General features: G+C 42.7%; 1 protein-coding gene and 1 non-coding gene across 3 annotated transcripts; one reads left to right on the top strand and one right to left on the bottom strand.

Moving 5' to 3' along the window:
• The first annotated feature begins 19,179 nt into the window (after positions 1–19,179).
• Positions 19,180–47,332, top strand: LOC106607590 (dual specificity protein phosphatase 10). 2 transcript variants are annotated; one of them, XM_014204673.2, is made up of 4 exons: positions 19,180–19,341; positions 21,575–22,409; positions 40,645–41,031; positions 42,866–47,332. In XM_014204673.2, the coding sequence occupies exons 2-4, from the start codon at positions 21,623–21,625 to the stop codon at positions 43,129–43,131; spliced, it is 1,440 nt and encodes a 479-aa protein (XP_014060148.1). In that variant the 5' UTR covers positions 19,180–19,341; positions 21,575–21,622; the 3' UTR covers positions 43,132–47,332. The 2 variants fall into 2 exon arrangements, with proteins under 2 accessions (XP_014060148.1, XP_014060147.1); XM_014204672.2 differs by having other exon boundaries at positions 19,190–19,341; positions 21,575–22,433.
• On the bottom strand, positions 41,365–41,419 carry LOC123743598 (U7 small nuclear RNA). The gene has a single exon (XR_006770454.1). It is a non-coding gene; the product is annotated as a U7 small nuclear RNA (small nuclear RNA).
• Positions 47,333–72,089: the final 24,757 nt, after the last annotated feature.

Below are 72,089 nucleotides of genomic sequence, written 5' to 3'. Positions count from 1 at the left end.
AAACACAGGATGCACTCCACATCCTGTCCCAGCCTGACTTTGGCACACCAGGCCACATCATTATTCACACCGGCACCAACAACCTGCGAGAGGAGCAGGAGAGAGTAGGCAGCCTGGTCAACAGAGTAGCAGAGAGGGCCTCTGAGCAGTTCCCCAACTCCCACATCACCATCTCCACTCTGCTGCCCCGCAAAGACTTTCATCCCCGTACCATTCAGAAAGTCAACGCTGACATCACCAGAGGGTGTGGCCTACTCCCGAACGTACACGTTGCTCACCTCCCAACAATCACCCCAGAGCACCTGCACGACCACTCCCACCTGAGGAAGCAGACAGTAGGGATGTTTGCCAAGTCTCTAAAGGACGTGGCACTTGGTAGACAAACACCCCATGCCGCACTGAACAGAGGACCCCTACCAGACCACTGCACCACCAAGGAGCCCCAGGCCCCTTCAATGCCCCACCAGACCCAGCGCACCCCACAGGCCCCACCCACCACCAGAGCATCACCACTTCCATCGGCTTAGCCAGACCGGACCGGGCCCAGCCTACTACCCCACACCAGACCACCACCCCTACCAGACCAGAGAGGAAGCCCCACGGCCCAGAATTGGCCCTCCTCCACTCCACAGGGCCCAACTGCAGGACCAGCGCAGCTACGCAGAGGTCGTCAGAGGACAGGAGAACCCTGTAGGATTGAGTGAGATTAAACAGCTCCTCCAATACATCTGCACTACACACACACACACACACACACACACACACACACACACACACACACACACACACACACACACACACACACACACACACACACACACACCTATTGTACTAGAATTTACTTGTTCAATGAATAGGAATATTTATATACACTGCTCAAAAAAATTAAGGGAACACTTAAACAACACAATGTAACTCCAAGTCAATCACACTTCTGTGAAATCAAACTGTCCACTTAGGAAGCAACACTGATTGACAATAAATTTCACATGCTGTTGTGCAAATGGAAGAGACAACCGGTGGAAATTATAGGCAATTAGCAAGACACCCCCAATAAAGGAGTGGCTCTGCAGGTGGGGACCACAGACCACTTCTCAGTTCCTATGCTTCCTGGCTGATGTTTTGATCACTTTTGAATGCTGCCGGTGCTTTCACTCTAGTGGTAGCATGAGACGGAGTCTACAACCCACACAAGTGGCTCAGGTAGTGCAGCTCATCCAGGATGGCACATCAATGCGAGCTGTGGCAAGAAGGTTTGCTGTGTCTGTCAGCGTAGTGTCCAGAGCATGGAGGCGCTACCAGGAGACAGGCCAGTACATCAGGAGACGTGGAGGAGGCCGTAGGAGGGCAACAACCCAGCAGCAGGACCGCTACCTCCGCCTTTGTGCAAGGAGGAGCAGGAGGAGCACTGCCAGAGCCCTGCAAAATGACCTCCAGCAGGCCACAAATGTGCATGTGTCTGCTCAAACGGTCAGAAACAGACTCCATGAGGGTGGTATGAGGGCCCGACGTCCACAGGTGGGGGTTGTGTTTACAGCCCAACACCGTGCAGGACGTTTGGCATTTGCCAGAGAACACCAAGATTGGCAAATTTGCCACTGGCGCCCTGTGCTCTTCACAGATGAAAGCAGGTTCACACTGAGCACATGTGACAGACGTGACAGAGTCTGGAGACGCCGTGGAGAACGTTCTGCTGCCTGCAACATCCTCCAGCATGACCGGTTTGGTGGTGGGTCAGTCATGGTGTGGGATGGCATTTCTTTGGGGGGCCGCACAGCCCTACATGTGCTCGCCAGAGCCGAGATGAGATCCTCAGACCCCTTGTGAGACCATATGCTGGTGCGGTTGGCCCTGGGTTCCTCCTAATGCAAGACAATGCTAGACCTCATGTGGCTGGAGTGTGTCAGCAGTTCCTGCAAGAGGAAGGCATTGATGCTATGGACCGCCCGTTCCCCAGACCTGAATCCAATTGAGCACATCTGGGACATCATGTCTCGCTCCATCCACCAACGCCACGTTGCACCACAGACTGTCCAGGAGTTGGCAGATGCTTTAGTCCAGGTCTGGGAGGAGATCCCTCAGGAGACCATCCGCCACCTCATCAGGAGCATGCCCAGGTGTTGTAGGGAGGTCATACATGCATGTGGAGGCCACACACACTACTGAGCCTCATTTTGACTTGTTTCAAGGACATTACATCAAAGTTGGATCAGCCTGTAGTGTGGTTTTCCACTTTAATTTTGAGTGTGACTCTAAATCCAGACCTCCATGGGTTGATAAATTGGATTTCCATTGATTATTTTTGTGTGATTTTGTTGTCAGCACATTCAACTATGTAAACAAAAAAGTATTTAATAAGATTATTTCATTCATTCAGATCTAGGATGTGTTATTTTAGTGTTCCCTTTATTTCTTTGAGCAGTATATATATATATATATATATATATAAAACAGATTTTTTTTTAGCTGTTATCCTGTTTATTTCACTCTTAACAACTTATTAGTTAATTGTTACTGTATTTCTGACTGCTATTCTTTATTTTTGCAACATGAAATCCCTATCATTTAGCATGTGGAACCTATTCAGGGCCTAAACTCATCAACCTTTGGACTGAAGAGTTTAGCACTGGAGTTCAACAAAAATCTGAAAGATGTTGACGTCATCATTCTGCAGGAGACATGGTGTAAGGCTGACATTGTCACTCACTGTCCCACAGGCTACAGAGGGGTAATTGTGCCATCACAGAAACACACCTCTGTCAATAGAGGCAGAGACTCTGGAGGTTGGTCATTTGGTACAAATCCGAACTACAAAATCTAATTTATCCCCTCAAAATTGGTAAATATCACATTTGGTTAAAACTGAAAAACTTAAAAAAAATAACTTGTACTGACAGAAAAAGATGTGTTCCTTTGCGCAATATATATCCCCCCCCTCAGAATACCCTATATTACTCAGAGGAGATCTTCCCCACCCTTGAGGAAGAGACGTGCCTTTTCCAGGCCCAGGGAAATGTGCTCATCTGTGGGGACACAAATACGCACACAGCTTTATTACAGGCCATACTGTTTCTAACTGTCTTAATCTCCCCCATAGATACAACAGTGACAGCACCATCAACAAAAACGGAAGGGATCTGTTGCAGCTCTGTAGAAGCCTGGGTCTGTACTTTGTCAATGGTAGGTTACGGGGGGACTCTTTGGGGAGATTTACCTACTGCTCACCTCTTGGCCACAGTACAGTAGACTATATGATTACAGACATTGACCCCTTCTCTCTCAGCTCATTCACTGTCAAGCCACTAACACCTCTGTCTGATCACAGCCAAATTACGTTGTTCCTCAAAAGAACAGACATGGAAACAACCACACATTTACAACCCAGTAAGCTGTACAACATCAGAAATTCATACAGATGGGCCCAAATATATAGAGTACTGTACACACGACAATTACTTAGGTTTAAAAATAAGCTCAACTGGACACCTTAATGAGGCAGTGAATGAACTGAGAGAGAAAGCACGCATGGCATTCTACGCCATTAAAAAACAAATTCAAATTGAAATACCTATTCAAATTTGGCTAAAACTAATTGAATATGTCATTGAACCAATTGCACTTTATGGCAGGGAGGTGTGGGGTCCACTTGCAAAACAAGATTTCATCAAATGGGACAAACACCCCATTGAAACCCTGCATGCAGAGTTCTGCAAGATTCTCCTACATGTCCAGAGGAAAACTACAAACAATGCATGCAGGGCAGAATTAGGCCAAAAAATAGCAATTAAGTTTTGGAAACATCTAAAATACAGTGACCCCCTCTCATATCATTACCAAGCCCTGCAATGCCAAGAGCTGAGCAAAGAAAAGAGTCCCCTCATCCAGCTGGTCCTGGGGCTGAGTTCACAAACCTGTTCTACTAACACACTGAAGCCTCAGGACCAGAACATCCAATCAATCAGAATAAACCAAATTACAACACAGTCAAAACAAAACTACATTGCTTATTGGGAAACACAAGCACAAACACAAAGCAAAATGCAGTGCTATCTGGCCCTAAATCGACAGTACACCGTGGCTAAATATTTGACCATGGTTACTGATCAAAACCTTAGAAAAACCTTGACAAAGTACAGGCTCAGTGAGAACAGCCTTGCCATTGAGAAGGGTAGACACAGAAAAACCTGGCTCCCTGTAGAGGAAAGGCTGTGCAACCACTGCACAACAGCAGAACCTGAGACGGAGCTGCATTTCCTGACAAAATGTAAAAAATATAAAACAATTAGAGAGTGCCATTTTCCCAAATTTGTTGTCCCGTTGACAATTTTGATTCTCATTTTTATATTGTAAATATACAGAATAAGCTTTGGCAATATGTACATTTTGTTACGTCATGCCAATAAAGCGGGGGGAGAGAGAAAGAGAGAAATAATTAAACCTATTAATGAACGCTATAAAATATCTGTTGAAATATGATGAGGACCTGTAAGTGAATTGTTTGATTGTCTGTAATCATTTGATTTCTCATATACGTAGATTTTGAAATGGATTTGAACCTACGGTAAAATGGATAATTACCTTCAAGTTTCAACAGGTTAGTTCCTTCTTTTTTGGCCGACACACATCCTCCCAACCACTCTCTTTCCAAATCCATTATCTCCCTCTTTACAATAGTACTGTGCTATGTAAATTGAGTTTAATCGGATGAATGTGCAGAGAGTTATGGGGCCATAGGTCAACAGACTGTTGAATCCTTGGCACTGTCTCTCTCTCCCATCACTAGACATGTTGCTTTTCAAGCTGTCGAGCCTGCAGTATGCCCATCTGTGACATTTTCTCCCAAAAACCCAAAAGCTGCAGAATCTTTCAAATATTTTAAATCCTCAGCCTCGCAGAGGAAATGTTATAAGTTGGTGTTTCAAAGGCAGATGGGGGAAAAAAAACATGTATAAAACATTTCTTAATTGATTTCGGCTTTAAATACATCTCACGTAACTCCAGCCACTTTACCCCTGATTATATGCATACAACTACCTCATCTATCACTATCGTTATTGATATTGTTCGTGTACATACTCTATATTATTTTATTTAAATTGACAATATCTATTTCTGATATTGCTACTATGCAAGTAACCATTTGGCTGTACCGCTTACACCTTCTGTAGAGACCCATCCACTTAGCAAGACTTAGCAACATTTTTATATATAAAATGAATATTGATATGTGTGGTCGTAACATGATTTTGTGACATACCACAACAATATCATGTGACCGTATCAAGTGTCCAACACATAAATATATGGCGCATGCATCTGTTTATGTACTGTACATGTGCACCTCACTCAAGTTTCAACTCAGGTTGCAGGGCCTTAACTTATGTATGGAATACTGTGATAAGTGTGTGTGTAACAGTATATAAAGTATGCTAATGTACTGGTGTGAAGACGTTTGGGCAGTGGTGTAAAGTACTTCAGTAAAAATACTTTAAAGTTCTACTTAAGTATTTTTTGGAGTTATTTGTACATTACTTTACTATTTATATTTTTGGCAACTTTTACTTTTACTTCACTACATTCCGAAAGAAAATAATGTACTTTTTACTCCATACATTTTCCCTGACACCCAAAATTACTCGTTACAATTCAAACATTTATCAAGAGAACATCCCTGGTCATCCCTACTGCATTTGAAAAAAATTGTTCCGTCTGGTTTAATATAAGGAATATTAAATGATTTATACTTTTGATACTTAAACCTCTTCGGGCTAGGGGGCGGTATTTTCACGTGCTGATGAAAAGCGTGCCCAAAGTAAACTGCCTGCTACTCAGGCCCAGAAGCTAGGATATGCATATAAGTAGATTTAGATAGAAAACACTCTAAAGTTTCTAAAACAGTTACAATTATGTCTGTGAGTATAACAGAATTTATTTGGAAGGGAAACCCGAGGACAAACCATCCAGGAATTTTTGTTGTTGTTGAGGTGACTGTGTTTTCAATTGGGTTTCTATGTGAGTCTAGATTTCTGAGGCATCTGGTTGCAGTTCCTATGGTTTCCACTAGATGTCAACAGTCTTTAGAAATTGGTTGATGTTTTTCTTTTGAGAAATGAAGAAGTAGCCCTTTCCTTTCTGGGAGTATAGCCAAGTGGACTGTTTTGTTTGGGGCGCGTGACCTGGAGCTCACTCCACTTTCATTTTATCCGCTATTGAACACAGGTTATTCCGTCTTAAATTGTATCGATTATTTAAGTTTTAAAATACCTAAAGTTGGATAAGGAAAGTTGTTTGAAATGTTTGGACAAAGTTTACAGGTAACTTATTAGATAATTTGTAGTCATGTTGGGCGAGTTGGAACCGGTGTTTTTCTGAATCAAACGTGCCAAATAAATTGACATTTTGGAGATATAACGACAGAATTAATCAAACAAAAGGACCCTTTGTGATGTTTATGGGACGATGTGATGTTTATGGGATGATCCGGTATCATTTTGGGGTGTGGTTTCCGCACAGCTCTTTTTGTGCAACCATGAGTGAGTGTCATTTCAGTTCATCTAATCTGTTGTGTTATGCTATTTCATGTTATATACTGTATGACTACGGCCAGTGATGGTGTTTTGTGAAAGACTCACATATGGCCTTCTGTCAATTGAGAACGGTTGACTAAGTCAGTAGTTCTAAATTGTCACGTGTACTCCCTCTCCCACTCCGGCGGTCTAGGTCACCAGGCTGCTCATTATTACGCACACCTGTCACCATCGTTACGCGCACCAGTGCCTCATCAGACTCAGACAGCCTTCATCACCTTCCTGATTACCTTCCCAATATCTGTCACTCCCTTTGGTTCCTTCCCCAGGCGTTATTCTTTCTGTTCATGTCTGTACGCTACCCATATTTCTTGTTTTGGTCTATGTTCATTTATTTACTAAATACACTCACTGAACTTGCTTTTTTGTTACTTCAATTATTTCCTTAGGGGCCCCTAGCTGTTCCAGAGCTAGCACACCTGATTCAACTTGTTAATAAACACAATAAAAAAACCTATTGAAATTGTAAACTATAGTATGGCTATTAAACAAGAATAAAAACCCTGTATGGTTCTTCAAAAAACCTTTGAGATTGAACCTTTACCTTTATTTATATAACCATTCTCCATAAAGGTTCTACAAAGAACCATAAAAAAGGCTATATATACCCAGATGCAAGATCTTAATTTGATCACTCTTTTGTGCAGGAAATGCAAACTTGTGAATTCAAGGCAATTTTAGGCTTCTGGTTGCAATTTCCAATTTAAAATGTCAGACTTCATTTGCCCTAATGAAAAATGTACTAACCCCTACAAAACATGCATATTAATTATAATCCACATAATTATTCACATTTTCTGTTGCTGCAGGATTATTTTCCTGCTGTAGCAAACTGGCTCAAATTTTGATCCTATATTTGTAGTCCTAAAAAGGGTTGTATCCATAGCAGAACCCTTTTTTTGGTGGTGTATATAACCTTTTTTTAATGGCTATTTATAGAACCTTAGGATAGGGTTCTTTATAACACCATACAGGTTCCATTTAGAACCTTATGAGCATGGTTCTATATAGAACCTTCAAAAAAAAGGTTCCATATAACAACAAAAAGGTTTCCGCTATGGTTACATGCCAAATAAACCTTATTTGGCACTATATAGAACTATTTGATTTTAGAGTGTAGGTTGCACAGCATTCATGCAGGATTGACAAACATAGAATCTATGCGCATAAGCTAAACCATTCTATAGGACAAACTAGCCTTTCAAAATACCTCACTAACATCAGTGTGACATAATCCTCCAACCAACGTTGACCTGTACTTTTATTCCACGTTTTGTAACCAGACAAACCGGCTCAGTTTGCAAAAAGCACATCAGCCACGCTGTCACTGTTAGCATGGGTCTCACTGGGGAAAGCTGATGAATCCGCTATGCTGAGTCATTTGTTGTGTATTTTTCAGAAATCCCAGAGTACAACCGTGTTGTGTATTTTGGAAGAGGCTTTAGAATATAACAAAATCACTTTATTTTTTACCAGAGGAAACAGTTGTGGCTTTCACTAGCTCCTGACAAGTAGACTGCATAGCCTTTTCTGTCCTGAATGGTGCACACTCCATACTGTTATCCTACCACAGAAAACAATAGGAGATCATCAAGAGTGGTCTGGTGATATTATTTTGGTTACTATTGGAAAATGTGACTAAGATGAATATTGATTCATGGTTGGTGATTAATTGTTATGTTTATTCAACCTGGGACAATTACTGTAAGTGCTTTTCATGAACATGAAAGGGGAATTTCACCCTGGCTCTGTCACAGCATATAGTCATTATTATATTGACAACATTACATTTGTCATAAACATCAACATTATCCAAACCACAAGCTAGAAAGAGCGCATTTTCATTTTACCGGTAGAATCTGGAAGTTTTGAATTCCTGTGTATTCGTCTGCTCATAGTGAATCACAGCTCGCCCTTACAAAAAAAGAGTGCAGTATAACTGCAATTAGAGTGCAGTATAACAGCAGTATGCTGCAATACTGCATCCAAAATTACACGTTTGTTTTTTACTGCAGTAATTTTGCAGTGCAAATGCAGTTAGAGTGCAGTATATCTAGGTAGATGGGGCGTGCCCACAAACTTGGTTCATGGCGTTGTTTACAACACACAGAAATCTCAGAACTTCTCCAGGCACATTTTTTTTTATACGTTTGTTTTTTAACTACCGTTTGTCATCATGCCCGCGTGGTGTTCTGTCTGGCTGTGCTAATTACAACCAGGTGCGAAAATGTGTTATCTTTCACCTTTCTACCTACCAGAGATTTACCCAGATGCTGCCAATGGGTCGTGGATATGAAGAATGATGCTTACTGTGACCAAAGATTATCAGAGGGATTTTCAGGCTGAACGGATGGGGAATCCATTTAGACGATAGCTGAGAAGTGATGCGATACCATCGTTTTCTCCCTTCACAACAAAATTAAAGATTCTCAATTTGAGGTAGCGTAATGTTAGCTGGACTAGTTAAATTAGCTATGTTAGCTAATATTACAGTCTTGTATTGAACTCTGAAAGCCATCAGCAAAATCATATTGCTAGCTAACTTTTGGATACACACTGTCAATCAATTTTGCCAATGCCATGGTAGTCACTGCTAGACTGACCTTCAGCAGAGTAAGCATGTTTGTTTGTCTGTTTGTTCTATCTTGGACTAATGTTAGCTAACGTAAGCTAGCTAATGTTAACACATAAGAGTAACTCAATCTGGTAGCCATCTATTCCACTCTTTTCTGGAAAACACTAGAATTGTAATCTATATAGCTAAGTATTTGTTATAATAACTGAGCATTTTCTAAATTCAAACTGAACCCCTGCAACTGGACATGGACATTTTCTGAGACTCCTGTTTCCACAAATCAAGGACGAAGACAGCATCAAAAACGCTGTGCTACACCTATCCTGGAACTCCCAGTTATGGATACCAAACATATTTGGTTAAATCACATTGTCTGGTGTATCAATCTGTAGCTAAGAGAACTGATGATCAGCAGATAATGGGAGAGGTGGTCATGATAAAATTGCCATTCCAAAGAAACATACAGTAAGTTCAGGGAACAAATGTACAGCTGTGGGAGGTGTGTTGTCATGATCAAATTGCCATTCAGCTCCTCTTGAGTCATCTTCTGCTTGAAATCCAGCATAATGTCCAATCCATCGAGAGGGATACAGTTCACAGGAGTCAGTTCTACAATGACATTGCGCAGGCAAAGGAATTACTTATCTCTCTAAGAATCCACTCTAGAAAGAAGCCCAGGCACCACACAGTATTGCCTGTAAGACAAAAAAAGATAATAAATGATACTCCATTGCACAGTTTAAACAGTTGAACTGTGCCAGCATAACACTATTGGGGTAGACTAGTTGAACATGCATACATGTGCATAGGCACAGAGATTACATTTAAAACAATATCTAGCCTAATAGAAAGAAATATGGCATAGCCTTCAACCTTTGCACAGTGAAACATGTATGTTTGAATGTCACCATGAAGCTAAAAAAAACCAGAAGCTCCATCTTCGAATTCGTGTTGACGAGAGGAATCACTTGAAGCCATTGTACTCTGGTCAGTTATTTCCGTTTTGCCAAATGGATTGTGTCTGCCTCCCTTTCAAAAAAGTCTGCCTTTGGGACAGGACGCGGCCAGAGCACAAAGCACCGCCCATACGAGTAGTAGTCTTTCAGATACGGGAAAAGTTGTGTCAGCTTGTATAATTAGCAATGAATCTGCTGATAGGAACATTGCTGAAAGATGTCCAAAGGCTCTATCGAATAAGGACAACCATATCTACATGCACAAAATTTATAGTGCGATCAGCATCACATAGAGCCTTTGCGAAATGCCAAAAAGCAGGACTACATTTATTTTCAGACACCCCCCCCCCAAAAAAATACACCAGAGGCCGTGATACAGTGTATCATTCAGCGTGCAAAGCCCAGACCTGCCTTACTCCTGGGCAATTATGTGTGAAACACATCTCACTGTCTTAGAAATGTCTCAGACATAATGAAAAAAATCCCAGATTCCCCCTGGGTGAAATTCCCCTTTAACCCCTTTAACAGTGACACATATTCATAACAACACAACTCGGCTGTGACCACACCACTATCACCAACTGCCGATGCTATTTCAACATTGACTATTAGTATTCATTTGAATGTTATGTAAATCTGAAAGTGTTGTATTTCCTGTATCTACACCTGCATCCATTTTTAGCACATTCAGCAAAAACAATTGTCACGCCCTGGGCATAGAGAGGGTTTTTGTTCTCTATTTTGGTTAGGCCAGGGTGTGACTAGGGTGGGCATTCTATGTTCTGTTTTCTATGTTTTGTTTATTTCTTTGTTTTGGCCGGGTATGGCTCTCAATCAGGGACAGCTGTCTATCGTTGTCTCTGATTGGGAGCCATACTTAGGTAGCCTTTTCCCACAGGGTTTTTTTGTGGTTAGTTGTTTTCTGTCTTGTGTTTTTCACCTGACAGAGCTGTTGCGTTTTGTTCCACTTCGTTTTTGATTCAGTGTTCAGTTATAATAAATACCATCATGAACACGTACCACGCTGCACCTTGGTCCTCTCCTTGCAACAACCGTTACAACAATGACACCAGGAGTAGGTTACTGCCTATACATTTTTAGCATAATGTCAGGTGACATAGTTTATGGGATCAACATAACGTAATAAAACATCAACAACACCAATCACACTCTCTATCAAACCATGATACCATACACTTAATTGTGGACATTGATACGATTATACTAGGGTCTTGCGGGGTAAACGATTATTCATGGCCAGGTCTCAGATAATTCAATTTGGATGGGGCTTTGATCAGCTCCAGCCACACATTTATAAATACCCCCCTCTGTGCTGCTGCTAAGAATAGAAGCAATAATAAATGTCCTGCATTGTTCGAGGCTGCAACGGGTATAAATAGAGAGTCTCGGTGAGACCCTCTCCCCCATGACATGTGTCCTGTCATATGGGAGCATGTGCTCTTAGCCAAGTTGGCACTTTTCTCAACGGCCCGCAGCCACTTAATTACCCCAACAACAATATTACCTCACATTTTTTTACAGGCTTCAGGGGTAACTTTTGTGTGTGTGTGTGTGTGTGTGTGTGTGTGTGTGTGTGTGTGTGTGTGTGTGTGTGTGTGTGTGTGTGTGTGTGTGTGTGTGTGTGTGTGTGTGTGTGTGTGTGTGTGTGTGTGTGTGTGTGTGTGTGTGTGTGTGTGTGTGCTCAATTCATTGGGCATGGTCTCTACAAGGTGTTGAAAGCATTCCACATGGATGCTGGCCTATGTTGACTCCAATGCTTCCCACAGTTGTGTCAAGTTGGCTGGATGTCCTTTGGGTGGTGGACCATTCTTGGTACACACGGGAAACGGTTGAGTGTATATATTTTGTCTTGCCCATTCACCCTATGAATGGCACACATACACAATCCATAGCTGTGTTCGAATACCCATACTAACATACTGTATACTACATACTTCATGAGTATATACTACATACTATGTACTATTAGTTCATTTTAGTATACTGGAAACGAACGGTATCGTTTCAGTTGAGCATACTAGAGCTTCGCCTGTCTACCGGAAGTTGATGCTGTTGCTGGATTGTTAGTTTAACAAATGACTAGCTAAACATTCGTAAATTCAATCTGGAGTGTGCCCTCTAAATTCAGAGCGTTGTCAGATTGTCCATTTGTAAATTCTAAGCACACACTGTACGCTCTGGCCAAGGAGTAGGGTTGATCCGAGCGTTCTGCCCTCACAGCGGCAGTCAAGCACCCAAGCTAACTGGCTAATGTAGGCTAGCTTGCTAGCTACTTCCAGACACAAATGAGAGAACACCTCACTCTGACCATTTTACTCGCCCTAGCAGAGCTGGATAGGCTGTTTTCATGTTATCCAGAGCGTTGATGACTGTACCTGTGCTGCTGGGAACAATTTAGTTACGCTTTTTTTTGCCAACATTTACTGACACCGGGCCATATTCAATGGGTGTTGAGCATTCGTAAATTCATCAGTTATTTTGTGCAAGAGTGCTCTGAAATCGAAGTAATAGCCATTGAATTGTGGCGCCGGAAGAAATGGCAGCAGTTTTACGGGCGCCCAACCAATTGTGCTATTATGTGATTTTTTTTTTGCGTTATTTGTAACTTATTTTGTACATAATGTTTCTGAAACCGTATCTTACGACAAAAAGTAGCTTCTAGATATCAGGACAGCTGTAACGGCTCTCGTTGGTGGTAGAAGTAGACCAAGGCGCAGCATGGTAAGTGTTCATGATTTAGTTTATTCAAGAAACACTAAAACAAAATACCAAAAGGCGAAAACGAAGGCGCACAGTTCTGTCAGGCACAGACACTAAACAGAAAACAAGATCCCAACAAAACCCAATGTAACGCCCTGGCCATAGAGACGGGTTTTTTGTTCTTTATTTTGGTTAGGCCAGGGTGTTACATTGGGTGGGCGTTCTATGTTCGTTTTCTAGGTTTTTAGTATTTCTTTGTTTTGGGCCGTGTGTGGCTCCCAATCAGGCACAGCTAAAGTTCGTTGTTGCTGATTGGGAGTCACACATAAGGAGCATGTTTTTCCTTTGGGTTTGGTGGGTATTTGTTTCTGTTGAGTGTTTTGCACCTGACAGGACTGTTTGGCTGTCAGTTTTTGTATAGTGTTCACGTTGTTCAATTAAAATCATGATGAACACTAACTCCTCTGCGCCTTGGTCTACTCTCTCTCCCGACAGCCGTTACACCCAAAAGGAAAATAACAACTTATATATGATCCCCAATCAGAGACAACGATAGACAGCTGCCTCTGATTGGGAACCACACTCGGCCAACAACAAAGAAATAGAAAACATAGACTTTCCCACCCGAGTCACACCCTAACCTAACCAAACATAGAGAATAATAAGGATCTCTAAGGTCAGGGCGTGACAACAGCGATCACTCACCTCGGATTAGACAAAGATTTTTTCTTCAACAAGCAGGATGCACAGGACATTCTCCGAACACCCGACAAGGCCAACATCACCGTTATTTGCAAGAGGAAGTGACGCAGGTACAGAGGACACAGCGGGGTGCCTCATAAGGATCCGCAGAAGGCAAGTGGGAAAGCTGCCGCTACCGTCAATATTACTCGCCAACGTGCAATCATTGGACAATACATTAGACGTGGTACGATCACGAATATCCTACCAACAGGACATCAAAAACTGTAATATCTTATGTTTCACGGAATTGTGGCTGAATGATGACATGGATATTCAGCTAGCGGGATATACGCTGCACCGGCAAGATAGAACAGCACACTCCGGGGGGGGGGGGGGGGTTTGCATATTTGTAAACAACAGCTGGTGCAAGAAATCTAAGGGAGTCTCTAGATTTTGCTCACCTGAAGTAGAGTATCTTTTGATAAAATGCAGACCACACTATTTGCCTAGAGAGTTTTCAGCTATACTTTCCGTGGCTGTTTATTTACCACCACAGACGGATGCTGGCACTAAGACCGCACTCAGTCAGCTGTATAAGGAAATAAGCAAACAGGAAACCACTCACCCAGAGGCGACGCACCTAGTGGCCTGAGACTTTAATGCAGGGAAACTTAAATCAGTTCTACCTAATTTCTATCAACATGTTAAATGTGCCGCAGGAGTTGGATTTTTTTTTTAGATCACCTGTACTCCACCCACAGAGATGCGTACAAAGCTCTCCCTCGCCCTCCATTTGGTAAATCCGACCACAATTCTATCCTCCTGATTCCTGCTTACAAGCAAAAATTGAAGCAGGAAGCACCAGTGACGCGGTCTATAAAAAAGTGGTCAGATGAAGCAGATGCTAAACTGCAGGACTGTTTTGCTATCCCAGACTGGAACAAGAATCCTTCTGATGGCATTGAGGAGTACACCACATCAGTCACTGGCTTTATCAATAAGTGCATCGAGGATGTCGTCCCCACAGCAACTGTACGTACATACCCCAACCAGAAGCCATGGATTACAGGCAACATTCACACTGAGCTAAAGGGTAGAGCTGCTGCTTTCAAGGTGCAGGACTCTATCCCGGAAGCTTATAAGAAATCCTGCTATGCCTTCCGACAAACCATCAAACAGGCAAAGCTTCAATACAGGGCTAAGATTGAATCGTACTACACCGGCTCCGATGCTTGTCTTATGTGGCAGGTCTTGCAAACTATTACAGACTACAAAGGGAAGCACAGGCGCGAGCTGCCCAGTGACATGAGCCTACCAGACGAGCTAAATCACTTCTATGCTCGCTTCGAGGCAAGCAACACTGAGGCATGCATGAGAGCATCAGCTGTTCCGGACAACTGTGTGAACACGCTCTCCGTAGCCGATGTGAGTAAGACCTTTAAACAGGTCAACATTCACAAGGCTGCGGGGCCAGGCGGATTACCAGGATGTGAGCTCCGGGCATGTGCTGACCAACTGGCAGGTGTCTTCACTGATATTTTCAACATGTCCCTGATTGAGTCTGTAATACCAACATGTTTCAGGCAGACCATCATAGTCCCTGTGCCCACGAACACGAAGGCAACCTGCCTAAATGACTACAGACCTGTAGCACTCACGTCCATAGCCATGCAGTGCTTTGAAAGGCTGGTAATGGCTCACATCAACACCATTATCCCAGAAATCCTAGACCCACTCCAATTTGCATACCGCCCCAACAGATCCACAGATGATGCAATCTCTATTGCACTCCACACTGCCCTTCCCCACCAGGACAAAAGGAACACCTACGTGAGAATGCTATTCATTGACTACAGCTCAGCGTTCAACACCGTAGTACCCTCAAAGCTCATCACTAAGCTTAGGATTCCCGGCTCTAAACACCTCCCTCTGTAACTGGATCCTGGACTGATCACCGACAACAACGAGACAGCCTATAGGGAGGAGGTCAGAGACCTGGCCGGGTGGTCTCAGAATAACAACCTATCCCTCAACGTAACCAAGACTAAGGAGATGATTGTGGACTACAGGAAAAGGAGGACCGAGCACGCCCCCATTCTCATCGACGGGGCTGTAGTAGAGCAGGTTGAGAGCTTCAAGTTCCTTGGTGTCCACATCACCAACAAACTAGAATGGTCCAAACACACCAGACAGTCGTGAAGAGGGCACGACAAAGCCTATTCCCCCCTCAGGAAACGAAAAAGATTTGGCATGGGTCCTCAGATCCTCAAAAGGTTCTACAGCTGCAACATCGAGAGTATCCTGACTGGTTGCATCACTGCCTGGTACGGCAACTGCTCGGCCTCCAACCGCAAGGCACTACAGAGGGTATTGCGTATGGCCCAGTACATCACTGGGGCTAAGCTGCCTGCCATTCAGGACCTCTACACCAGGCATGTCAGAGGAAGGCCCTAAAAATTGTCAAAGACCCCAGCCACCCCAGTCATAGACTGTTCTATCTACTACCGCATGGCAAGCGGTACTGGAGTGCCAAGTCTAGGACAAAAAGGCTTCTCAACAGTTTTTACCCCCATGCCATAAGACTCCTGAACAGGTAATCAAATGGCTACCCGGACTATTTGCTTTGTGTGCCCCTACCCAACCCCTCTTTTACGCTGCAGCTACTCTCTGGTTATCATATATGCATAGTCACTTTAACTATACATTCATGTACATACTACCTCAATCAGCCCGACTAACCGGTGCCTGTATATAGCCTCGCTACTGTTATAGCCTCGCTACTGTATATAGCCTCGCTACTGTTATATTTCACTGACTTTTTACTGTTGTTTTTATTTCTTTACTTACCTATTGTTCACCAAATACCTTTTTTTTTATTGCACTGTTGGTTAGAGCCTGTAATTAAGCAGTTCACTGTAAGTTCTACACCTGTTATATTCGGCGCACGTGACAAATAGACTTTGATTTGATGTAAATAATCAAGTCAATAAACATTGGGTAGTTTGATAGATAGCAGATAGTTAATATACTGCCTGGCAAGTTCGATGTATTTGAATTGGAATTGACATGTTTCATCTAATCAAACCGTGTCTGTACCAAATAACGTTAAATAACTAGCTAACATACCGGTACATACTATAATGCTATGCGGTTCGTAAGGATAGCGTAGCTAACAAATTGTCAGCCAACATAACATGTAACGTAACTTATTTGAAAAGGCATTACTTTATTACTTTTTTCATCATTTTCTTAACATATGTCATAATTAGTTAAAGCAATGAATCTGTATCCGCTTTGTCGGACTTCGGCTGCATATATTCCACCATTTTCTTCAAATCTGAAAAGTTATGAAGCCACGCCCATTTTCTGAAGAATTGCATGATGGAACTTTTGGAATACTAACTATATCCATACAATGACTAACGAGCATACTATATACTCAATTCACGTCACAAATAGTATGGTTAGTGCGGTTAGTATGAGTGTTTGAACACAATTAGTGCCTAAATCGTCTCAAGGCATAATTTTTTTGTTGTTGCCTGTCTCCTCCTCTTAATCTACACTGATTGAAGTGGATTTAACAAGTGAAATCAATAAGGGATCTTAGCATTCACCTGCTCAATCTAGGTCATGGAAAAAGCCTAATGTTCATAATGTTTTGTACACTCAGTGCATATCCGCTTCATATTCGCTTCATAATCGTCGCCAAACCCACTGGCTCCAGGTCATCTACAAGACCCTGCTAGGTAAAGGTCCCGTGTGGCTCAGTTGGTAGAGCATGGTGTTTGCAACGCTAGTGTTGTGGGTTCGATTCCCATGGGGGACCAGTACGGAAAAAAATGTATGAAATGTATGCACTGTAAGTTGCTCTGGATAAGAGCATCTGCTAAAATGTAAAATGTATGTAAATGTAAAGTCCCCCCTTATCTCTGCTCACTGGTCACCATAGCAGCACCCACCTGTAGCACGCGCTCCAGCAGGTATATCTCTCTGGTCACCTCCAAAGCCAATTCCTCCTTTGGCCGTCTCTCTTTCCAGTTCTCTCCTGCCAATGACTGGAACGAACTACAAAAATCTCTGAAACTGGAAACACTTATCTCCCTCACTAGCTTTAAGCACCAGCTGTCAGAGCAGCTCACAGATCACTGCACCTGTACATAGCCCATCTATAATTTAGCCCAAACAACTACCTCTTCCCCTACTGTATTTATTTATTTTATTTTTGCTCCTTTGCACCCCATTATCTCTATTTCTACTTTGCACTTTCTTCTACTACAAATCTACCATTCCAGTGTTTTACTTGCTATATTGTGTTTACTTTGCCACCATGGACTTTTTTGCCTTTACCTCCCTTATCTCACCTCATTTGCTCACATCGTACATAGACGTATTTTTCTACTGTATTATTGACTGTATATTTGTTTTACTCCATGTGTAACTCTGTGTTGTTGTATGTTGTCGAACTGCTTTGCTTTATCTTGGCCAGGTCGCAATTGTAAATGAGAACTTGTTCTCAACTTGCCTACCTGGTTAAATAAAGGTGAAATAAAAAAAATAAAAAATCCAAGAAGAACGTATACAGGCTATAATGAACAAGTATATGTCCATATAACCTAGATGTGCAAGCCACACATCACAGTATCTTGAGTAGGGTATTGGTTCAGGGTCTTATAAACAGAGACATGAGCCCTTTCATATCTACATTAGGGGGAATATGAACCTTTAAATGCCTGTATAATATACATGCCTTAGCCATAGCCCTACATTAAAATATATTGAGTAGAGTATTGGTTCAGGGTCTTATATGCAGAGACATGAGCCTTGTTATACAGTATCTACTGGGGAGAACCTAGGTATGGCTATTCTGGAGCAGGACATCACATGACTATAATTATCTATGATACACCCCTAAATGAGCAAATTGTCAAGATCATTTCCAATGAACATGTAGCATAGACAGGCTAATTGAAGGCACCTGTGGCCATAACCTCATATAATAGGCTATTGTAGATTATGCATTACCATTGTAATATCATAGCCTAGCTGCATAATATGAATCACTATAAACCAGTTTCCCCTTGAAAAAAACGAGAATTATTAAACTATTAAATTGCATGCAACTACTACAGTGGTAATGACTGTATTTCCTGCATAAATAGGCGGAGAAGAACGCATTAAAGACGAAACAGGATGAACGAATTTCTAATCTGAGAATGTTATCATCAATCTACACTTGCTTCACTCTTCCTCGTAGCGCACTTTAGATTGGTTGCCAGTGACATCACCCTACTCTCATACATGGGACTCTGAGAATTGTTCATTTGACTATTTAAGGAGAAACTCAATTACTAACTCCTCGCGTCCTGTCTCTGCTCTCCTCGCCTTCTCAAAATCCATTGGATGAGAAAGCCAAATGTCCCTCCCCTTTGACTTTCTCATCCAATGTGTTTTGAGAAGGAGGCGAGGAGACAAGAGAGAGTACACGAGGTGGTACAATTGAGATTTACCCCTACCTAGCCGATTTTTAAGACCCGCTGCGGAACACGCCCTACTGGGTTGGTTCTCGCTGCGCTCTCACTGTACAAAACGACTAATTTAATATTAATGAAGTCGTTTATTGGCTCATACCCGTGCCAATCCTAAAGTGCCACTTCTCTAGGTTGGCTGAACCCCTTGTATATTATTACTGGGGAACAGGCTAAAAGTAAAAATGTTGCGGATCCACGGCACTGGGAAAGGCTGAATGGAATCAACATTGAGCACAAATAAAATTCGTCAACATTCAACCGGAGCACCCAAAATATTGTCTTACAAAAATGTAAGTACACTTTTAAAATTCCTTTATTAGGCGACCCTTCACAGTGTATGTGGCTTACAAGTTGTATAGAAATTACGCTGACGTTATCAACATGAACAGACCATACTCAGCAATTTCAACTCATAACAGTGCTAACGTTAAATATGAACGATTTCAGATATTGGGAATTTCACATGAAACTATAGGCTATTCGATATCCTATATCCTTTAGATCGTTGCATGAACTAATTTCCTTCATGTCAACCTCTGTCAGATGATAAACTGTTGGCTTTTCACTATCACTTTTAACAAATATCTGTTACTGGCTACAATGTTGCCAAAATGATCCAGACTAGACTATCACTACAAATGATACAATGTTTCACTATATGAGATAAATATGTGCTGTCCAACCGCGGCGTCTTTGAATTGGAATTGACATGTTTCATCTAATCAAACCGTGTCTGTACCGCCGAAGCCCTCCATACTTTTATTCTCAGCACGTCCTCATGCTGGTCTCTTCAATGAATGTACACCCTGTGATTTATTCTTACATTACCAGCCAGTTGAAACAGCTGGACACTAAATGCACGGGCCGGACGACGCGACCATGGGAGTCTTTTGATATGAGGACCAGGCTTATTACATCGTTATTATTACAACGTTTGATGAAATTTAAGCAGCCTCTCGCGCACCCCATGACTGTCCCAGATGTGATTTGGAGGGAGAGACCAAACTGCGGCGTAGCTCTACTACACGTTGAAGCAGTATTCCAGTATTTTTGTCACCTGAAATGCATAGCCTTATTGCACTGCAATGTGAAATTGACAGTAGCCTAGCTGCGTAGTCCAGCCATTTGCTCTGTGAATTTCAAACCCCGTATGACCTGCACATATTTGTGACGATTATATTATTTGCTCATAGGCTACATATTCATTGGAAACTCCACATATATCACATAGTCTATGGTTTATATCCACCTTCACTAAATGGTCAGTAGGCGCTCTGTTTTACCTGCATAGTCCCATGACTGTGGCAGTTGTCTTGCAGACGTTTACTTAGCAGATATTTGGTGACTGTAGCTGTTTAGTTTCTCATTCACTGTCCCCAGAGTCAGTGGCATTGGTCATCAACAAACCTCCATGCTATTCGATAGATGCTGCGGTTATTATTGATTCTACCCACGTAGCCTATAGCAGAAGTCTTCTCTGGTTTAACTGGGCCGAACGGACCCGAGGACAATCAGACCCGGAGCCGAATGGATCCAATCTGTTGTGTATTGATATTCTAGTTTTGTCCCTTTAGGGCACCTGTAACCCCCTCTTGCTTACCTACGTTGAAATGCTTGGAATGTTCTTCCTGTGAAACACATTAAACAATGCCCACGTTAATTTGGTTAGAGCGTTGGACTAGTAACGGAAAGGTTGCAAGTTCGAATCCCGAGCTGACAAGGTACAAATCTGTTGTTCTGCCCTGATCAAGGCAGTTAACCCACTGTTCCTAGGCCGTCATTGAAAATAAGAATTTGTTCTTAACTGACTTGCCTAGTTAAATAAAGGTAAAATAAAAAATAAATCTACTCCCGTCTCATGTCCTGTCCTTATATTAGTTGTATAAGTAACACAGTGTGCTATACAACACAATAATTGTAAGGAAAGGGGGACCCGGACTTGAACAATCAGATCCGAACCCAAATGGGCCCGACTACAACTATATCAGACCCAATTGGACCTTAATAAAAAAAAAAAGATTATCAGCCACGTTGCTCTTCTCGTTAATGAATTGGTCTTCATATGTTGGCTAGGCCTTCTAAAGTGAACAGATTCACCTTATTACTGTAAAATAAATATGCTATAGGCTATGCAGAGCCGTGGTCAGGTCCATTCGGGTCCACTTGGGTCTATCAATTGCAGTTACATAGACCCGAGACCGATGACAATCAAACAGGACCCGACCTGAACCTGAGGGAAAAGTTAGAATTTTGGATCCGGGCCTGCTTGAGTCCCGGTTCGGGCTCGGGTATTCAGGTTAAGGTGGACCCATGAAGACCTCTAGTCTATAATGGAATCCTAATCTAAGCCCATATTCATAAAGCATCTTGGAGTGCTGGTCTAGCTTCAAGCTCCGTGTCAATGATCTTATTGATTATTATCTAAAAGGCAAAACATATCCTAAATCAGCAGTCCTACTCTGAAATGCTTTATGCACGCAAGCCCTGACATTTTGTTTCTTCTGTCAATCTTTCCCCATGTAGACTGGCTTCATGTAGTTCTCCGTAGACGTCCCGACCCTCAGCCTCCCCATGCCTCCATCTCCCCTCGACGACAGAATTGTGGTGGCGCTGCCAAGGCCGATCCGACCTCAGGAACTCCGACTGTGCCTGGACACCAGCTACCTGGACACCACCGTCACCAGCCACGGCAGCAAGACAACGGTCATCAGCACCACGGTGGTGAAGATCCGGGCGACCAACCTCACGTATATGCCCTCATCCAACGGCTCCACGCGCTCCCTGTCGTGTGGATGCAGCAGTGCCAGCTGCTGCTCGGTCACCACCTACGAGAAGGACAACCAGCGCCACCAGCAGAGCCACCAGAGCCAGGTGAGCGCCAGCAGCCCCAACCTCAGCTATGCTGGACCCGCCTCTTCCTCCAACCCCATGGGCATGGTCCACCATGAGGCATTTAGCGACCTCAGTCTCACCTCAGGCCCACCCAAGGCTCTAGGGTCCACCATCCGGGTCATCCACCCCAATGAGCTGGCCAAGCGGATGGCCAGATGCCCCATGGGCCACCTGGTCGGGCCGGTCCCGGTCATCATTGATTGCCGACCCTTCATGGAGTACAACAAGAGCCACATCCAGGGCGCGGTACACATCAACTGTTCGGACAAGATCAGCCGGCGGCGGCTGCAGCAGGGCAAGATCACAGTGCTGGACCTCCTGTCGTGCCGCGAGTCTTCCGGCAAGGACTCCTTCAAAAGCATTTTCTCCAAAGAGATCGTGGTGTACGACGAAAACACCATGGATCCCCAGAGGGTGACCTCCTCGCAGCCCCTCCATGTGGTCCTGGATTCGCTGAGGAGGGAGGGTAAGGACCCCATTGTTCTCAAAGGTAGGACGAAGTTCTGGGCTTATATTCACAAAGTGTCTCAGATAAGGTAGTGTAGGAGTGCGGATCTAGCATCAGTTTTGCCTTTCAGATCATAATCTTGAGGTTCTCCGGAGGTTGTGTCGACGCTTCAGTGAGTCAATGTAGAAACACCAGGGATGTTAACTGGAATTGTTGAAAGACGAGGATGAGGTCTTTCATATAAAAATCCTACCGGACTGTTTTAATTAGAGACAATTTTTTAAGAGCTCTGGTTTGTCTCTGAGAGGATGAGAGAGATTGGTTTACGTAGCAGTAATTTGGTCCGTCCGAGTCCTTTTCCAGAGTATTTATGCTTCTGTTGTGAAGGAGATAGAGGTTTAGATGACAATAGGCAATGAAGTTGGAGGTGCAATGGTGATATTTGCTATTGAATGTATGTCCCTGATGAATAGGCTTATGTTAGGTGTAAAGTAGATGTAAGGACTTTGTCTTGCCTCCATTGTGTATAAGACTCTTTCACTGTAACTCACACTGTAATTTAATTTCTACTACCCATATAAAATTACAGTATGAAGGCCTAAACTGACACTTCTGCTTCATCTCCACGCACGCAGGCACACGCACACTCTCTCTCACACACACACACACACACACACACACACACACACACACACACACACACACACACACACACACACACACACACACACACACAGAGAGAGATCTTAATTTGGCAGGCAGCTCTAGTCCTGCCAGGGTATGTAACATGCTTTGGCTGTTGTGCAGAGACTAGGAGGCAGCTGTTCGTAAATACTGAGCCCTGTTGAGGCAGCAGCCTCTGGGTTAGTGCCATATTTTATATCTTCGGTTCGTGTGTGTCTGTGTGTGAGTGTTTGTGTGTGTGCAGAGCTGGAGCAGCAGCAGGCTGTGTTCTGGGTTGGGGGCTGGGACATGTGTCTGCCGTCTGCTTCGCAGACGCCGTCTTGCAGGGAGATCATACTGTAGCACCTTGATGCCATCCCATCCTCCTACGGCTCTACTGTCCTCTCTACCCTCCTCTCCTCTCGACCTGGTGGCTTCCTCCATTCCTTCCCCCTTTCTTCCTCCTTCGCCCTCCCTCTGCGTCCGTCTCTGTCTGCGGCGGTGGGGAACAGGGAGCGGGCTACAGCAGAGCAGAATGTCTTGGTCTTTTTTCGGATTTAATTCCCCTGAAATGCAGACATCTGCTGCTGCAGGAATCCAACGACTCAGCTTCAGCCCTGAGCTCCATCGACCCTGTATCTCCTGATATGCATGACTCTGTCTCGGCTGGTCTCAACTAGAGGTCGACCGATTATGATTTTTCAACACCGATACTGATTATTGGAGGACCAAAAAAAGCTGATACCGATTAATCGGACAATTGTTTTATTTATTTGTAATAATGACAATTACAACAATACTGAATGTACACTTATTTTAACTTAATATAATACATAAATACTATCAATTTAGCCTCAAATAAATAATGAAACATGTTCAATTTTGTTTAAATAATGCAAAAACAAAGTGTTGGAGAAGAAAGTAAAAGTGCAATATGTGCCATGTAAAAAAGCTAACGTTTTAGTTCCTTGCTCAGAACATGAGAAGATATGAAAGCTGGTGGTTCCTTTTAACATGAGTCTTCATTATTCCCAGGTAAGAAGTTTTAGGTTGTAGTTATTATAGGAATTATAGGACTATTTCTCTCTATACGATTTGTATTTCATATACCTTTGACTATTAGATGTTCTTATAGGCACTTTAGTATTGCCAGTGTAACGGTATAGCTTCCGTCCCTCTCCTCGCTCCTACCTGGGCTCGAACCAGGAACACATCGACAACAGCCACCCTTGAAGCAGCGTTACCCATGCAGAGCAAGGGGAACAACTACTCCAAGTCTAAGAGCGAGTGACGTTTGAAACGCTATTAGCGTGCACCCCGCTAACTAGCTAGCCATTTCACATCGGTTACACCAGCCTAATCTCGGGAGTTGATAGGCTTGAAGTTATAAACAGTGCAATGCTTGAAGCATTGCTAAGAGCTGCTGGCAAAACGCACGAAAGTGCTGTTTGAATGAATGCTTACGAGCCTGCTGGTGCCTACCATTGCTCAGTCAGACTGCTCTATCAAATGATAGACTTAATTATAACATCATAACACACAGAAATACAAGCCTTAGGTCATTAAAATGGTCGAATCCAGAAACTATCATCTCGAAAACAAAACGTTTATTCTTTCAGTAAAATACGGAGCCGTTCCGTATTTTATCTAACGGGTGGCATCCATAAGTCTAAATATTCCTGTTATATTGCACAACCTTCAATGTTATATCATAATTATGTAAAATTCTGTCAAATTAGTTTGCAACGAGCCAGGCGGCAAAACTGTTGCATATACCCTGACTCTGCGTGCAATGAACGCAAGAGAACTGACACAATTTCACCTGGTTAATATTGCCTGCTAACCTGGATTTCTTTTAGCTAAATATGCAGGTTTAAAAATATATAGTTCTGTGTATTGATTTTAACCTCTTACATCTAGACGTTCCGCTAGCGGAACACCTGCTCCAATATCCAATGATGGGCGTGGCGCGAAATACAAACTCCTCTAAAATACAAAAACTTCAATTTTTCAAACATATGACTATTTCACAGCATTTTAAAGATAAGACTCTCCTTTATCTAACCACACTGTCCGATTTCAAAAAGGCTTTACAACGAAAGCAAAACATTAGATTATGTCAGCAGAGTACCAAGCCAGAAATAATCAGACACCCATTTTTCAAGCTAGCATATAATGTCACAAAAACCCAGAAGACAGCTAAATGCAGCACTAACCTTTTATGATCTTCATCAGATGACAACCCTAGGACATTATGTTATACAATACATGCATGTTTTGTTCAATCAAGTTCATATTTACATCAAAAAACAGCTTTTCACATTAGCATGTGACGTTCAGAACTAGCATACCCCCCGCAAACTTCCGGGGAATTCGCTAACATTTTACTAAATTACTCACGATAAACGTTCACAAAAAGCATAACAATTATTTTAAGAATTATAGATACAGACCTCCTCTATGCACTCGATATGTCCGATTTTAAAATAGCTTTTTGGTGAAAGCACATTTTGCAATATTCTAAGTACATAGCCCAGGCATCACGGGCTAGCTATTTAGACACCCGGCAAGTTTAGCACTCACCAATATCAGCTTTACTATTATAAAAGTTTCATTACCTTTTGTTGTCTTCGTCAGAATGCACTCCCAGGACTGCTACTTCAATAACAAATGTTGGTTTGGTCCAAAATAATCCATCGTTATATCCGAATAGCGGCGTTTTGTTCGTATGCGTTCCAGACACTATCCGAAATGGTAAAGAAGGGTCGTGCGCATGGCGCAATTCGTGACAAAAAAAATCTAAATATTCCATTACCGTACTTCGAAGCATGTCAACCGCTGTTTAAAATCAATTTTTACGCCATTTTTCTCGTAGAAAAGCGATAATATTCCGACAGGGAATCTCCTTTTCGGCAAACAGAGGAAAAAATCACAAAGGCGGGGGCGGTCGGGTCACACGCCTAAGCCCAGAGTCCCTTGATCGGCCACTTGAGAAAGGCGATAATGTGTTTCAGCCTGGGGCTGGGATGACGACATTCTGTTTTTTCCCGGGCTCTGAGCGCCTATGGACGACGTAGGAAGTGTCACGTTAGAGCAGAGATCCTTAGTAAAAGATAGAGATGGAAAAGAAGTTCAAGAAATGGTCAGACAGGCCACTTCCTGTAAAGGAATCTCTCAGGTTTTGACCTGCCATTTGAGTTCTGTTATACTCACAGACACCATTCAAACAGTTTTAGAAACTTTAGGGTGTTTTCTATCCATATGTAATAAGTATATGCATATTCTAGTTACTGGGTAGGAGTGGTAACCAGATTAAATCGGGTATGTTTTTTATCCAGCCGTGAAAATACTGCCCCCTAGCCATAACAGGTTAAGAAAGGAATTGATGTTTATGGTTAAGTACAGTCGTGCAACGATTGTGCATTTTTCACAAATGCGCTTTTGTTAAATCATCCCCCGTTTGGCGAAGTTGGCTGTCTTTGTTAGGAAGAAATAGTCTTCACACAGTTCACAACGAGCCAGGCGGCCCAAACTGCTGCATATACCCTGACTCTGTTGCAAGAGAAGTGACACAATTTTCCTAGTTAAAAGAAATTCACGTTAGCAGGCAATATTAACTAAATATGCAGGTAAAAATATATATACTTGTGTATTGATTTTAAGAAAGGCATTGATGTTTATGGTTAGGTACACGTTGGAGCAACGACAGTCCTTTTTCGCGAATGCGCACCGCATCGATTATATGCAACGCAGGACACGCTAGATAAACTAGTAATATCATCAACCATGTGTAGTTAACTAGTGATTATGATTGATTGATTGATTGTTTTTTATAAGATAAGTTTAATGCTAGCTAGCAACTTACCTTGGATTCTTACTGCATTCGCGTAACAGGCAGGCTCCTCGTGGAGTGCAATGTAAGGCAGGTGGTTAGAGCGTTGGACTAGTTAACCGTAAGGTTGCAAGATTGAATCCCCGAGCTGACAAGGTACAAATCTGTCTTTCTGCCCCTGAACAAGGCAGTTAACCCACCGTTCCTAGGCCATCATTGAAAATAAGAATGTGTTCTTAACTGACTTGCCTAGTTAAATAAAAATAAAAAAATAATAAAATAAATAAATCTGCCAAATCGGTGCCCAAAAATACCGATGTCCGATTGTTATGAAAACTTGCAATCGGCCCTAATTAATCGGTCATTCTGATTAATCGGTCGACCTCTAATTTCATCTACACCCGTTGCTGACAGATGTATAAAATTGAGCACACAGCCATGCGATCTCCATGGACAAACATTGGCAGTAGAATGGCCCGTTCTGTAGAGCTCAGTGACTTTCAACGTGGCACCGTCATAGGATGCCACATTTCCAACAAGTCAGTTCTTAAAATGTCTGACCTGATAGAGCTGTCCGGGTCAACTGTAAGTGTTATTGTGAAGTGGAAACGTCTAGGAGCAACAACGACTCTGGAAGCAACGTCAGCACTCTGGAAGCAACGTCAGCACAAGAACTGTTCGTCTGGAGCTTCATGAAATGGGTTTCCATGGCCGAGCAACTCCACATAAGCCTAAGATCATCATGCGCAATGCCCAGCTGGAGTGGTGTAAAGCTCACTGCCATTGGACTCTGGAGCAGTGGAAACGTGTTCTCTGGAGTGATGAATCACGCTTGACCATCTGGCAGTCTGACAGAAGAATCTGGGTTTGGCGGATGCCAAGAGAACGCTACCTGCCCCAATGCATAGTGCCAACTGTAAAGTTTGGTGAAGGAGGAATAATGGTTTGGGGCTGTTTTTCATGGTTCAGGTTAGACGCCTTCGGTCCAGTAAAAGGAAATCTTAACGCTACAGCATACAATGACATTCTAGACGATTCTGTGCTTCCAACTTTGTGGGGAAGGCCCTTTCCTGTTTCAGCATGGCAATGCCCCTGTGCACGAAGCGAGGTCTGTACAGAAATGGTTTGTCAAATCGGTGTGGAAGAACTTGACTGGCCTGCACAGAGCCCTGACCTCAACCACGTCGAATGAGATGTTCGACGAGCGGGTTTCCATATACTTTTGGCCGTGTAATGTACATAGACCATGAAACATATGTGGTTGATATTTTTGGCGAACAGTGTTTTTTTTGATTTCCTGAGAATTGTTCGTGAAATGTATGAATGGTAGTTAATTTACCCATAAGGAGGGATACCAAATGTTAGTTAAGATTTACTCATACATTAATAATGAAATGTGAAAACTGTTTTGGATGCATCCCAAATAACATTCCATTCCCTAGCTACTTAGTGCACTACTGTTCAATCAAAAGTACATAGGGAATAGGGTGTCATTTCAAATCAAATCAAATTTTATTGGTCACATACACATGGTTAGCAGATGTATTGCGAGTGTAGCGAAATGCTTGTGTTTCTAGTTCCGACAGTGCAGAAATATCTAACACGTAATCTAACAATTCCACAACAACTACCTAATACACACACATCTAAGTAAGGAATGGAATAAGAATATATACATATAAATATATGGATGAGCAATGACAGAGCGGCGTAGGCAAGAGGCACTAGATGGTATCAAATACAGTATATATATATGAGATGAGTAATATAAGATATGTAAACATTATTAAAGTGGCATTATTAAAGTGACTATTGATCCAATGACTTCAAGTCTGTATATAGGCAGCAGCCTCACTGTGTTAGTGATGGCTATTTAACAGTCTGATGGCCTTGAGATAGAAGCTATTTTTCAGTCTCTCGGTCACATCTTTGATATACCTGTACAGACCTCGCCTTCTGGGTGGTAGCGGGGTGAACTGGCAATGGTTTGGGTGGTTGTTGTCCTTGATGATCTTTTTGGCCTTCCTGTGACATTGGATGCTGTAGGTATCCTGGAGGGAAGGTAGTTTGCCTCCGGTGATGCGTTGTGCAGACCACACCACCCTCTGGAGAGCCCTGCGGTTATGGGCAGTGCAGTTGCCGTACCAGGCAGTGATGCAGCCCGACAGGATGCTCTCAATTGTGCATCTGTAAAAGTTTGTGAGGGTTTTAGGTGACAAGCCAAATTTCTTCAGCCTCCTGAGGTTGAAGAGGCACTGTTGCGCCTTCTTCACCACACTCTCTGTGTGGGTGGGCCATTTCAGTTTGTCCGTGATGTGGAAGAACTTGACTGGCCTGCACAGAGCCCTGACCTCAACCACATCGAATGAAATGTTCGACGAGCGGGTTTCCACATACTTTCGGCCGTGCAATGTACATAGACCATGAAACATATGTGGTTGATATTTTTGGCGAACAGTGTTTTTTTTTGATTTCCTGAGAATTGTTCGTGAAATGTATGAATGGTAGTTAATTTACCCATAAGGAGGGATACCAAATGGTAGTTACGATTTACTCATACATTAATGAAATGTGAAAACTGTTTTGGAGGTGTTGGAGGTGTGCATGGCCACGCAGTCATTGGTGAACAGGGATTACAGGAGGGTGCTGAGCATGTACCCTTGTGGGGCCCTAGTGTTGAGGACCAGCGAAGTGGAGATGTTGTTTCCTACCTTCACCATCTGGGGGTGGCCCGTCAGGAAATCCAGGACCCAATTGCACAGGGCGGGGTTGAGACCCAGGACCTCAAGCTTAATGATGAGCTTGGAGGGTACTATGGTGTTGAATGCAGAGCTGTAGTCAATGAACAGCATTCTTACATAGGTATTCCTCGTGTCCAGGTGAGATTGTGCAGTGTGATGGCGATTGGATCACCTGTGGACCTATTGGGGTGGTACGCAAATTGAAGTGGGTCTAGGGTGGCAGGTAAGGTGGAGGTGATATGATCCTTGACTAGTTTCTCAAAGCACTTCATGATGCCAGAAGTGAGTGCTACGGGGCGATAGTCATTTAGTTCAGTTACCTTTGCATTCTTGGGTACAGGAACAAAGGTGGCCATCTTGAAGCATGTGGGGGACTGCAGACTGGGATAGGGAGAGATTGAATATTTTCGTAAACACACCAGCCAGCATGCTCTGAGGACACTGCTAGGGATGCTCTCTGGGCCGGCAGCCTTGCGAGGGTTAACACGTTTAACCTCTATGGGCTATGTGGGACGCAAGCGTCCCACCCCTGGTACACCCTATCAACAACAGGTGAAATATCAAGAGCGCCAAATTTGAAAACAATTAAATGTCATAATTCAAATTTCTCAAACATACAACTATCTTACACCCTTTGAAAGATAAACATCGCCTTAATCTAACCACGTTGTCCGATTTCAAAAAGGCTTTACGGCAAAAGCATAAAGTTAGATTATGATAGGAGAGTACATTGACAATAGCTGTGTGTAATGTTTTGTCAATTCAAAGACAGGCGTCACCAAAAGCAGAAAACCAGCTAAAATGATGCACTAACCTTTGACAATCTCCATCAGATGACACTCCTAGGACATTATGTTACACAATGCATGCATTTTTTGTTCTATCAAGTTCATATTTATATCCAAAAACAGCGTTTTACTATGGCGTTGATGTTGAGGAAATCGTTTCCCTCCAATAACCGCCAGTCAAGCAGCACAACAAATTAAATAATTACTATTCGAAAACAGTGGTAAAATATTATATTGTCATTCAAAGAATTATAGATTTACATCTCTTGAACGCAACCGGATTGCCAGATTTAAAAATAACCTTACTGGGAAATCACACTTTGCAATAATCTGAGCACTGCGCCCAGAAAAATACGCTTTGCGATACAGACTAACCGCCATGTTGGAGAGATCTAAAATCGAAAATACTACGTAAATAATCCATTACCTTTGATTCTCTTCATCAGATGTCACTTCCAGGAATCCCAGGTCCATAACAAATGTAGTTTTGTTCGAAAAAGCTCATAATTTATGTCCAAAAAGCTCCGTGTTGTTAGCACATGATCTATGCTCGCCGGACTTGTCTTCATAAACGAGGGGGAAAAAAATATTTACGTTCGTTCAAACATGTCAAACGTTGTATAGCATAAATCATTAGTGCCTTTTTTAACCAGAACATGAATAATATTCAAGGCGGATGATTTCATTCTCTTTTAAAACGTATTGGAACGAGAGTACCCAACATGAACTTGCGCGCCAGAGTCTAATCGGCCACCACCGTTCCAAGGCTCTTGTTCGTTCAGTTCTCACAGTATAAGACTCAAAACACTTTCTAAAGACTGGTGACATCTAGTGGAAGCCATAGGAAGTGCTCAACAATTAATAAGCCCCTGTGTGTTTCAATGGCATAGGCTTAAAGGTAATTCAACACATCAGGTATCCACTTCCTGTCAGAATTTGTCTCAGGGTTTTGACTGCCATATGAGTTCTGTTATACTTACAGACACCATTCAAACAGTTTTAGAAAATTCAGAGTGTTTTCTATCCAAACCTGAACAATAATATGCATATTCTAGCTTCTGAGTTGGTGTAGGAGGCAGTTAAAAATGGGCACATATTTTTTTCAAAATTCTCAATACTGCCCCCTAGCCCCAAGAGGTTTTAAATGTCTTACTTACTTACTTACGTTGACCACGGAGAAGGAGAGCACACGTTGTCCTTGGTAGGTGGCACTGTATTATCCTCAAACTGGGCAAAGAAGGTGTTTAGTTTGTGTGGAAGCAAGACGTCGATGTCTGACGTGGCTGGTTTTCTTTTTGTAGTCCTTGATTGTCTGTTGACCCTGCCACATACGTCTTGTGTCTGAGCCGTTGATTTGTGACTCCACTTTGTCTCTATACTGACATTTCACCTTGTTTGATTGCCTTACTGAGGGAATAACTACACTGTTTGTATTCAGTCATATTCCCAGTAGACTTTCCATGGTTAAATGCAGTGGTTCGCGCTTTCAGTTTTGTGTGAATGCCGCCATCTATCCATGGTTTCTGGTTAGGGTAGGTTTTAATAGTCATAGTGGATACAACATCTCCTATGCACTTCCTTATAAACTCACTCACCGAATCAGCGTATAAATCGATATTATTCTCTGTGGCTTTGAACATATCCCAGTCCACGTGATCAAAACAATCTTGAAGTGTGGATTCCGATTGGTCAGACCAGCATTGAATTGTCCTTGTCACGGGTACATCCTGTTTGAGTTTCTGCCTATCGGAAGGGAGGAGCAAAATGGAGTCGTGATCAGATTTGCCGAAGGGAGGGCGGGGGAGGGCCTTGTATGCATCGCGGAAGTTAGAGTTGCAGTGATCCAGAGTTTTGCCAGCGCGAGTACTACAATCAATATGCTGATAGAATTTAGGTAGCCTTGTTCTCAAATTTGCTTTGTTAAAATCCCCAGCTACAATAAATGCAGCCTCAGGATGTATGGTTTCCAGTTTGCATAATGTCCAGTGAAGTTCCTTGAGGGCCGTCGTGGTATGGGCTTGAAGGGGGATATACATAGCTGTGACAATAACCGACGAGAATTCTCTTGGGAGATAATACGGTTGGCATTTGATTGTGAGGAATTCTAGGTCAGGTGAACAAAAGGACTTGAGTTCCTGTATGTTGTTACGATTACACCATGAGTCGGTAATCATGAAACATACACCCCCCCTTCTTCTTCCCAGAGAGATGTTTATTTCTGTCGGCGCGACGCACAAAGAATCCCGGTGGCAGTACCGACTCCGACAGCAAATTCCGAGAGAGTCATGTTTCCGTGAAACAGAGTATGTTACAATCCCTGATGTCTCTCTGGAAAGCAACCCTTGCCCTAATTTCATCTACCTTGTTATCTATAGACTGGACATTAGTGAGTAATATATTCGGAAGCGGTGGGTAGTGTGTGTGCCTCCGAAGTCTGACCAGAAGGCCGCACCGTCTACGGCGACGTTGTTTTGGGTCAGCCTCTGGAATCAGTTCAGATGCCCTGGGTGGTTCGGACAAAGGATCCGCTTCAGGAAAGTCGTACTCCTGGTCATAGTGCTGGTAAGTTGACTTCACTCTGATATTCAATAGTTCTTCCCGGCTGTATGCAATAACACTTAAGATTTTCTGGGCCACCAGTGTTAGAAATAATACATTTAAAAAAAATACTTCAACGTTTCCTAAGGACTGTCGGCGCCATCTTTGGAATGCAACCTCAGTCTTTTGGGACGCAACCTCAGTCTCCGGTTTAATCATTGGGCTTTCTCCAGAATAATAAATCATCAAATGGCGTACATCAATATGGTTGTTGGATCTTGGATGGCATATTTTGATGCATAGAACAGCAACATTTCTAGTCCTGACTTGCTTTTTTCCCTGTGACCCAGACTTAAATGTAGTAATGAGTTATATAGCTGTCAAATGTGTCATAAGCAAACATCATGATTGATGTTAAGACTGTGGACCTTACAGTTGATGGATAGCACTGAATAGTGGAAACTGTGAGAAGCCCTCAGAGCTTCAGAGAAGTTGTAATTTATGAGTGAGGAACTGTGCTGGAGGCTTCTAAAAGTGAGAGAGACACATGAAGGTGCTTTCCTCCATGAGATTGTTGAAAGATGCTTCACAGATCTCACCTCTCTCCACAATGTGGCAGAAAATTATTCTGCCTTTTCTACTATTCTCACTCTCGCCTCTCAAAAGAAGCTATTTACCAATTGACCGCATCTCCACAAGAAAGGCGCCGCTTGAATATGTGCAATACAAGTACAATTTTTTCAAAGATGATTTTGGTTGAACAGTTAAATCTGTTAATTTGTTGAAAAATCCAGAAAGAGAAAGCTATGTAATGCATCATTAGAGAATCTTGACACACAGACACACACACACACACACACACACACACACACACACACACACACACACACACACACACACACACACACACACCCTAGTAACGTCATAACTAGGTTGTGGTGGTCACTATGATTTATTCAACTGTAGTAATGTTCAACGCCTTTAGGACTCATGTGAAGAGACTCTCATTCCATTATTTACCCTCAGAGTGAGTGTTTAAAAAATATATATATATATTTCACCTTTATTTAACTAGGCAAGTCAGTTAAGAACACATTCTTATTTTCAATGATGGCCTAGGAACGGTGGGTTAACTGCCTTGTTCAGGGGCAGAACGACAGATTTTTACCTTGTCAGCTCGGGGATTCATTTTTGCAACCTTCCGGTTACTAGTCCAACGCTCTAACCACCTGCCTTACATTGCACTCCACGAGGAGCCTGCGTGGCAGGCTGACTACCTGTTACGCAAGGGCAGCAAGAAGCCAAGGTAAGTTGCTAGCTATCATTAAACTTAACTTATAAAAAACAATCAATCTTAACATAATTACTAGTTTATCTAGCGTGTCCTGCGTTGCATATAATCGATGCGGTGCCTACTTCGACAAACGGGTGATGATTTAACAAAAGCGCATTTGCAAAAAAAGCACTGTCGTTGCACCAAGGTACCTAACCATAAACATCAATGCCTTTCTTTAAAATCAATACACAAGTATTTATTTTTAAACCTGCATATTTAGTTAATATTGCCTGCTAACATGAATTTCTTATAACTAGGGCAATTGTGTCACTTCTCTTGCATTCCGTGCAAGCAGTCAGGGTATATGCAGCAGTTTGGCACCTGGCTCAAACTGTGTGAAGTCCATTTATTCCTAAAAAAGGCCGTAATTAATTTGCCAGAATTGTACATAATTATGACATAACATTGAAGGTTGTACAATGTAACAGCAATATTTAGACTTAGGGATGCCATCCGTTAGATAAAATACGGAACGGCTCCGTATTTTACTGAAAGAATAAACGTTTTGTTTTCGAGATGATAGTTTCTGGATTCGACCATTTTAATGACCTAAGGCTTGTATTTCTGTGTGTTATTATGTTATAATTAAGTCTATGATTTGATAGAGCAGTCTGACTGAGCGATGGTAGGCAACAGCAGGCTCGTAAGCATTCATTCAAAGAGCACTTTCGTGTGTTTTCCAGCAGCTCTTCCAATGCTTCAAGCATTCGCTGTTTATGACTTCAAACCTATCAACTCCCGAGATTAGGCTGGTGTAACCGATGTGAAATGGCTAGCTAGTTAGCGGGGTGCACGCTAATATCGTTTCAATCGGTGACTTTACTTGCTCTGAGACTTGGAGTAGTTGTTCCCCTTGCTCTGCATGGGTAACGCTGCTTCGAGGGTGGCTGTTGTCGATGTGTTCCTGGTTTGAGCCCAGGTAGGAGCGAGGAGAGGGACGGAAGCTATACCATTACACTGGCAATACTAAAGTGCCTATAAGAACATCTAATCGTCAAAGGTATATGAAATACAAATCGTATAGAGAGAAATAGTCCTATAATTCCTATATCCTATAATATCTACAACCTAAAACTTCTTACCTGGGAATATTGAAGACTCATGTTAAAAGGAACCACCAGCTTTCATATGTTCTCATGTTCTGAGCAAGGAACTTAAACGTTAGCTTTTTTTACATGGCACATATTGCACTTTTACTTTCTTCTCCAACACTTGGTTTTTGCATTATTTAAACCAAATTGAACATGTTTCATTATTTATTTGAGGCTAATTGATAGTATTTATGTATTATATTAAGTTAAAATAAGTGTTAATTCAGTATTGTTGTAATTGTCATTATTACAAATAAATAAAAAAATCGTCCGATTAATCGGTATCTGCTTTTCTGTGGTCCTCCAATAATCGGTATCGGGATCGGCGGTGAAAAATCATAATCAGTCAACCTCTAGTTTGTACTGCAGGATGCACATTTCTGCTTGAAAAAGCTAGCCTTAGCTATCCTAACTGCCTGTGTATATTTGTTCCTAACTTCCCTGAAAAGTTGCATATCACAGGGGCTATTCGATGCTAATGCAGAACGCCACAGGATGTTTTTGTGCTGGTCAAGGGCAGACAGGATAACAACAAAAAAATCCAGAAAAACGCATGTCAAAAATGTTATACATTGATTTGCATTTTAATGAGGGTAATAAGTATTTGACCCCCTCTCAATCAGAAAGATTTCTGGTTCCCATGTGTCTTTTATACAGGTAACGAGCTGAGATTAGGAGCACACTCTTAAAGGGACCAAGACCAAAGAGCTCTCCAAGGATGTCAGGGACAAGATTGTAGACCTACACAAGGCTGGAATGGGCTACAAGACCATCGCCAAGCAGCTTGGTGAGAAGGTGACAACAGTTGGTGCAATTATTCACAAATGAAAGAAACACAAAAGAACTGTCAATCTCTCTCTGCCTGGGGCTCCATGCAAGATCTCACCTCGTGGAGTTGCAATGATCATGAGAACGGTGAGGAATCAGCCCAGAACTACACGGGAGGATCTTGTCAATGATCTCAAGGCAGCTGGGACCATAGTCACCAAGAAAACAATTGGTAACACACTACGCCGTGAAGGACTGAAATCCTGCAGCGCCCGCAAGGTCCCCCTGCTCAAGAAAGCACATATACATGCCCGTCTGAAGTTTGCCAATGAACATCTGAATGATTCAGAGGACAACTGGGTGAAAGTGTTGTGGTCAGATGAGACCAAAATGGAGCTCTTTGGCATCAACTCAACTCGCCGTGTTTGGAGGAGGAGGAATTCTGCCTATGACCCCAAGAACACCGTCAAACATGGAGGTGGAAACATTAAGCTTTGGGGGTGTTTTTCTGCTAAGACAGGACAACTTCACCGCATCAAAGGGACGATGGACGGGGCCATGTACCGTCAAATCTTGGGTGAGAACCTCCTTCCCTCAGCCAGGGCATTGAAAATGGGTCGTGGATGGGTATTCCAGCATGACAATGACCCAAAACACACGGCCAAGGCAACAAAGGAGTGGCTCAAGAAGAAGCACATTAAGGTCCTGGAGTGGCCTAGCCACTGTGGAGGGAGCTGAAGGTTCGAGTTGCCAAAGGTTCGAGTTGCCAAACATCAGCCTCGAAACCTTAATGACTTGGAGAAGATCTGCAAAGAGGAGTGGGACAAAATCCCTCCTGAGATGTGTGCAAACCTGGTGGCCAACTACAAGAAACGTCTGACCTCTGTGATTGCCAACGAGAGTTTTGCCACCAAGTGCTAAGTCATGTTTTGCAGAGGGGTCAAATACTTATTTCCCTCATTAAAATGCAAATCAATTTATAACATTTTTGACATGCGTTTTTCTGGATTTTTTTGTTGTTATTCTGTCTCTCACTGTTCAAATAAACCTACCATTAAAATTATAGACTGATCATTTCTTTGTCAGTGGGCAAACGTACAAAATCAGCAGGGGATCAAATACTTTTTCCCTCACTGTAGCAGCACGAGCTCTGAAGATAGATGGGGGGGCAATCAATTCACATATGGTGTCGAGGGCACAGCTGGGGGCAGAGGGTGGTCTATAGCAAGCGGAAACGGTGAGAAACTTGTTTCTGGAAAGGTGAATTTTTAGAAGTAGATGCTCGAATTGTTTGGGTACAGACCTGGATATTAAGACAAAACGCTGCAGGCTATCTTTGCAGTAGATTGCAACTCCGCCCCCTTTTTCAGTTCTATCTTGTCGGAAAATGTTATTGTTAGGGATGGAGATTTCAGGGTTTTTGGTGGTCTTCCTAAGCCAGGATTCAGACACAGCTAGGACATTCGGGTTGGCAGAGTGTCCTAAAGCAGTGAATAAAACAAAACTTAGGGAGGAGGCTTCTAATGTTAACATGCATGAAACCAAGGCTTTTACAGTTACAGAAGTCAACAAATGAGAGCGCCTGGGAAATGGGAGTGGAGCTAGGCACTGCAGGGCCTGGATTAACCTCTACATCACCAGAGAAACAGAGGAGGAGTAGGATAAGGGTATTGCTAAAGGCTATAAGAACTGGTAGTCTAGTACGTTTGGAACAGAGTAAAAGGAGCAGGTTTCTGGGAATGGTAGAATAGATTCAAGGCATAATGTACATTCAAAGGTATGGCAGGATGTGAATACAGTGGAGGTAAACCTATGCATTGAGTGACGATGAGAGAGATATTGTCTCTAGAAACATTATTTAAACCAGGTGAGGTCACCGCTTGTGTGGGAGGTGGAAATAAAGGGTTAGCTAAGGCGTATTGACCAGGGCTAGAGGCTCTACAGTGAAATAAGGCAACAATCACTAACCAAAACAGCGATGGACAAGGCATATTGACATTAGGGAGAGGCATGCGTAGCCAAGTGATCATAGGGGTCCAGTGAGTAGCTCGGCGGGCTGGAGACACGGCAATTCAGACAGCTAGCGGGCCGGGGCTAGCAAGCTAGCAATAGGGCCTTAGAGGGACGTCGCGACCGAAGAAGTCTGTTGTAGCCCCCTCGTGCTGTTACGTCGGTAGACCAGTCGTGATTGATCAGCAGACTGTGGTAAAGGGGTGCAGGCCAATTGGCAAAATAGGTATAGTGGCCAAAGAATTTGTCCGATGGGCCTCTTTAGCTAACAGTCTGATATGCTCTAGACAGCCAGCGGGCCGCAGCTATCAGGCTAGCAGATGTGCATTCAGGGGACGTCGCGACGGATTAGCCAGTGGATTAGCCGTGTCGGCAGTAAAAGCGGTCCAGGCCAATTGGCAAAATAGGTATTGTAGCCCAAGGAGTGGCTGATGGACCTCTTCGGCTAGCCGGGGGAGATGGGCCTACAAAGGCTAGCTCCAGGCTAATTGGTTCTTGCCTAGCTCCAGGCTAATTGGTTCTTGCTTCGGGACAGAGACGTTAGCCAGGAGTGGCCACTCGGATAGCAGCTTACTAGCTGCGATGATCCAGGTGAAAAGGTTCAGAACTTGCAGTAGGAATCCGGAGATATGGAGAAAAATACGTCCAATTTGTTCTGGTTTGAGTCGCGCTGTGCATACTGGCAAGAGTTGTCCGGGCTATAGGTTAGCTGATGACCGCTGACTACTAGCTAGTAGCTAGTTAGTTGGCTAGCTTCTGTTGGGGGTTCCGGTTCAAAAGTAAAGAAAATAGGAGATTCGTACCACATTGGGTGAGGCGGATTGCAGGAGAGTATGTTGAAGTTGAGATTAAGAAAAATAAATATATGTGAAGAAAAAAATATATAAAAAGATCTATACACAGGACACGACAAGACGAGGACAAAGACGTCTGACTGCTACGCCATCTTGGAATACTTGCGTGAGAGAGTGATGAAAAAGCGTTACTTGAGAAACATAGCACTTTAATTTGTTTGTTTAGTGTGGCCCTATCAGTTAGACTCATTTTATGACCCTCTTATGATAGACAACATCCTCCCTAGTTGAAAGTTGATAGGAGATCCTCACCTGCCCCATTTCTAGGGCGAAGCCGGTGAGGCCATACCATGAACTCACTTAGCATGATGTTAGCTTTTGTTAACTGATACTGATACTCTGTGTCAGGCCCCTATGCAACACCCCCTCCTCCGCCTAACCCTCCTCCGCTCTGGAGGGAGGCAGGGTGCCGATGGCGTCATGCCCTGTGTGTATTAACGTTATGTTAACGTTGTGTCAACGTTACACGGTTTTATTTGAAGGAGTGCAGATGTCCAGAAAGACAAATGTTCAACATTTATAAACTTTATTTGGCCATCATCTTTGGCTCTGAGGTGAGTGATGATAGCTATTTTTCAGAGGTAAAAAATGGGAATGCTGTGTGGATTGCCTTGGGGCCGTGTTTTATGTTTCTCTCACTCTCTAAATGATGAAGGAAATAGGACATTACCTCCAGGACCGTAGGTGATTGAGAGACAGAAACAAATGAAGTGCAAAGCCTTCCCTTCAAGCTGATGTGATATCCAATTCAAATGGCAAACAAATTATATGGTTTGAATGGTTGGGTTAGTAAGGGGGATTGGAGTGTCCCAGTGTTCGACTTCAGGCTATAGAAGTGTACGTTATGATAAGTTGGTCACCTATTTTGCCACCCTATCAGATTGATATGAAAAACTCCATTGATATGAAAAACTCCACTTTTCAAAGAAGAAACGAGGAGAAATGGGCCAGAAAGAAGGTAGAACAACCAAATAATAGGTAGATACATCAATTGGATTCTAAGAATATTTTGAAGATAAATACACAACGTATAGGATGAGAGGATGAGAGTACTAAAAACGAAATATAGTACTAATGGTCAATAGGGAATTGTCAATGTAAATAGGAGTTGGTTTTCAGATCAACAGCTGTTTAGAATCTGTGGAATGTCACTCCTGAACTCAGAGCTACGTGTGCTACGTTCTGTACATTTAGTCGGGAGCAGGATACTTGTTATTTGGCCATTGGCCCAGTTGTACTGCAAGGACTTCTGATTGGTCAACCCCAGGCTAGGGTGGGGGGTTATAAATGGCATCCTGTTCCTTTGTTCTGTAGAGAAAAGCTGAGGAGACTGAAAATCTACCTCCCAGCGTAACATCTGATTTGTCCTTCTCAAATAAACCTATTTTTCTGCCCCTGATTTGCTTTGGAGTTTGTGTTATTGAAGAATAACATCAACTGCTAACAGGATGGACATGGATTGTTTTTGATTGTTTAATACAGTAATATTTCGTAGCAGACATGTTCCTGTCAGACAGTAGTAACCTGCCATTGACAGAAAGGATTATACCTGCAGGCGTTAAGTTTATTGTCACATTTAAGTGTATTTATGTTTCGCTGACTCATCTTGTCTGTTGTCTGTTGTTTACCCAGGGGGCCTCAGCTCCTTTAGACAGAACCACCAGCGCCTGTGTGACCACTCCCTCCACCTCCACGAGAGCCTGGACGCCAGCATGGGCGTCAGTGAGGCCTCCGGCCACACGGGGGCGCTACCTCACTCCATGTCCCTGCCCTCCACGCCGGACATCGAGAATGCCGACCTGACGCCAATTCTGCCCTTCCTCTACTTGGGCAATGAGCACGACGCGCAGGACGCCCACACGCTGCAGCGTTATAACATCAGCTTCGTGCTTAACGTTACCACCCACCTGCCGCTCTACCATTACGATACGGGTCTCTTCAGCTACAAGCGGCTGCCCGCTACCGACAGCAACAAGCAGAACCTGCGCCAATACTTTGAGGAGGCTTTTGAATTCATCGGTACGTGGGAAATTTTTCCAAGACTAGTCAGTGCATGGCGGCTTGGCCCACATGAAAAAGTACTATATTGTGTACAATGGTAGGAATACTATAGTATTCACTGTACTGTTTTTGCTGACTTTACTGTAGAATACTGTAGTATTTATAGTTTGATATAGTATAAATACTGCAGTATTTTTTTGTTTGTATATACTATAGTAATTACTGTTGTGTTTTTGCGGACTGAAGTATACTGTAGTGTCTTTATACTTTAGGATTTACTGTAGTGTTTTTGGGGACATTACTGTCGTATTTACTAAAGTGTTTTTGTTTTATTATCTTTGACATAGAAGTGGAGACTTTCTCCTTGAGAAAATCTACTGGAGAAATACTAAAATAGCAAATTTTCCATAACAGACAGACAGACGGACGGGCGGGCGGGCGGGCGGGAAGGAAGGAAGGACTGGGTTCTGAACGGAGAGTTTAGTACTCTACTCTTTTCTATGACCTGTAGGGAACACAGTATATGGTCTATATTTGGCATGTAGGTTTTTCACTAACAGGTAGCACAAATTGGGATATGGGGGAGGGGAATTGGCAAGGTATATGCAAATTAAATACTGCAGCATTTACCATAGTAAAACATATATAGTGTTTTTGAGGACATTTCTGTTGTATTTACTACAGTGTTTTTTGTGTGGATAATACTGTAGTATTCTATACTATACTACAAAATTATATACTAAGTACTACACATAATTGAGGGATACTAATGTATAGTATTCTAAAATATGCTATAGTTTACTGTAGTATTCTATAGTAAACTGTAGTATTTCTTATTTGGGTGGGTGCACAGTAGAAGTTTACAACACATTTAGGAACACCTTCCTAATATTTAGTTGTACCCCATTTTGCCATCAGAGCAGCCTCAATTCTTTGGGGCATGGACTCTACAAAGTGTCGAAAGCGTTCCACAGGGATGCTGGCCCATGTTGACTCCAATGCTTCCCACAGTTGTGTCAAGTTGGATGGATGTCCTTTGGGTGGTGAACAATTCTTGATACACACGGGAAACTGTTGAGCATGAAAAACCCAGCAAGGTTGCAGTTCTTGACACACTCAAACCTGGCATCTACTACCATACCCCGTTCAAAGGCACTTCAATATTTTGTCTTGCCCATTCACCCTCACAATCCATGTCTCAGTTTTCTCAAGGCTTAAAAATCCTTCTTTAACCTGTGTCCTCCCCTTCATCTACACTGATTGAAGTGGATTTAACAAGTGACATCAATAAGGGATCATAGCTTTCACCTGGATTCACCTGGTCAGTCTAGTCATGGAAAGAGCATAACGCATTGTAGACTCAGTGAATAGGGCAGAGCAGGGCAGGGGTTGCAGTTGGTGGCAGTGGTGGGATCTCATTGAATCGATTCAGTTGTATTATTTATTTTCAGGCCATATTATGATTGGAATAAGTCAGTGATTTAGCTTGGTTGATACATATTCAAATGGCTTGTTTTTATCGATCAGAGGCTGTGTAGGTTGTCGGACTTTGGAAATTATGGATTTGTTAGCTCTACAGTTAGTATAACGTATGCACAGTGTAGGTTTTGAGTGAGCGGACTGCAGGGAAAAATATGACACATTAGTTACATAACTAAAACATTAATGTGATGTTGTCGAAGTCTATTTTGTACTACTGCATGTTTTATGTTGCTATGATGAGTTCTATTCTAAAGAGCCTAAAATTATTATCTGTTTCTGTTGAAGTCTATTTTGTACAATGTTTCATATGCTTTAGCACTAAAACGCTCCTAAAAGTCTCCTAAAATGCTCCTCTCTTTCCTTTCTTCAGAGGAAGCACAGCAAGCAGGGATGGGCCTCTTGATCCACTGCCAGGCGGGTGTGTCTCGCTCGGCCACCATTGTCATCGCCTACCTGATGAAGCACACCTGGATGACCATGACAGACGCCTACAAGTTCGTCAAGACCCGGCGGCCCATCATCTCACCCAACCTTAACTTCATGGGCCAGCTGCTTGAGTTCGAGGAGGACTTGAACAACGGTGTCACGCCGCGCATCCTCACGCCAAAGCTCATTGGGGTGGAGACCATGGTTTAGGAGGACACCCACCATTCCTGTTTTAGGAGGACATCCAACAGGCTACTCTTAAAGGCTGATTCTGAGAGAGAAATCTTTATTTCAGAATCTCCTAATCATGCTCTTTTGGGACTGTCACAGGGGTGCCAAAGTTCTTGAGATGAGATACGCCAAAAAATCCCAGCTGTTCCGAACTGGCCGGCTTCCCGGAGGATCTGAAGTGTTGGGGAGAGAAAACGGTCAGTGGGAAGCTGTCTGTGCATGACAACGGAGGAGCAAAAACATGGAAGGAAAGGAAAATAGATTAACTATTTCGAGAGAAAAAAACACCATGTTCTGTGGGGACTGAGCAATTTAGTAGTTAGAGAAACTGAACTCTTCAGGCTCACACTGTGCTGTGGCTCATGGTTAATGTTGCAGGCAGGCTGGGGCCGAGCTGGCCGAGGCAGTGCCTATCAGAAAAGATGAAGACTTGTTTGGTGTGTTGATGTTCTTGTTCTATTTTTATACAGGAGTTTATGGGAGTGACCATGACAAGCCCAAAGTGGCTTACTGTGCAATAATTTCTGAGTGGACTGCGCCTGAGAGCTTGATATTATGTGTATATATGGGTATTCAATGACGATTAAACATTTCCAGCTCGCTGCTGATTTGACATGAAGTAACTTTTTTTTTTAATTTTTTTATTGTTGTTGTCAATTCCGTATTTTTTGGCACATACAATTGAGCTGTTACATTTGGCACAAATTAGATTGACAAAATAGTTATATATTTTTTGAAGTGTCTCAGTTGTGTGTGTATATTTGTTTCATTCTGTTTACTCTTCAAAAATACTATACATGAAAACATTCACTTTGTCTGCAATTTTTGTTTTCCAACTGAGTTTTTCCATTGCCCATCACCATCAACCATACCATTTGTTTTTAGTAATACATTTACTGCCATAAAGAGCTTTGTACCACAAGTTTACTGAAAGCAGATAATATTGCTCCTCAAACAAAATGGTGGTTATCCTGTTTTAAGTATTACTTCAGTTGTAAAGTAGATTTGAGGACTATTCTGTGCTTCTTTTGAAATAATTTACCCTCGCTTCTAACTTGTCCCTCTTTTAATGTAGGGTCTAACCTCTCCAGATATATGTTGGTATAGTTGTCCTTATAGTGTATGTTAATACATTTACCCTGTCTCTGAATGTGACCGAGTATGATTTACTACATTACAAAATAACACAGCTCTGAGATGACCTTGAATTGGGCCTCTGGCATCAAATGAGACATTGTATCAAGGGTCATGGTTAAAAGTCAGAACTGTCGTAGAAGGAAGGTACTGTAACCCCTTTCTAATATTTTGAAACCTCCCAGTCCTGCCTCTAAGCTAACGGGGAGCTCTTGTTCTGCCACCTCGTGTAACACCAAGCTCAGTACTAGTGCCTCTATCTATGCCTTAACTAACACCTATCGTTTCTCCACTGGATCTTTTTGCGGCACTGTACAGTACAGGCCATCATCGCATGCAGACAGAAGCAGCCGTTCAGGCTGGGGTCGACTACACGGCCTGCGGATGCAAACCAAACCTTCAGCAGCAGCAGTCAACTCTGTGATACATTCAAAAGGATATTAAGGCAGTTTGCACACATTTTCACTTCAAAGAGCCTGTCACAGCATTTGTTTTAAAACCAAATTTCACTAATGGAATCTGTGCTGCTTTGGTTTTTAAGGCTATTAGGCCTTTAGATAATGTGTATTTTAAAATGACTTTGATCTGGTGCTAAATCTGATAATTGAGATCCTGAGCAACTTATAGTCTAGGCCTCTTCCACGCAGGCTGTGCTGAAGCAGAACATTCTGTTATGATGGTTGTGTGTGTGACCCCGCGCTGAGCTTTTGAATCTCATCAAAGACGAGTCACTGAAATGTTTCCTTGCATAATGCATGCTGTTTCAAACAAGGCGATGTGTAGCCACTTAGCTGCTAATTATATTGATGCTCAGTTTTGGCCCCAACTAGCGTTAGCATTAGCGTTAGTGTGACAACTCAAACAATGGTAGATTATACAACGAAAGACAAAACAGGGTCGTATTCAATAAGGCATGCAATGTTTCAAAATATTCGCAACAGAAAATGGAAATTAAAGTTTTCATTGGATAAGGGGGTCCGGCGCACAAGGGGGTCCAAAATTGGGCGGGATAACTCAATATACTTTAAAATGACTAAAACCAAATCAAAACTGTGGAAATTCGAATGGACCTACATTTATACAGTTTCTTGACTGTATCCAGCTCGCTAATATTCACCAAAATTAAAACTAGATAGTCAGGGAGTATTGAACATTTGAAGAAAAAAAAAACGATGGATAGATTCAAATTTTGGATAGATGCAAATTTAGATGCAAATTTTTTTGCCGTGGAAATATAACACATTTTCAGTGCGGCACTCTGGATCTCGTTGAAGACCGCCCCGGGCAAATTTTTTGGGACATCCCTGATTTAGTGCTTGATGAATACGACCCAGAAACAAAGACAAAACATGGAGTCATATACTAGTGTCTGAATAAATTAGGAAAAGTATACTTAAATATGCTTTGCACACGCAATCATAATATTTGTGTGGCAGTGTCCTTGGGGTTTGAACTGAAGTTACTTTGCATATAGATTATATACATACTGTTGCTACTGCTGCACCCCAAACCTCATGATTATTCATCGTATAGTCCTCTCAAGAAAACATTTGAGAGTTGAGGGAGACTACAAGACAAAGTAAGCAAATTGAGGTGCTCTTTAGGAGATTGCACAGCTAAAGAGAGTACAAAGCATTTATCTATCCACAAAATATGTATGTATAGGGGTAATAAATTATATTTTTTGAATTCTCACCTATTCTTCCTGTCTTCAGTTGCTATGATCATTTACAGTACATTGGTGTATATTGGTGCTATACAATCACTGTACGTGGATATGACAGGTCTTCAAAAGTTTACCACACGTTTGTAGCTTATACATTTACAGTATATGAAATGATAACCATCTGCAAAAAAAGTACACATCTGAACCAATTAAGTAAAAAATATAAACCCCCATTTCTCTTCCACTGGTTCCTAAACCTGTTCCCTATCGGCACATCTTTGCTTTTCATTTGTAATTACAGTCTTGTATTTGATTGATAAATGTAACTGTTGTACATTCTTCTTCTCTGGTTGGAAAACAAACGGTTTATGAGAGACGCTCATAACTCTCTACTGTCTGTCCAATTTTGCTCGATGACTGTGGATGTCGAGCTTTTATGCCTCGTTCCAAATGGCACCCAATATCAGCGATTTGGGGGATTTTAGTTTCTTGTTAAAAAATACTAAAATGACCAGGAATTCAGCTAAAATGTGTTTACTTTAGGACATCTGTTCCCAAGTATTCTCACAAATTGAAAAATCGTATCCCAATGTAATCAATATGTTAAATTATTGTTCTTTTCAAATGCAATCTCTTTTTGGGTTTAGCTGTGGTCAATTTGCAGTTTACAAATTATTCAAATTATGTTCTGGCCCCCCGACCATCCGCTCTGACAAAAATCAGCCCGCGGCTGAATCTATTTGCCTACCCATGCCCTACATAGTGCACTTCTTTTGGTTAGACTTGTCGAAAGTAGTGCATTAAATAGAGAATAGGTTGCCATTTGGGAGGCAACTTTTGTGTCTCTCGCTAAGGCGGTTTTGAGTGACAGCTCCCTGAAAGGGATTCCGGTGTATGGCTTTTATTTGGAAAGACACCTCTGTATTAGAACCATATAAAACTGTCATATTTGATTTGGGACTGTTTATGGTTAGACCCGTTTAAGAGTTTCTGCTTTGGGCTCGGAGACTCTGGGGAGAACAGGGGGGTCACTATACAAGTGTATGTACTTTAACAGTGAGTGTGTCTATACTTCCACAGTTAAAGCATATACTCTATATTCACAACTTTTCTATGCATACATTTATATCCATTACTATTTTTGCACTGACCTATGGATGGACAGCTGGATTTTATTTTTTCACAAAGGGTGCTATTATAATGGAGGCCTTCTCCCGGACAACACCTTTTTGCATGACCTGCTTAATATTCCACCCTATGACGGATCTATGACTATAAACCTCTCCTCCTCTCTATTCTTAAACAGTTGTGGTTTAAGCGCTGTAATTTTGTAATCCTTCCCTACTTGTAAGGTTTAAAATAAACCGAGGCTAAAAGTTTTATCTGGGGTTGCGTGTGTTTTTGTGTCTGTAAAAATGTTTACGTGTTTTCTTCCTTTTGATTCCATTTCCTGGTTGCATTGACTGCAAGCACACACATTTTGGGTAAATATTTTATTGTTATGTACATTATAACCCAGCAACAACAATAACAACAACAGTTTCACCACAGTGTAACACTACCACACAGTCCATAAAGAGTGGCACTATTCCCAGTTATCCCAGCCTACTGAAATGTGAATAGTCACGTCGCCGCTGCACCGAAGCAGAGTTGTGAATTATTTGCACTCGTCCATTGAACCTTGTGTCACATAGCTGCAGGACTTATGGGCCTATATTTACTCCAAACCTGCAGGAATCCACTGCTGCATGGCTAGGGGGAATAGGGGGGTTTGATTAACACAGAACGGGTCAAGTTCCCTCCATAGGAACAGGCCCAGAAATAGTTTTTAGTGTTGTTTCTAATTACGAGTGATGAGCGGCCCTGCCTCATTAATCCTTTCCTTTCAGCACTGGGCAGGCCGGCGGCACCAGAATAGCCCTGATCTTAGCGCTGCTGCATGCACGCCACTCCCTCCCTGCTCCCCACTCCCCGGCCCTGGCTACGCTTCATGGACGTATTAGGAAAGGTAGGCTCTCCCAGCTCTGGGCCCAAGAGGATGGCCTATCTCTTGGACACACACACACAATATAAACACACACACATACATTCTGTACACTTGCGTACTGTAAATAGGCATATACACACACACACTCACACACAAACAAACACATGCACATGCGCCCACACACACACTCAAACACACATAGCTACATACACAATAGGCGGACGGTGGCACCTTAATTGGGGAGGAGGGGCTGATAGTAATGGTTGAAATGTGATCAAAGGAATAGCATTAAACCCATCAAACACATGGTTTCCGTGTTCCATTTACTGCATTCCAGCCATTATTAAGAGTCGTCCCCTCAGCAGCCTCCTGTGACGTACACACACAGTTGTATACACTCTGCTGCCCCCCAGCCAGAGGACTCAGAAATAAACCAGGGAGGATGTTTCAGTTTGAGCCCTGCTGCACTGGTAATTGTCAAAACAGTTTCCTGTGTCATAGGAGGGATGAAATCAACCTACTCGCACAATATCCCTTCAAGCCTGGATAAAATACTGTAACACAAATACTGCAACTGCTCTCTAAGGTGCTGCTTGCCAAAGCTAAACTATGCTCCCTAAAAACTAGAATCCTTCAACATTTTTATACTATGGCCTGATGAGATAACTGAGAACTGGATTGTGGAGGCCAGGTCATCTGATGCAGCACTCCATCACTCTCCTTCTTGGTAAAATAGCCCTTACATAGCCTGGAGGTGTGTTGGGTCATTGTCCTGTTGAAAAACACATGATAGTCCCACTAAGCCCAAACCAGATGGGATGGCATATCGCTGCAGAGTGCTGTGGTAGCCATGCTGGTTAAGTGTGCCTTGAATTCGAAATAAATCACAGACAGTGTGTCACCAGCAAAGCACCCCCACACCATAACATCTCCTCCTCCATTATTTACCGTGGGAAATACACATGCGGAGGTCATCTGTTCACCCACACCGCATCTCACAAAGACACGGGGGTTGGAACCAAAAACATCCAATTTGGACTCCAGACCAAAGGACAAATTTCCACCGGTCTAATGTCTAACATTTATTTGGGCTGCAATTTCTGGGGCTGGTACAGTAACTCTAATGAACTTATGGTCTGGGTCTCTGGGATTTTCATTCCTGTGGCGGTCCTCATGAGAGCCAATTTCATCATAACGCTTGATGGTTTTTGCGACTTTCAAAGTTCTTGACATTTTCTGTATTGACTGACCATCATGTATTAAAGTAGTGATGGACTGTCATTTCTCTTTGCTTATTTGAGCTGTTCTTGCCATAATATGGACTTGGTCTTTTACCAAATAGGGCTATCTTCTCTATACCACCCTTACCTTGTCACAATACAACTGATTGGCTCAAACACATTAAGAAGGAAAGAAATTCCACAAATTCACTTTTAAGAAGGCACACCTGTTAATTGAAATGCATTGCAGTTGACATTGCAATCCAGGTATATAAAGCTCTTAGAGATTTACCCAGATAGACTCATAGCTGTAATCGCTACCAAAGGTGATTATAACATGTATTTACTCAGTGGGTTGAATACTTATGTAATCAAGATATGTTAGTGTTTATGTTATAGTTATTTTTACAATTGTTCAATTTTTTTGTCTAGATTGTTGGCAAAAAATCCCACATCAATACATTTTCATCACACCTTGTAAGACAACAAAATGTGGAAACAGTAAAGGGGTGTGAATACTTTCTGAAGGCATTGTACAACATGAAATAACCAAAAACATACCAAAAACAAACAAAAGCATTTTTTATTTGTGAAAATAACATCAAATTGGTCATAAAAACAGTGTAGACATTGTTAATGTTGTAAATGACTATTGTAGCTGGAAACGGCAGTTTTTTATGGAATATCTACATAGGCGTACAGAGGCCCATTATCAGCAATGTGTTCCAATTGAGTGTTGTGTTAGCTAATCCAAGTTTATCATTTTAAAAGGCTAATTGATCATTAGAAAACCCTTTTGCAATTATGTTAGCACAGCTGAAAACTGCTGTGCTGATAAAAGAATCAAGAAAACTGGCCTTCTTTAGACTAGTTGAGTATCTGGAGAATCAGCATTTGTGGGTTCGATTACAGGCACAAAATGGTCAGAAACGAAGAACTTTCTTCTGAATCTCGACAGTCTATTCTTGTTCTGAGAAATGAAGGTTATTCCATGCGAGAAATTGCCAAGAAACTGAAGATCTCGTACAACTCTGTGAACTACTCCTTTCACAGAACAACGCAAACTGGCTCTAACCAGAATAGAAAGAGGAGTGGGAGGCCCCGGTGCACAACTGAGCAAGAGGACAAGTACATTACATTGTCTAGTTTGAGAAACAGATGCGTCACAAGTCCTCATCTGGCAGCTTCATTAAATAGTACCCACAAAACACCAGTCTCAATGTCAACAGTGAAGAGGTGACTCCGGGATGCTGGCCTTCTAGGCAGAGTTCCTCTGTCCAGTGTCTGTGTTATTTTGCCCATCGTAATCTTTTCTTTTCATTGGCCAGTCTGAGATATGGCTTTTTCTTTGCAACTCGGAGCATCCCGGAGTCGCCTCTTCACTGTTGAACAAAGCCATCACCTACAGAGAAATAAACCTGGAGAAGTGCCCCCTAAGCAAGCTGGTCCTGGGGCTCTGTTCACAAACACAAACAGACCCCACAGAGCCCCAGGACAGGAACCCAATTCAAGCAAATTATGAGAAAACAAAAAGAGAATTACCTGACACATTGGAAAGAATTTACCAAAAAACTGAGCAAACTACAATGCTATTTGGATCCTAAACAGAGAATAGACAGTGGCAGAATACCTGACCACTGTGACTGGCCCAAAATTAAGGAAATATCTGACAAAATTAAGGAAAAAATAGCCTTGTAATTGAAAATGGCCAACGGAGGTATACCTGGCTCTCAAGAGAAGACAGTGTATGTGCACACTGCCCACAAAATGAGGTGGAAACTGAGCTGCACTTCCTAACCTCTTGCCAAATGTATGACCATACAGTGAGGGAAAAAAGTATTTGATCCCCTGCTGATTTTGTACATTTGCCCACTGACAAAGAAATGATCAGTCTATAATTTTAATGGTAGGTTTATTTGAACAGTGAGAGACAGAATAACAAAAAAAGTCCAGAAAAACGCATGTCAAAAATGTTATAAAATGATTTGCATTTTAATGAGGGAAATAAGTATTTGACCCCTCTGCAAAACATGACTTAGTACTTGGTGGCAAAACCCTTGTTGGCAATCACAGAGGTCAGACGTTTCTTGTAGTTGGCCACCAGGTTTGCACACATCTCAGGAGGGATTTTGTCCCACTCCTCTTTGCAGATCTTCTCCAAGTCATTAAGGTTTCGAGGCTGACGTTTGGCAACTCAAACCTTCAGCTCCCTCCACAGATTTTCTATGATTTTCTATTTCTAACATCTCTAGGGCCAGTGGGACGATTTCGTCCCACCTACGTAACAGCCAGTGGAATCCCGTGGCGCGTTATTCAAATACCTTAGAAATGCTATTACTTCAATTTCTCAAACATATTACTATTTTACACCATTTTAAAGACAAGACTCTCGTTAATCTAACCACACTGTCCGATTTCAAAAAGGCTTTACAACGAAAGCAAAACATTAGATTATGTCAGCAGAGTACCCAGCCAGAAATAATCAGACACCCATTTTTCAAGCTAGCATATAATGTCACATAAACCCAAACCACAGCTAAATGCAGCACTAACCTTTGATGATCTTCATCAGATGACAATCCTAGGACATTATGTTATACAATACATGCATGTTTTGTTCAATGAAGTTCATATTTATATCAAAAACCAGCTTTTTACATTAGCATGTGACGTTCAGAACTAGCATACCCCCCGCAAACTTCCGGTGAATTTACTAAATTACTCACGATAAACGTTCACAAAAAGCATAACAATTATTTAAAGAATTATAGATACAGAACTCCTCTATGCACTCGATATGTCCGATTTTAAAATAGCTTTTCGGTGAAAGCACATTTTGCAATATTCTAAGTAGATAGCCCGGCATCACAGGGCTAGCTATTTAGACACCCAGCAAGTTTAGCCCTCACCAAAGTCAGATTTACTATAAGAAAAATGTTATTACCTTTGCTGTTGCTACTCCTGCCCAGTAACTAGAATATGCATATAATTATTGGCTTTGGATAGAAAACACCCTAAAGTTTCTAAAACTGTTTGAATGGTGTCCGTGAGTATAACAGAACTCATATGGCAGGCAAAAACCTGAGAAGATTCCTTACAGGAAGTGCCCTCTCTGACAAGATGTCGTTCTTCTTGTCTCTGTTTATTGAAGACTGAGGATCTTTGCTGTAACATGACACTTCCTATGGCTCCCATAGGCTCTCAGAGGCCGGGAAAAAGCTGAATGATATCGAGGCAGCCCCAGGCTGAAACACATTTACGCTTTTGGCAAGTGGCCGATCAGAGGACAATGGGCTTAGGCGCGTGCACGAGTCGACCCCGTGCTTTATTTTCTTTCCTCTTTTTACCTAAACGCAGATTCCCGGTCGGAATATTATCGCTTTTTTACGAGAAAAATGGCATAAAAATTGATTTTAAACAGCGGTTGACATGCTTCGAAGTACGGTAATGGAATATTTAGAAATCTTTTGTCACGAAATGCGCCATGCTCATCACCCTTCTTTACCCTTTCGGATAGTGTCTTGAACGCACGAACAAAACGCCGCTGTTTGGATATAACAATGGATTATTTGGGACCAAACCAACATTTGTTATTGAAGTAGAAGTCCTGGGAGTGCATTCTGACGAAGAACACCAAAGGTAATAACATTTTTCTTATAGTAAATCTGACTTTGGTGAGTGCTAAACTTGCTGGGTGTCTAAATAGCTAGCCCTGTGATGCCGGGCTATCTACTCAGAATATTGCAAAATGTGCTTTCACCGAAAAGCTATTTTAAAATCGGACATATCGAGTGCATAGAGGAGTTCTGTATCTATAATTCTTAAAATAATTGTTATGCTTTTTGTGAACGTTTATCGTGAGTAATTTAGTAAATTTTTAGTAAATTCACCGGAAGTTTGCTAGTTCTGAACGTCACATGCTAATGTAAAAAGCTGGTTTTTGATATAAATATGAACTTGATTGAACAAAACATGCATGTATTGTATAACCTCTTACATCTAGACGTTCCGCTAGCGGAACACCTACTCCAATATCCAATTATAGGGCGTGGCGCGAATTACAAATTCCTCAAAAATACAAAAACTTCAATTTTTCAAACATATGACTATTTCACAGCATTTTAAAGACAAGACTCTCCTTTATCTAACCACACTGTTCGATTTCAAAAGGCTTTACAGCGAAAGCAAAACATTAGATTATGTCAGCAGAGTACCCAGCCAGAAATAATCAGACATCCATTTTTCAAGCTAGCATATAATGTCACAAAAAACAAAACCACAGCTAAATGCAGCACTAACCTTTGATGATCTTCATCAGATGACACACCTAGGACATTATGTTATACAATACATGCATGTTTTGTTCAATCAAGTTCATATTTATATCAAAAAACAGCTTTTTACATTAGCATGTGACGTTCAGAACTAGCATACCCCCCGCAAACCTCCGGTGAATTTACTAAATTACTCACGATAAACGTTCACAAAAAACATAACAATTATTTTAAGAATTATAGATACAGAACTCCTTTGTGCAATCGAGGTGTCCGATTTTAAAATAGCTTTTCGGTGAAAGCACATTTTGCAATATTCTGAGTAGATAGCCCAGCCATCACGGCTAGCTATTTAGACACCCACCAAGTTTAGCCCTGACCAAACTCCGATTTACTATTATAAAAGTTTGATTACCTTTGGTGTTCTTCATCAGAATGCACTCCCAGGACTGCTACTTCAATAACAAATGTTGGTTTGGTTCAAAATAATCCATCGTTATATCCAAATAGCGGCGTTTTGTTCGTGCGTTCAATACACTATCCGAAGTGTAAATAAGGGTCACGAGCATGGCGTATTTCGTGACAAAAGATTTCTAAATATTCCATTACCGTACTTCAAAGCATGTCAACAGCTGTTTAAAATCAATTTTTATGCCATTTTTCTCGTAAAAAATCGATAATATTCCGACCGGGAATCTGCGTTTAGGTAAACAGATGAAAGAAAACAAAGCTTTCGGTCGACGCGGGCACGAGCCTGAGTCTCACAGTACTGTAACCAGCCACTATCCAAACGCGCTACTTTGTTTCAGCCAGAGCCTGCAAAGCCACAATTCAGCATTTTGCCGCCTTCTGAGAGTCCATGTGAGCCGAAGAAAGTGTCACGTAAGAGCAGAGATCCCCTGTAATAGATAGAGATAATCAACAAGGCCAAGAAATGGTCAGACAGGGTACTTCCTGTACAGAATCTTCTCAGGTTTTGGCCTGCCAAATGAGTTCTGTTATACTCACAGACACCATTCAAACAGTTTTAGAAACTTTGGAGTGTTTTCTATCCAAAGCTAATAATTATATGCATATTCTAGTTTCTGGGCAGGAGTAATAATCAGATTAAATCGGGTACGTTTTTTATCCGGCTGTGAAAATACTGCCCCCTAGCCATAACAGGATAACATAATGTCCTAGGTGTGTCATCTGATGAAGATCATCAAAGGTTTGTGCTGCATTTAGCTGTCTTCTGGGTTTTTGTGACATTATATGCTAGCTTGAAAAATGGGTGTCTGATTATTTCTGGCTGGGTACTCTGCTGACATAATCTAATGTTTTGCTTTCTTTGTAAAGCCTTTTTGAAATCGGACAGTGTGGTTAGATTAACGAGAGTCTTGTCTTTAAAATTGTGTAAAATAGTCATATGTTTGAGAAATTGAAGTAATAGCATTTCTAAGGTATTTGAATATCGCGCCACGGGATTCCACTGGCTGTTGAGTAGGTGGGACGATTTCGTCCCACATACCCTAGAAAGGTTAAAAACTCCCAAATGAAAGTGAAGCTATTAGCCTTTAACTCTACTCCTGCTTGTGACTTTTGACACTCGTTTACTGGACTTTGGTTGGTGTCAGCACACCCGCTGTCACTCAAAATGTATATTCATCACACCATTGGATGATTCATGGAGTGGTCAGCCAGTTCACCTCCCAGAGACACGGGCTGCAGGATGCCTGTGGAAGGTGTTTGATGTGATTCACATTAAAGTATTTCTGTGGTGTGCGCCACGGTGAAATGTTTCCCCCCATGCTGCTCCCAACAAATCCCAGAAGTTTCTAATGCTGTTTTATGGCTGGTAAAGCCAGAACCTCTCTCACTGGTCCTGTGGATTAAACCGAGGTGACTCAAACCCACACGCACGTGGGTGCATTAACTCTCTCACACACACACCGACACGCATACACTCACACATGTACAAACAGGCCTCACAAATCGTAGCCTTTCTACCCTTTTTTTGTCATAAGGCAGGTGGCCAGGAGGAGAAGGGGGAGAAGGAGACGGAAAGAGACATATGAATGAGGAAGAAGAGGAGAAAGGTAGAGAAAGACGCCTCCGTTCTGTATGCCTGTACCTTTCGTCGATATGCATGCACCTCAATCAAACCCTGTTCCTGTTCACCCCCGTCAGGGAGGTAGCATGGAGAAAGGATGATGGCGATGCGTCCTGAATCGATACACCTCTCATTAATCACAACAGAGAGGAGAGAGAGTGTGTGTGTTTTTGTGCGAGTGTAATGTGTGTCAATGAGTGAGAGAGACATAGACAGATAGAAAGAGAGAGAAAGAGAGCAAGGGTGAGAGAGAGATGGAGAGAGAAAGAGAGAGAGAGCGCAAGGGAGAGGAGGGAGGGAGGGATGGAGGCAAGGGATTGAATACCAGGCAAGAACTATCAAGTTGTCTCAGTTTAGGATATCGGCTTCCCTCTAGTGTACAAACGCAGCAGTACACAGACCGAGACAGAGTAAGAATCCTGAGGCGCTCAGTATCTCTGTGTGTCGCAGCCCCACCACTGGTTCTTCTCCTATAACCTCTACTGGCTGTTACACCATAGACTCTACAGACCACATATGAACCAGCAGATTTTGTGTTGTTTGGCATATGCACCGGGCAGACTTTTATCTTCCTAGCCCGGTCATTCCACAGCCTTTCTTTCTCTGTCTACCCCGTCTCTCCCTTTCGGACAGTAAAAATCAGGACCCTCAAGGCATCTGGATCTCCTGTGACTCTCTCCTGCTGGCACTGCCCACTGGTCAGACCCCACACAGCAGACCACCAAACCCCACAGTCAGCTTCACATTCTTTCTGGAGTGGACCGGCATCAAAGCTTTATTTGAACAATTACAAATCTACATGAAACGTTTGGTTGTGGATCTGTCATGAGACAATTGACAAAAAACCATGACACACAATGCCCCACAAAAGCAAGCCTGGTTGTCTCTTACCATAGACATTGTGTGATACAACCTAGAGATCCATGGGTAGATCCATGAGTTTGTCAAGACTAAACCTAGAAAGATGGGGTCAAGGTGTATGAGAGAGGAGGAAGAAACAGTAAGAGCCATACTATTGACTCCAGAAGGGCATCTTCCACTCTAATTCACTTTGAATGAAAGCGTCTGCTAAGTGACTAAAATGTAAATGTCTTCTCCAGACAAGTTCTACAACTGAGCGTCTACAGTGGACTTAGTCATGGTGGAGATTGAACAGACATAGGGGAAAGTCTGTCTAAAATTACCCACAACTCTGAGGTGTGGCCTTGGGCACATGGCATGGATTGCAGTCATCATAGCTTCCACATTAAACCAGCTTAAAACTGTTCATACAAAAATATGAAAAATGTGTGACTCCCATCATGCCAGTATTGTAGAATTACTTTCAATCTAAAATGACAATATAACAAATTCCTCCAAGGACAGTTATTACTTTTTGATGCATTGCAGTACACACAGTCATTCACATTAACTTCTAACAAGTTCACAGTGCTTGCTGTTATTCAAATGTCCATAAGGTGGCAGTGTAAAGTTTCCAGTTGGATACACAGTACACACAGTAACTCTTCCCCTTCTCAAAATGGATGATAAACTGAAGTTCAACTGCTAAAACGCAAATGTTCTTTAAATTCCTCTTAGAATAACGGAATGATAGATTTAGCAGGCCCACTTCCCAAATTAATAATTCTGTCATATATAGCCCAGCGTATCAAATCAGTGAGATGATTTTATCAGCTTTCCCTCACAACTTTTGTTTTGTTTTGAACGTGTTGAAGTCCGAAGTTGGCTCCTCATCTTCCATATCTCGGCAGCTGTGTTATGATTCATTTACAGTAGTTCCAATGGACACTTTGTTGGATAAAAATGAAATTGATCGGATAACAAATCTCTATTGATATTGGCCAGAGAGGCTGTAGCAAGAATATATCAAATAATATGTACAATACATTAACAAATGTGATGTATCAATTACTTATAACTCTTGAAACACAGAGAAGACTATAGGTCAGGTATAAGAATCAGAATGTTTTAATAGTCCTTATCCTTTTGCCCTGAGCAAGGCTGTTAAACCACTGTTCCCAGGACGCCGAAGACGTGGATGTCGATTAAGGCAGCCCCCCGCACCTCTCTGATTCAGAGGGGTTGGGTTAAATGCGGAAGACACATTTCACTTGAAGGCATTCAGTTGTACAACTGACTAGGTATCCCCCTTTCCCTTTCCCTTACAAATCTTTTAATAAAAGGGCAAGGCACTCCAAATCTCTGTTGCTAAATAGATACATTTGTAAATGTGAAGTGACTAGACAAATGCCGGTAATTGAGCAGTAAATTAGAAAGCAATGTGTTAATTCTCACCAAATCAACCATTACAGTGTTATGGTGATTCACAGTCTCAGTGGATAATTCTCCATGAACAAAATTACTGGCCGTTCTCTTTTGATCAAGCTAGGTGGCTGTCCTGGCACCACATTGCATAGCATTACTCCAGCACAGTGTTAATGAACTTACATAAGCTCTCGGGTCCTGACTTATGTTTTCCAATGAATTAAAGTGTCAGGAGTCACAAATCACAGTGGTGGGATAGGTCAGGGTGGAGAGAGAGAGAAAGACGTGTAGCCTTTATACCCACACTGTTCCACCTTAGCGGGGGCCCTGGGGCCAGGGGCCCACAGCGGTCACTGGTAATGGTTTGTTCCCCCAAACAGGTGAAACTGTATCTCCTGGTCCGACCCTGTATGGAACACTACTACTACTCCTGCTACAGATCCCCCCCCCCCCCCCCCCCTCCGCTACTAACCCCCCTGTCCCCCAGCCCACGTTCCCCCTTTCCTTCTCGTCCTGGCAGAGCAGTAAACTTTACTCAGCTAAATGAATTAAGTACTCACATAATACCGTAGGCCTGCGCATTACAGAGGAATTTCCATATTACAGCATACGATACTCCCCTTTCACAGCTCTCCTACGGCACTAATGTAGAGCAGTACTTGGCTGCACCGGGCTGTAACCTGATAGCCAAACGGGACAAGATTCAGCCCAGCAGATGAAATGAGGTGGAGGGGAGGAGGGGTGGAGAAAGTAGCCCCTTTTTATTAGACCTCATTAGGTGACCGAATGACTTAGTACTCTGGATTCATTAGCGGCTAGCCAAAAGCTGACTCTCCCCTGTGTCCCCCCTCCCCTCCTTCCTCCCTCCTTCCATTCTCCCACCACTCCGTCCTCACCAGCCCTTTTGCCAAGGCATGCTAATTAAGCAGATGGAATCATCATCGTCTCATCAGCAAGGACAGAGGGGGGCACACACATACGCTGCCGCCGGCGACCTTCACCATCGAGTCAATCTCCTTGCTTCTCGGTTTTCCCTCTCCTGACTCCAGACGAGGTCAGAGAATGAGGAGGGAATGGTTGAGTCAGAGCAGCTGAACCCACCGCTGTTAAATGGTCAAACGCTAAAGGAATTAGCAGCACTACGGTCAGGTGGCCTGAGACACTGAGGGGAGAGAGAGAGCCAAGAGATGTGCGCTCACTCAATCAGTTCATTCAACTCACATTTTTCCACAATCTCTAAATCTCTCTCTTTTTCTCTCAAGCACTCTCGGTCGTTGTCTTGGTGTCTCGTTTCAGGAGCTAACTGCGATTGCCTTTAGAGTGAGTTTTTCTCTCTCTTTATTTCCAGAGAATGCTGATAACATCACACTAGGTGTTGGTCCAAGTCCTGTTACTGGAGAGAGTGAGCGACCCTTCTCAATCCTCACCCCTGCCACCCACCTCTTTAAAATGGGAGAATATGCTATCCACCCCAAACGATGACCAGGCCAGACAATATGGGAAAATTGACCTTTGAACATCCAGTCCATTATGTTAAAAAAAAAAAAAAAACATTATTTAACAAGGCAAGTCAGTTAAGAACAAATTCTTGTTTACAATCATGGCCTACCCAGGCCAAACACTAACCCGGACAACGCTGGGCCAATTGTGCACCGCCCTATGGAGTAGCCAAGTCCCAATAACAGCTGCATTATGGCTCCATGTCCACTAGGGATCAGCTTTTTTCATGTCTCTGTCATTCATTAACTTGCCTCACAACAGAGTAATGACAGTGTACTACCAGAATATTGTATTGAGATTCATCAAATTCTTCTCATGGTTCATTGAAAATAGGTTGTGATACAATTAGATGACTGGTTGTCTCATTTATGACGGGTAGAAACAGATCACACACAGTAGCCTAATGATATCTATTGAATCCAGTAACGTCTGTATGCACACTGAAAATACATTGACGATTAAGGTAATGTTTTCCCAAAATTGTCATTAATCACCGCTTATCATGAAGAGGTTATACATAGGATTTCACCCATTGCGTTTGTCGGTCTTTCTACACTATCGCTAGCATCCTGTTGACTGATCCTCAGGCTAATTGTCCATGATCTTACAGTAAGTCATTGTCACTCTCGCCATTGTTCTTTTGATCTGTGCTTACATTCGTAAGCCAGGCTTAGCCGGACAAACAGGCTAATAATCAAGGTTGATAAATAGTTTGCTGTATTCCTGTGCTAAGCACTGTTGACGTGCTACTGGCTGAAAGAGTAAATACATGATAGATTTCCTTGTGTGCATAAACATACCATTAGATCATCTCTCTGATATTGACCGAGAGTCTAAATAGGACAGTACGATTATCATAATTCTTAGACTAATTTTAAAGTACTACTTAAGTGTTTTCTTGGGATATCTGTACTTTACGTTATTATTTATATATATTTTTACAAACTTTATTTCACTATATAAAAAAAAAATGAAAAAAGTTATTTTTACTCCATACATTTTCCCTGACACCCAAAGGTATTTGTTACATTTTGAATGCTTAGCAGGTGTCACGTCCTGACCAGTAAAGGGTTTATTTGTTATTATAGTTTGGTCAGGACGTGGCAGGGGGTATTTGTTTGGTTCGGGGTGTGTGTGTATGTAGAGGGGTGTTTGGTTTATGTATTCTGGGGTTTTTGTCATTGTTCTATGTTAGTGTATTTCTATGTTCTGTCTAGTCATTTCTATTTCTATGTTTAGGTAATTGGGGTTGGGGCCTTCAATTGTAGGCAGCTGTCTATCGTTGCCTCTGAAGGTCCTATAAATAGGTATGTGTTTGTCATGGGATTTGTGGGAGGTTGTTCTTTGCATAGCTGTGTGTTGCCTGCAAGACTGTTTGTCGTCCGTTTGTTTTCGTGAAGTGTTCGTGGTTATTTAAAATAAACATTAAATATGAGCACTCAACCCGCTGCGCCTTGGTCCATCCATTACGACGACCGTTACAGAACCTCCCACCAAACACGGACCAAGCAGCGGGCCTAGGAGGAGGAAGGATCCTGGGCCAGGGAGAAAAGGGAGTGGAGGACATTGTGGACATGGGAGGAGATAATGGCAGGGGACAAGACCCCGCCATGGAGACAGGTGGAGACAGCAAGAGAGGAACGGAAAAAGTGGAACAAAGACCGGGACTGTTACAGGGGTACACGGTTGGCATTTAAGCCTGAGAGGCAGCCCCAATCATTTTTTGGGGGGGAGGCACACGGGTAGTTTGTCGGGGCCAGGATTAAGCCGCAAGCCAACTCCCTGTGCTTATTGGAGGCAGCCTATTACTGGTCAGGTCCCGTGCGTTGGAGTGATGTACACAGCGTCGAGGCCAAACATTTACAGGCCGGTGTGCGGAGTGCCAGCGCCCCGCATTTGCCAGGGGGAAGCGGGCATCCAGCCAGTAAGGGTGGAGCCAGTACTGCGCTTGAGACCGCCAGTGCGCCTTCACGGTCCAGTGTATCCTGTTCCCGCTCCTTGCACTAGCCGTGAGGTGCGTGTCTCCAGTCTGGCACATCCGAAGCCAGCACCACGCACCAGGCTTCCAGTGCGACAGCTCAGTCCAGTAAGTCCTGTTCCCGCTCCTCGCACTTGCCTTGGTGCGTGTCTCCAGTCTGATACCTCCAGTACCAGCCCCACGCACCAGGCTTCCAGTGCGTCAGCCCAGTACGACCTGTTCCCGCTCCTCGCACTAGCCTTGAGGTGCGTGTCTCCAGTCTGATACCTCCAGTACCAGCCCCACGCACCAGGCCTCCAGTGCGTCAGCCCAGTCCAGTACGTCCTGTTCCTCGCACTAGCCCTGGGGTGAGTGTCTCCAGTCTGGTACCTCCATTACCAGCACCACGCACCAGGCTCCAGTGCGTCAGCCCAGTCCAGCTCGTCTTGTCCCTGCTCCTCGTACTAGCCCTGTAGTGCGTTTCCTTAGTCTTGCACATCCTAAGCCAGCCCCACGCACCAGGCCTTCCGGCAACAGTGCCTCGTCCAGAACTTCCGGCAACAGTGCCCCCTAGAGAGACGGCCCACTGTCCGGAACCAAGAGAGACGGCCCGCTGTCCGGAACCGAGTGAGTCGGCCCGCTGTCCGGAACCGAGTGAGTCGGCCCGCTGTCCGGAACCGAGTGAGTCGGCCCGCTGTCCGGAACCGAGTGAGTCGGCCCGCTGTCCGGAACCGAGTGAGTCGGCCCGCTGTCCGGAACCGAGTGAGTCGGCCCGCTGTCCCGAGCTCCCAGAGTCGGCCTGCAGTCCGGAGCTCCCAGACTCGGCCTACAGTCCGGAGCTGTCAGAGTCGCCCTACAGACCGGAGCTCCCAGAGTCCAGTCCAGGGTCTACAGTGACAGGCTTCAGGGAGAGGTATTCAGTGGGGGTGGACTGGTCAGGTAGGGCACTAAGGCCTAAGCCACCTCCACTTTAGGAGGTTTGGGGAGGGGGGGTGTAGCATGGGACCCGTCGGTGACGGCAGCCACCCTCCCTTCCCTCCTTTTAGTTTAAGGGGTTTATTTTTGTAAGATTTTTTTGTTGTTAGGTGCATCCGGGGTCTGCACCTTTTTTTTGGGGGGGGGGGTCGAGTCATAAGGCTCAAGTCCAAGTCAAGTCACGAGTCATTGGTGGTAAAGTCAAAGTCGAGTTGCAAGTCATCATATTTGTGACTCGAGTCTGACTCGGTAATCTCTTGAAACAAGATGGCTAGGCAAGATCGAACAAGGTTAAACACAGTATGACAGCGAGATAATTAAACAAAAAACTAAGAAGAACATCTATCTGATAATTGCAGTTACTTCATAGGGATCATTCATATGGTCACAGAAAACATCAAACTGTTTTTTACTTTATTTTTAAAAGCTGCCCAGAGAGGACGACATTTTTATGGGCAGAGGCAACTCATTCCACTTTGAGGCTCCAGTATACAAAAAAGTACCTTTCCCAACATTAATCCAGAACCTGTATAAGCACACATTAGCAACACCTGATCTGGTGCCGTGTATGTGTACATCCCTAAAACAGGGAAAGTAATCAGTTAGATATCTGACCGCAGAACCATAAATAGTCCTGTAAACCAAACCAGGTCTAATCTGAGACACCCTAGCCTCAACAGGCAGCCAGTTGAGTTCCTGAAAGCAGCTCCTGCCTATGTGAGTACGTGGACTCACCTTCAATACTACCATGTCCACATACTTTTGGCCATGTAGTGTGTATTTATATGAGCTTTAACCTTTTCCTGGGTAGTTTAAATGAAACTGAACTCATAATGATAATACGTTGTATTTCTAGTAATTCTATTTCTGATGATAACAAAGAGGGAGTTAATGTATTTTTGAGCAGATTATGTTTAACAGATGCTCTATTTTTTGTTTCCCTTGTGCATATCTGTCTTGCTGGACTGTTGGTGTCTTCTGATTGGGGTGTTGTCCTGTTAGAATGGGGGGTAGTAGGGTGTGGGGGGGGTGCTGTCTTCTCTGGAAGGGGCCCGATGTTGCAGGGTGGAGCTGGCCTTTCTGGATGGGGCCTTTTCATTAATTCAATAAAATGTAGGAGTTTACCACATCAGTTACTGGCTTCATTAATAAGTGCATCGACAACGTCATCCACGCAGTGACCATACATATATACTCCAACCAGAAGTCATGGATTACAGGCAACATCCGCACTGAGCTAAAGGCTAGAGCTGATGCTTTCAAGGAGCAGGACACTAATCTGGATGCTTATAAGAAATCCTGCTATGACCTCTGATGAGCCATCAAACAGAGAAAGCATCAATACAGGACTAAGATCGAATCCTACTACACCGGGTCTGATGTGGCAGGGCTTGCAAACTATCACAGATTACAAAGGGAAACCCAACCGCTAGCTATCCCATTAACGCGATCCTGCCATATGAGCTAAATGCCTTCTATGCTGTCTTCAAGGAGAGCAACACTGAACCATGCATGAGAGCACCAGCTGTTATGGATGACTGCGTGATCTCGCTCTCCATTGCCGATGTGAGTATGACCAGGTTAACATTCGCAAGGCGGCACGGCCAGATGGAATACCAGGACGCGTACACAGAACATGCACTGTCCAGCTAGCAAGTGTTATCACTGACATTTTCAACCTACAGACCTGACCTGATCTGTAATACCAACTTGTTTAACCTGTTGGGGATAGGGGGCAGTATTTGCACGGCCGGATAAAAAAACATACCCGATTTAATCTGGTTACTACTCCTGCCCAGTAACGAAAATATGCATATAATTGTTTGATTTGGATAGAAAACACCCTAAAGTTTCTAAAACTGTTTGAATGGTGTCTGTGAGTATAACAGAACTAATTTGGCAGGCCAAAACCTGAGAAGATTCCAAAACAGGAAGCGCTCTCTCTGACTATTTCTTGGCCTTCTTGATCATCTCTAACCAAAACAGGGGATCTCTGGCATAACGTGACATTTTCTAACGCTCCCATAGGCTCTCAGAAGGCGCCAGAACGATGAATGGTGGCTTTGCAGGCCCTGGCTGAAAAACATTAGCGCATTTGGATAGTGGTCGATCTGAGGACAATGAGACTTGAGGCGCGAGTCGACACCATGTTTACTTTCTCTCTCTTTGAACGAAAACAACGACTCCCGGTCGGAATATTATCGCTTTCTTACCAGAAAAATCGCATAAAAATTGATTTTAAACAGCGTTTGACATGCTTCGAAGTACGATAATGGAATATTTTGAATTTTTTTGTCACGAAACGCGTCGGGCGCGTCACCCTTCTTTACCCTTCGGATAGTGTCTTGAACACACGAACAAAACGCCGCTATTTGGATATAACTATGGATAATTTGGAACCAAACCAACATTTGTTATTGAAGTAGAAGTCCTGGGAGTGCATTCTGACGATGTCTAAATAGCTAGCCCTGTGATGCCGGGCTATCTACTTAGAATATTGCAAAATGTGCTTTCACCGAAAAGCTATTTTAAAATCGGACATAGCGAGTGCATAGAGGAGTTCTGTATCTATAATTCTTAAAATAATTGTTGTGTTTTTGTGAACGTTTATCGTGAGTAATTTAGTAAATTCACCGGAAGTTTGCGGGGGGTATGCTAGTTCTGAACGTCACATGCTAATGTAAAAAGCTGGTTTTTGATATAAATATGAACTTGATTGAACAAAACATGCATGTATTGTATAACATAATGTCCTAGGAGTGTCATCTGATGAAGATCATCAAAGGTTAGTGCTGCATTTAGCTGTGGTTTGGGTTTATGTGACATTATATGCTAGCTTGGAAAATGGGTGTCTGATTATTTCTGGCTGGGTACTCTGCTGACATAATCTAATGTTTTGCTTTCGTTGTAAAGCCTTTTTGAAATCGGACAGTGTGGTTAGATTAACGAGAGTCTTGTCTTTAAAATGGTGTAAAATAGTCATATGTTTGAGAAATTGAAGTAATAGCATTTCTAAGGTATTTGAATAATGCGCCACAGGATTCCACTGGCTGTTACGTAGGTGGGGAGGTTAAACAAAGGTTAAATAAAAATTAAATACAAAAATCACCAGGCTTGAGCTCCCTGACATCCAGGAACTCTGTACCAGGTGGTGTCAGAAGAAGGCCAAGAAAATCAGCGAAGATTCCATTCCCCCAAGCCATGGATTGTTCTCACTGTTGGCAGTACCAGTACACCAAGTCTGAAACCAACAGGACTGTGAACAGTTTCTACCCTCAAGCCATAAGACTGCTGAATAGCTCATCAAATGTCTACCCGGACTACCTGCCTTGACTCTATGCACACACTACATACACCCACATAACATGAGCACACATGCATACTGATGCCACATACACACACACAGTTGCTGCAGCAACTCTTTATTATCTATCCTGTTGCCTAGTCACTTTACCCCTACAGTAGGTGTACATAGCTACCTCAATTACTTCGTACCCCTGCACATCAACTCGGTACAGGTACTCCCTGTGTATATGTTATTTTTACTCGTTATCGTTATTCACTTTGTATTCATATTTTTATTTAAATGTTATATCTTTTTTTTCAACTCTGCACTGTTGGAAAAGGACCCTAAGTAATTATTTCACTGTTGTTTACAAAGCATGTGAGAAATAAAATTTGACTTGATTTGACACACACACACACACACACACACACACACACACACACACACAAAGGGTCGGCACTCAGTGTTTTCTGGCAGCTCGCTAGTTTATTATTGTCTTTAATGGAGTCGACAGGAGGTAGGCGGGCGAGGAGGAGGGGAGTGTGCTGTTGTTTTGCACACTTGTCTGTGATGTGGCCAGCTCTGTTTGGAGCCTTGTGAGAAAGGAAGCACCAGGAAGATCAATACATCCTCTGTGTAATTTTCCGGCAGAGTGTGACGTGCGTGTGGGGAAGCCAGCTCCAGCCAAAGGATACTTTCCTTATTATGGATTTGACATGAACTTGGCCTTATGCCCTCCACAATGTGATGGATGTATTATTTTATCTTCCTGTCTTTGTTAACCTCTTTGGGGCCTATTGGAGGCGAGTCCCTTCTCTCTCGCTGTGGACGAAGGGCCACGTCACTACTCCTATGTTGGAGATGGTGGGATTTATTAAGTATAATAATGGCTGTATTAATAGCTTATTCCTCACAAGACTCTTTCACTCACCCACATAGGACACTTGGAATGGTCCCGGGCCGCTATTCTAGGCACATATTAGTCAACTTACTCCACAATACTTTATATGTTGATACACAAGGCTATGTATCGCTGAGGAGGAGATAACTGAGCATTTTACCAACTGCCCGTTAGGGGTCTTGACATCTTATCTGCTTCTTTAATACTGGTCTTTATTCTTATCTGCTTCTTTAATACTGGTCTTTATTCTTATCTGCGTCTTTATTGAGGAAGTAAAGAGTGTGTGTGTTGCGTAGGAGAGGTTGGAGGTCTTATAAAAATAAATGGGCAATAGACTGGGACAATGACACGGTAATATTCGTCAGACGTTCAAGACGTCAGAGATGATGGACAGAATTCAGGCACTCTTTGTTCTAAAACATGGCACCAAATTTAGAACCCCAGGTTAAGTGGGTAGAGTGTCAACCCTGGGTTAGAAAGTGCTCACACCATACAATCCTGTCGACCAGGCAATAAAAATATAAACTCAGCAAAAAAAATAAACGTCCTCTCACTGTCAACTGCGTTTCTTTTCAGCAAACTTAACATGTGTAAATATTTGTATGAACATAACAAGATTCAACAACTGAGACATAAACTGAACAAAGACATGTGACTAAAAGAAATAGAATAATGTGTCCCTGAACAAAGGGGGGGGGGGTTCAAAATCAAAAGTAACAGTCAGTGTCTCACTCAAAGTCTCACTCAAAGTGAAAAACTACACACCAAATATCCAAAACCATAAGCTATTTCTCAGCCTTTGACTCAGTTGTCAATTGCATAAAACACTTTTTTCAAAACACAACACACAACTCTCTACCTAAAACACAAAAAAACTAACAGGAAGTGACTTGCTTTCCTTTTCCAAACACAACCAATCAAAATGCTACACTTATTCACCAGGTCACACACACACTCCTCACATGTGCAAACACTAATTGCTTAACTGATCACTAACTAATCACTGCTTTACTGTAGTATAGGCCAAAGGTCAAAGGTCAGATTACCTGTTTTGAACAATGGATGCCAACAATGGACAGAGAGCAAGAGGAGTAGGAGGGAGTGGCAGGGGACAACAACGAGGACATACTGTGTTTGAATTCTGTACAGAGTGGAAAGGCAAAGACATCATGGAGGACGAGGACGCTTGTTTACAGATGTACAAGAGACTGCAATTATAAATATGGTTTTGGCCAACAATGCAATTAGGATTCGAGAGATAAGAGAGCATATCTTGAATAATGACACCATATTTAACAACATCAATGCTGTAAGCCTGTCGACCATACAACACATCCTCCAACGGCACCGAGTGACGATGAAACAACTTTACAAGGTGCCATTTGAGAGAAACTGTATGCGACATGACTTTGTAGAGGTATGTATGCAACACTACTTCCAGTACTTCAGACATACCATATTTACTCATCTGTATATCCTTTTGTCTGTTACAGAGAGTATTGGAGCTGGATGCCCATGTAATTCGCCATTCATTTATTTATGTGGATGAGGTTTGCTTCAACCTCACCAAAACCAGGCGCCGCGGAAGAAATGTAATAGGACAGAGGGAAATTACCAATGTCCCTGAACAGCGTGGGGGTAATATAACTATGTGTGCTGCCATCACTCAAAACGGGGTCCTCCATCACAATGCCACACTGGGTCGGTCCGTACAACACCGGCCATATGCTCACTTTTCTGGATGCAATTTACACAATGCTTGTCCCTGATCCAGATCAGGAGCCTGCTAGATTTGTGGTTTTATGGGACAATGTTAGTTTTCACCGGGCTGTTCTGGTCCAAAACTGGTTTGCCACCCATCCACAATTTGTAGTTTTGTACCTATCCCCATATTCACCTTTTCTAAATCCCATAGAGGAATTCTTCTCAGCCTGGTGCTGGAAAGTGTATGATCGCCAACCCTATGCCCGCATAACGCTTCTCCAGGCAATGGAGGACGCATGTGGGGACATAGAGGTTGCCTCTGTCCAAGGTTGGATACGCCATGCTAGGAGATACGTTCTCTCTTGCCAAACATCGAGGGAAGTATCTTGTGATGTGGACGAAGTATTGTGGCCAGACCCAGCCCGGAGAAGAGATGAAGCGTAGCTTAGCACTGGTGACTGCCCCCCCCGGGACCCCAAACACACAATTGTGTTCTTTACTGTATTCTAAAGAATATACTTTTGGTTTACATATGTTAATGGTTTTATTGTATGCTACTGTATACAACAGTAATGTTTGGCCTAATAAATATTTTCTGTTTCTACATTGCATTGGTATTTACAGCGTACTTGTTACTCCTCTCAGCAGATTACTTTCACTGTAGAACATTGTATTGAAATGTAGATATAAGCCTATGAAAGACCAAAGAGCTTTAGATTTAGAACAACAGTGTTTACATGGTATATCCAAAAATGTACTATTAAAGCAGTGTTTGCCATTTGATGAAAATGCTTCATTCTGACATGTGTTTATGGCATTTTGAATGCAGTGTTACATTTTGAAGGAGATGTGAGGCATTTCGCATGTGCAGTTTTGGGAATTGTGTGTAGAGTTTTGAAAAAAGGAGACAGTTTTGAAAATGTGTGTAAGCAGTTGGAAAAAACTGTAAGTACTGCAGTGCATCTCCTCCTCATGGACTGCACCAGATTTGCCAGTTCTTGCTGTGAGATGTTACCCCACTCTTCCACCAAGGCACCTGCAAGTTCCCGGACATTTCTGGGGGGAATGGCCCTAGCCTTCACCCTCCGATCCAACAGGTCCCAGACGTGCTCAATGGGATTTGTGCCCATAGGCAACGTTGTTGCCGTTGATGTCTGGTGAGGACCTGCCTTACAACAGGCCTACAAGCCCTCAGTCCAGCCTCTCTCAGCCTATTGCAGACAGTCTGAGCACTGATGGAGGGATTGTGCATTCCTGGTGTAACTGGGGCAGTTGTTGCCATCCTGTACCTGTCCCGCAGGTGGGATGTTCGATGTACCGATCCTGTGCAGGTGTTGTTACACGTGGTCTGCCACTGCGAGGATGATCAGCTCTCCATCCTGTCTCCCTGTAGCGCCGTCTTAGGCATCTCACAGTACAGACATTGCAATTTATTGCCCTGGCCACATCTGCAGTCCTCATGCCTCCTTGCAGCATGCCTTAGGCACGTTCACACAGATGAGCAGGGACCCTGGGCATCTTTCTTTTGGTGTTTTTCAGAGTCAGCAGAAAGGTCTCTTTTGTGTCCTAAGTTTTCATAACTGTGACCTTAATTGCCTACCGTCTGTAAGCTATTAGTGTCTTAATGAGCGTTCCACAGGTGCATGTTCATTAAATGTTTATGATTCATTGAACAAGCATGAGAAACAGTGTTTAAACCCTTTACAATGAAGATATGTGAAGTTATTTGGATTTTTACGAATTATCTTTGAAAGACAGGGTCCTGAAAAAGGGACGTTTCTTTTTTTTCCTGAGTTTAGGTCAGACTTTGGCATTGTTTTTCTCAGTAAAAGACAACACTGATTTAGTCATTTGCTTTATACGGGTCCACGGTCCTCTCATAAGGTATGCATCAGTTCTGAGTTCAAATATTATGTGAAATAATTTCAAATAATTAAGCTGTGCTTGTAAGAGCTTGCATGTTGGAAACAATAGAAAAGTCGCACATGTACAATCCCAACCCATCTGGCATCCCAGATAGGCTAACGCTCAAAGTATTTCAAAGTTTTCAAATAATACTTGAACCCAGGTCTGGTATTTGTGTTTCATACTAGAAAGGCCCTCGATGCGATCCCGAGGCCTTGTTTGCATCACTTGAGCTCAATGCTTCAAAACACAAATGTTAGAGCGGACGCCCAATGTGGTGTTCAATGTAGCCTCACCCCGGCAATGTTTCAGTTCCTGTGACCTGCCATGCCCATGATCCAGTACCACCCACCACTCAGATGATCTTTCCATGTTCTTTAAGAGATGAAACTATGTGGAAAAGAGGAGGAAAAGTGGAGTATATAAAAAATGTAATTGACTTTAATAACTTATGTATTGGGATACCATGGTTGGTGCATTGACAGCAATGACACTTGTGTCAAAGGAGAAATATCTTGCCATTTTTATGACCTAGTGTAAAAACTTCTTTATTTAGTCATTTAAGAGAAAGGCAGCTAAGTTGTCAAGTGAAGCAGATGTAGATAAGATAACTTGAAAAACGATATACAGTAGATGACCCTTCTCCATATATTCTTTATGAGTCCTTATTATTGGACTTGTTTTGTTTTTGGGAGTCTTGAGCTCTTGGCCTCTTTTGGCCTTGAAAGAGGAGAGCTTGTCTCTCTACCAGTCCAGTGGGCAGTCTGGTGTCTGCTACTCTGCACTGATACCATGGTTCCCTCCTCCTTTGGCTGTGGCAAGTGTCCACAGCTCCAGCCTGGCCTCTCTGGCCTTGCAGTATATCACTCCAACCTAAGGCCTTAACCTTCCCTTCAGCCCATCCTACACAAAGCTCTACTGGATAAATGTTCTCCTTCTCGCAAAAATACCCCAAAATAACACCAAGCGCTGGGCAGGAGTGACCTGACCCAGAATTTTGAGGACTCCAAGCCAGACATGGCCCTTCAGAAGCCTGACTGACTCTCCAAAGACTTAAATATGGAGTCTTGTCTCCACATAAGCCGTACACAACCGACTGAACCGACCACTAACGACACCAGATATAGGTCGCTACTTGCTAAAAGCCATGTGGACATTCTTTATTGTATGCTCTTCGTGCCCAGAAGACAAATCATCAACAAATCCGCTGCCCGAACTTCTGACATAAAACAAGATAATCACACATTTCTGTCCGACGGGCCATTTGAATTATAAAGGGATTTGTGGTAGAAAAAATTTAAGAAAATAAAAAAGTATTGTAACATGGAACGGCCACAGGGCTCTTCCACTATTCCAGAGAATTCTGGGATGGTAGTAAATTACAGTATGTATATTTTTTTCTTCTCGCTCTCTATTCCCCCAATGATCCATTATATGACAGTAAATCGGGGCCTGGAGTTGAGGCGTCCCCAACAATGTGCTCCCTCCCCCCTGCACCCCCTTTCGTAAGGATACAAGAGATTTGGATGTGCAGAGCTCTACTCAGCCTCTGATGTCAGAGATGACTTAATCCAGGGGTTACAACACAGCTTGCAGATCCTGAACGGAAAGAAAAAAATGAAAGATGGGAGATATAATTGTCTTTTTAACCCCCAAAGGTATGTTTCTCTACACATCCTCAAATATGCTCCTTATGATTTATCATATAGCGCATAGTAGGGATTTAAACTGAACCCAAAGCATTGACTAAAGTTACTAAAATTATACTTTAATTTAGCATTAGAATGTATGGTCCCATCTAGGTTGAAAATCTTTCTCTCAAAATTCAATCAATATCAATTAAATTAATCTATTTAAAATATCATTTTGATGGTTAAGGGTGGTGCACATACAAGGCGGCGATGTACTGTTTCTGTTGAATCTTTTTCTCAGAGTGAAAAAAGTAGTTGGCCCATATTTCTACTGCCCTATACTCAATTTAACTTTACTAAAAGCCTCCTGGTTGGTAGTCCTCCCCTGCAAGCTCAACCTTCTGACCCGAGGTCCCAGTCCCTGGAGAGAGCTAGATTAG

Source organism: Salmo salar, chromosome ssa06 (genome assembly GCF_905237065.1).
Source record: "Salmo salar chromosome ssa06, Ssal_v3.1, whole genome shotgun sequence".
Classification (NCBI taxonomy): Eukaryota; Metazoa; Chordata; class Actinopteri; order Salmoniformes; family Salmonidae; genus Salmo; species Salmo salar.
This window is presented reverse-complemented; position numbering and strand designations above follow the sequence as displayed.

Bases quoted from the DNA above. Each gene is read 5' to 3' on its own strand.
- LOC106607590 (XM_014204672.2), top strand. From the start codon at position 21,623: ATGCCTCCATCTCCCCTCGACGACAGAATTGTGGTGGCGCTGCCAAGG. The intron at 22,434-40,644 runs GTAGGACGAAGT...TTGTTTACCCAG, and splicing joins GGACCCCATTGTTCTCAAAG to GGGGCCTCAGCTCCTTTAGA. The intron at 41,032-42,865 runs GTACGTGGGAAA...TCCTTTCTTCAG, and splicing joins GGAGGCTTTTGAATTCATCG to AGGAAGCACAGCAAGCAGGG.